Genomic DNA, 60516 nt, shown 5'->3' on the forward strand with positions numbered 1-60516 from the left:
CTAGACTTCCATGTAGCTTCCTTTTCTTTTTCACATAATATTTCAACGTATCTAATAAATTGTATCCAACCTCCGTTGCTTTTTTTTAAAGAGGAGAAATGCAGGCATGGAAAATATCCGCCCAGATGCACCTGAAATATCACTTACCTCCGCCCGCGAAGTCTCATTATGTTTAGGTTATGTATTATTAATTCTTGTTTACAATGGAGGTCTTCCGCAAATGCCGAAGCTGCAATCACACTAACACAATCTCACTTAAATTGTTTACGTGGATATACAGTCATATTCACCAAGATTTTTAGTAAAAGTTACGTGAATTTCTGGTGAGCATTACTAACGTCACGTAACAATCGTCATTTGTTCAAGAAAGATCAGTTACGTGATTTTTCACGTGAATATGACGTGATGATTTTTTAGAGTGTAGATAAAGAATGTCGCTTCGGTTCCTTTTGTTCTGCTGTCCGAAACATGTGTGGTACATACCTGTCAAATCGTATGGATTTTCCTTCTTTGACATTTAGCTCCCCTATCCTCGCCAGCAAAAGATGTTCCGGACAGCGACGACAGCGACAATATTTATCTAGTAACTAAAATATCTTTTATCATTACCTATCGCAGCAGGCAGTGATGTCAACATGAAATACCGTGAAATCATAGTAAAAACATGTAAAATATTTAAGAAATAAAAATAAAAATAAATCTCCTTTCAACCTGTTATCTATTAATGTCATAATTATATTTTCACTATTAATCTTTGGAACGTAATGAAAAATTTAAAAAAACGCAGTAACTTTTAATTATGCTATTTGTGTGTTTGAACAGCTGGCAACAATGTCACAAGATGTGAACATAAACAACTAGCATCATGAAAAAAAATATAAATATCAACGTAAATCAAAGCTAATCTGTTGATTTTCGAACACATTTCGTTAGTTTATGTCATAGTTAAACCGTATTGAGTAATCCTGAGTACAACTCAGACTGAAATCGTTCACATCAATGCAATGTTTACGGTAGTCGGATGTTAACAAAACAAGTGGTTATTTTTGTCTGCCTTGTAAATTGGTAGGTGTTGGTAGTCAAGTTTCTCACGACTACTAATCTTAAGTTGATGATTTTTATGTTACAACCACAAAGAGATTGGAGTGCCACCGCAAGTCACCTTAACTAAAGAAGATCCTATAGGAAAGATTCTATAGAACTTTGTCGGACAGATCAAGCCATGAGAGCGAAATTAACCCTTATGCGGCCGACAGGGTACCCGTGCTCCTTTTTCAAATTCAAATGGTGATATTTCAATGAATTTTTATAGCTGAAAGCTGAAACTCAGTGACATCTAAGGACTCCATAAAATGTAGCATCTGTGAGAAAATCACGTTGATGCAGTGAGGAGGGACGTGGGGAGGGCATCTGATTTTTTACCACGTGGATGGCCGACAGGGTACCCGTGTTCCACTAACTTGATATTTTCATAACTTTAACTACTTTCAACCGATTTAGATAATTTTGACAGTTTTGGAAACAGAAACTCATATACTTTTTGCCCATTGACAAGGTTTACAGCTTTTGTCCTTGGTTATACAAGAAATCTTTGAAGTAAGGCTTAAGAGTCTACACGCGTAACCAAAGACCATTCAACCAGTTCCAAATATGCTACAAGCTCTTTGCGCTTCTTAGAATTGAAGGTGTTCACAGTATATATTATGTGTCTCCAAAAACCCCTGGAGTAAGGGCTAAGTCATCCAAAAAATCCCTGGAATCAGATCTTATGGTCTGCTAACGTAACCAAAGGTCTATCGTGTAAATTCAAAAACGTTACATGCTCTTTATGGTGCTTAGCACATAATGCTTTCACAGTATATGTTCCGGGTCATCCAATGACCTTTTTTTAAAACATGTTTGCATTCCAAGTAGTTCTTGATGAGGTCATTGATTCCAGGTAGTCTACGAACTCCATACAATCAAGGTCTTCGGATCAATCTCCGTGTTGGAGGAATTTGACGAAGAATAAACAAGTTGCGTGACCCCTTCTTGGTATATGTTTGTATTCTAAGTAGTTCTTGTTGTTGTCGTGGGCTCCAGGTAGTCTACGAACTCCATAGATTCAAGATCTGTGGATCAACACCTCAGTAACGGAGGCAGTTATTGAAGAATAAACAAGTTGTGTGACCCCTTCTTGGTATTTGTTTGTATTCCAAGTAATTCTTGTTGTTGTCATTGGTTCCAGGTAGTCTACAAACTCCATAAATTCAAGGTCTGTGGATCAACCTCCGTAATGGAGGCAGTTAATGAAGAATAAACAAGTTGTGTGACCCCTTCTTGATATATATCTGTTTTTCATGTAGTTCTTGTTGTTGTCGTGAGTTCCAGATAGTCTACGAACTCCATACAGTCAAGGTCTTCGGATCAATCTCCGTGATGGAGGCAGTTATCGGAGAATAAACAAGTTGCATGACCCCTTCTTGGTATATGTTTGTATTCCAAGTAGTTCTGGTTGTTGTCGTGGGCTCTATGTAGTCTACGAACTTCATAGATTCAAGGTCGGTGGATAGACCTCCGTAATAGAGGCAGTTATTGAAGAATAAACATGTTTTGTGACCCCTTCTTGGCATATGTTTGTTTTTCATGTAGTTTTTGTTGTTGTCGTGAGTTCCAGGTAGTCTACGAACTCCATACAGTCAAGGTCTTCGGAACAATCTCCGTAATGGAGGCGTTTATCGAAGAATAAACAAGTTGCGTGACCCCTTCTTGATATATGTGTGCATTCCAAGTAGTTCTTGTTGTTGTCGAGGACTCCAGGTAGTCTACGAACTCCATAGAGTCAAGGTCTGGAGATCGACCTCGGTAATGGAGGCAGCGTTTGAAGAATAAACAAGTTTTGTGACCTCTTCTTGATATATGTTCGTATTCCAAGTAGTTCTTGTTGTTGTCGTTGGCTCCAGGTAGTCTACGAACTCCATAGATTCAAGGTCGGTGGATCAACCTCCGTAATGGAGGCAGTTATTGAAGAACCCTTGTGTGACCCCTTCTTGGTATATGTTTGTATTTCATGTAGTTCTTGTTGTTGTCGTGAGCTCTAGGTAGTCTACGAACTCCATACAGTCAAGATCTTCGGATCTATCTCCGTAATGGAGGCAGTTATCGAAGAATAAACAAGTTGCGTGACCCCTGCTTGGTATATGTTTGTATTCCAAGTAGTTCTTGTTGTTGTCGAGGACCCCAGGTAGTCTACGAACTCCATAGAGTCAAGGTATGGGGTTCGACCTTGGTAACGGAGACACTTATTGAAGAATAAACAAGTTGTGTGACGCCTTCATGGTATTTGTTTGTGTTCTAAAAAGTTCTTGTTGTCATTGGTACCAGGTAGTCTACAAACTCTATAGAGTCAAGGTTTGTGAATCAATCTTCGTAATGGAGGCAGTTATTGAAGAATAAACAAGTGTTGTGACCCCTTCTTGGTATATGTTTGAATTCCAAGTAGTTCTTGTTGTCGTGGGCTCCAGGTAGTCTACGAACTCCATAGATTCAAGGTCTGTGGATCAACCTCCGTAATGGAGGCAGTTATTGAATAATAAACAAGTTGTGTGACCCCTTCTTGGTATATGTGTGTATGTTAAGTAGTTATTTTCATTGTCGTGGGCTCTGTAATGAAGGCAAGGAAAAATACTTGAATGGATTCCGTATTTTTTTGTCGAAGAGACTTACAAACTTATCAACAGGTACTCATAAATGATTCATAATAAGCTACAGGCAGTGAAAGTTATTTTATGAAAATCTTTATTGTTTGCGGCAAATTGGGTCGAAAACGTGATAAAATCGGGTTAGGCAAAATCAGGGGTAGACAAAATCTGGGAGTGACACAATCGGGTCAACCTCATCTGAGTGAATGTACGCATTCCTAGTACAGTAGCCGTTCGATAACTGCAAAATGTTTACTTTTCATTTATCGAATGCCGTTCGATAACTGCAACGCACTCTAGACGTCAAATTGTTGTCAATCGACGTCAGATGCAATAAAAGTGCACCTAAATGTGCAGCGCATTGTAGCTGTCATTGAGTTTGATATCGTTTTGAAGTTTAGCGGTCTGATAACTGTAAAACTGTTCCAACTATCGAATTGCAGTTAAAAATCATTGCTGTTAAATGACTTGCAGTTATCGAACGTCTGCTGTAGTTTTTGTTTTTGCCATGGTACTAGGTACATAGTCTATGAACTCCATATAGGAATGATCTGCAGATCAACCCACGAACGGAAGGCTATTGGTATATGTTTGCATTTCAAGTAGTTCAAGTTGTTGTCATTAGCTCTGGGCAGTTAATAAAGAATAAACAAGATGTGAAACCTCATCTTAATATATTAACATTCCAAGTAGTTATTGTTGTCTTGTTGAAACTTGGATTCCTTAAGGAGTGACCTTAAAGACCCTCTAGATATTCCTGTAAGCCTAGAAGTCTTACTCCATAAATTTCTAGGATGACCATTAGCATATGCCATGAACGCATCTTATTCATGGACCCCAAAGGCATGTACCAAATTTAAAACAGGCTGATATATCTTTGGTGTAGATCCTAATGCCTTACTTCAGGGTTTTCTTGGATGACCATGAACATTTGAAATGGGTGCATTCTATTCTACGTACCGTCAACTGAGGGGAAGATGATCAATGAGGTGAAGATGATTATTTGATATGTCAGTCAAAAGTGCCACATTGTTTTATGAAACGGTAGTCAACAATATTCTCCGTTCAAGTAATCAAGAAATCCGAGTATTTCGATTATAATCATGAAAATGTATTTTGTGGAAGAAAGAGAGAGATAGTCATAAATGACGCTATTTTCGTTTCAAATATTGACTTCGTAGACTTCTTTACGTAGTAAATTCAACATTCATACATATAACCTAGTGTATTTTGACTACTAGGCCATAATTATTTTAGTAGAGCTGTCTTGATCAACTTCACCCCAAACCAGATTACTCAAAAAATGTGTGATAATTTAATTTATTTTAATAAATGCGAATGCATTTCAGAAAACTAAAGTTGTTGATTATTGCAACGTATAGCAGTACATGTTTTGAAAATATTTGTTTCGATGTAAAATGTAAACACACATTGTTATTGCATGTTTTGTCTTAAAAATGATCATCTTCCCCCCAGTTGACGGTACCATAAAAGGCATGTATAACTATTCAAATTGGCCGAAACAACTCTGGTTACGCGTGAAGTTCTTGAGGATTGTTCAAGTGTTCTCTTGGATACCCATGATACATATGCAATGAAAGCGGTATATTCTATGTACCACAAAGGGCATATGCCACTTTTGAAACAATCCGAAAGGTATCTGGTTACGTGTGAAGATCCTGAGGCCTATTCTAGCATTTTCTTGGAAGACCATAAACATGTGCAATAAACGTTTTCTATTCTATGAATCACAAAGGGCATGTACCACTTTTGAAACAAGCCAAAAGATCTCTGGGTACCCATGCAGATTTAAAGGCCTATTCGAGGGTTTTCTTGGATGACCATGAACCTATGCAATGGACGCAATCTATTCTATGTGCCACAAAGGGCATGTAACACTTTTGAAAAAATCTGAGAGATCTTTGGTTACGCGTGTACATCTTAAGGCCTTTTCCAGGGTTTTCTTGGATGACCATGAACATATGCAATAAAGGCGTTCTATTCTATATACCACAAAGGGCATGTACCAGTTTTGAAACAATCTAAAAGATCTCTGGTTACGCGTGTAGATCTTAAGGCCTTTTCCAGGATTTTCTTGGATGACCATCAGCATATGCAATGAAAGCGCTCTATTATATGTACCACAAAGGGCATGCACCACTTTTGAAACAATCTAAAAGATCTCTGGTTACGCGTGTAGACCTGAAGGCCTTTTCCAGGGTTTTCTTGGATGACCATGAACATATGCAATGAAGGCGCCAGAGGACTTATCCGAGAGATTTCTTTGATAGCGCAGAACATATGTAGTGATCACATTTGATTTCAAGATGCGCAAAAGCATGTACCACTTTTGAGACAAGTCCATAGACCCATGGTTACGAGTGTAGACCTTAAGGCCTTACTCCAGAGATTTCTTGGATGACTCGGAACATATACTGCGAACGCATTCTATGCTAAGTACCACAAAGAGCATGTACCGTATTTGAATTTGCATAATAGGCCTTTGGTTACTCGAGTAGACCCTTAGGCTTTACTCCAGAGATTTCTCGGATGACTAAGACCTCATTTCAGGGATTTTTGCATTACCCGAAGCATATACTGTGAACACCTTCAATTCTAAGAAGCGCAAAGAGCTTGTAGCATATTTGAAACTGATTGAATGGCCTTTGGTTACGCGTGTAGACTCTTAAGCCTTACTTCAAAGATTTCTTGTATAACCATGGGCATAAGCTGTTAACCTTGACAACTGGCAAAAAGTATATAAGTTTCTGTTTCCAAAACTGTCAAAATTATCCAAATCGGTTGAAAATTGTTGAAGTTATGAGAATGTCAATTTAGTGGAACACGGGTACCCTGTCGGCCATCCACGTGTGTTTTTTTTGTTGGCCGCATAAGGGTTAAAAAAAAAATATCACGGTATGTCATGACATTTGACACTAATTCGGCTCTCACGCCGCCAATATAAGATTTAGAGAAATGACCTATTAGGAAAAGTTATAGGGTCCTTTGAGGGCTACATGTTTATATAAAAACATAATTGTAAATAATGAGTGAAAAAAGTTATAAACAAATTAGTCCCATGACATCGAAATGACATTTCCCGTCACTGTTAATTGGTAGGAGAGAATGGTCTTTAACAGGGCATGGCAAAATGGCTTAGTACATAAAATTGTTTTACCTATATTTTTAGAAAATATTTTAATTAAAATTTGCAATTGTTATCGAAGCTGTTATTTTCAAGTCGTTCGGTTAGCTCGATCGTAAGGTGGTGGTTCAAAACGCCAATTCAATCAACAAATGGATACTCATGAAATTTTAATACGTTATAAAGTCACAAAGGGCTAGTTCATTTGAGTAGAAAATCAATATGAAGTGACGGGTTCTACTTTTATTTACGTAGTCATACGTCTACAGTTCGTACAGTGAATCATGGGGCTGTCCCCTTACAGCTTTTCTGGAATAGGCTGACTATACGTACCGTATTTAACGGGACAGTCCCGTTTTTTAGACCTTTTTTAGTTGTCCCGTCGTAATTTAAAAAATCCTCAATATGTCCCGTTTTTTCATTTATTCTGCCAAAAAGCTCCAAAATATTATTCAAACAAAATCAATATTTTAGGCCGGAATCTAAAATCAAATACCTTCAAAGAAAGTGTTTTTTTGTGTCTTTATTAGAGAGCTTAACAGCCCTCGGCTGGTTTATCTCTCAACAAAGAAATTGGACGAAACCCATGGAAAAAAGTGTTAGATGTTATTCTATTAGTGTTGTTTTTAGAAGGATACTATCTATGCCATTTTGAATTTTCCATTGATCAACTTCTCTTAAGATTTTTCATAGCTAATGACAACATGTGGTTCTCCGGGAAATTTTTTTCATGCAGTTTCATTTCAATTTTTTTTCTGCTTATTCCGGAGGCATTAAAATTTGGCCCAATATCATCACTGGTAGTAACTTAGTAGGCAAGTATTTCCTGAAAATCAGGCGAAGTAGGTAGAGGGAGGGCAGGTCAATATGCCCTAGCTAAGCAGACACTGCTTTAATGTCTTAACTATAACGATTTTCATGGGTATTTTTACCTCATGCTGCAGTTACACAATATAGCAAGCTGATGCCATCTTAAATTGTAGAAAATCTCAGTCATATTGATAATATTAACGTTTCAAAAAGAGGAGATATTTCGCGTTTTGGGTCCTCTTCCCCTAATTATTTTTTTTTCAAATCTGCTTTACCACATATTTTTCAATCATTTGATTCTTTTCGAACAATTAAAAATCTGAATAATTTTGAATATTTCGAAATCATCCACTAGTTTAAGGCAGTTTCAAACCGAGAAAAAATTTGGTCGAATTAAAAGCTAGATTTATGGTACTTTAAGGGTAGTTTGTACATCAGGAGCTTGTCTCAAATTTCGGTTTCGAGATTATTGGGATTTCGATATGAAAAATTAGAAATTCGGCGAGATTTAAAACACAATCAAGCGGTAAGCTCTGAGAGTCATTGCATGAGTTCCGTTTTTTTGGGAGCACATGGGCACAAAATCAATGAACAAGATTGTTTAGGTGTGAGGCTACTTTTAGCGTCATTTAAATCAATTCAGGCCAAAAAGGACTATGAATTGATTATATTGATATAAAATTCCAAAATTCCCCATTTTTTAAAATATTGAGAGTTGCGTAATTTTCTTTTCCTTCGTGTTTTTGTCCGAGTTCCTTTGAGGAGTGAAATTTTTGTTGTTTAGTATTTTTCCACAACTAATTTAATAAAATAGATGGTTATGGTGGTGAATGATTCACTTTAAAATATATCTAATACTAAAATTTCTAAAATGAAAATTAAGCCCTTAAATTTAAAAATTTCACCTGAGAGTCACCTGAGAGAGGTGACCCGACCCACTAAAATTAAACCCTTTGCACTAGTCTTGCCCCCAAGCTACCAATTAAGCAATACATCAGGGGGGTATCAGGCCATTGAGCCGAATTAGAAGTAAGAAGTGATAAGTGAGAAAGGAGAAGTCTGTTCTTCCTATTTCTTCTGTGTTTTCTTCTTTCTTCCTTTTTAATGAATGATAATTTTTTCTTCTTTTTCTTTCATCTTTCTTTCCTTCTTTCTCCTTTTTTTGTTTTTTTTCTCGCATCTTCTTTCTTTTTACTTCTTACATCATCCTTTTTCCTTCTTTCTTCTTCATTATTCTTTTTCTTCTTCATTATTCCTTCTGACATCTTCCTTCTTTGTTTATCCTTGCATTTTTTCCTTTTCTTCTTCCTCCTTTCTTCTTCTGTCTTCCTTCGTCTTGGTTCTTCCTTGTTTTTCTTGCTTCTTCCTTCTTTCTTTTTAATTCTTTCATTTTTCTTTTTTCTTCCTTCGTCATTTTTCTTTCTTTCATTCTTCTTCTTCTTTCACTTCCATCTTTCTTTTTCTTTCTTCCTTCATCCTTCTTCCTTTTTCTTTCTTCCGTCTTTCTTTTCTTCTTCCTTCTTCCTTGTTCCTTCTTCCGCCTTTCTTTTAATTCCTCCTTCTTTCTATGATGCAAAAATGATAACTTGGCTTAGAAACCTCGTAGTTAACAAATGTGGAAGTGTGCTTAATGAATACTAAGCTGCAAGGCAGCAATGTCGCAGTGGGGGTGTAATGCCAATAATAAGAAGCAATAATGCATATATTTTGGCACTTTTTTTTTTGTAAAAATAGGTATTTTATTAAATTTGCATAGGATGTAAAAGAACTGCAGTTTTTAAGTGTGAAAAGAACAACTTGTGTTGATTGAAGCTTATCGTTGGGGACCTCATCATACTGTGCTCGTTTATCGAGTATCGTTTGCTCAGGGGACCACTGTGTGAAATTGTGAACAAAAATGCGCTAATATCCAACTCGAATACACATTTTCGCCACTGGTACAATTGAAAAGCGTTGTTTCGGAAAATCAAACGGTTATTTCCCTCCTGATGGATGTTGACTCCACAAGTTCTTTCTGAACGTAATAGGGAAGTACGACGTCAATCATCGACCCAACAAACGTTAATTACGTGTTACTTCTAGCTCTCTGTTCATTGCTCATAATGTCCTGATGTTTGTCTGCTCGTTATAGGGATCGTCATCGTTATCAGTCACCAACCGCACTGGTAACGGGTAACCCATCCCAGAAGAATTCGTCCGGTAAGAAATTCTTTTCTCTATAGAGCACATCAGCTGATAAGGATCACGATACATCGATACATGACCAGGCGCTTGAGCGGTTCGATATAAGTTAATTGCTTCGCACAAGAATGCCATTAGTTTGATTAAAAGTCTTCATTTGCTCGGTTAGACTGTTCGGTGGGTTCGAACGACGCGTTTGTGAATTTCAGCAAAATTCTTACTAAAGACGTTCGGTATGAAATATTTGTACTGCGTTCTACTACTGTTCCTCGCCATGACTGCTGTGCGGTCTGCTGCAATTCCTGACGTTACGGGTAGCAATGCCGTTGGTAAGAAATTTCTGCCAGGATCATCAAATGTCAGAAAGAACTCTTTTTTTGCAATTCATTTTTATTTGCAGAACGTTGGCAACGACTGTACGTACAAGTCCTTAACTGTACCGGCAAAAATTGTAGGGCTCAGTGTATAGGTCGAGGATATCGCACAGGACAGTGCCAGATTGGACGGTGTTTCTGTTCATATGTGTAAAAGTTTATACGTAGTATTCATTATAGTATTTGCTAGTTTTCTAAGTATAAAAACATGAACATTTATATATGCACATTCGGAAATTAAGTACATACATATAAATTGTCAGTATTTTAGGCCTCTTCCTTAAAATGTTAAAGTGATCATTCGTTCATTTAGGCATGGCTTCCACCCAAATCCATTCGATAATTGACAAAATTGACAATAGTCAAGGAATTTGACATTCTGCATTGAATTAAGTTTTTTTTTAAACTATTGATAACCAGAAGTGGAAGTTATATTTTGGAACAATTCCGACGTTTGACTACTTTGTACTTGGGCCACACCACATCGGTTTGCTACCTTGAACTAAAAATTGCAATATAAGAACCCAATAAGCAAATATTTACTAGGTATTCGTAACAATAATAAAACAAAAGATGTTTGATAAAGAATGAAGAACATTTTAATTCAAAAAAATCACATAATAAAAGAATGAACAAGATGTTTGGTATATAAATAATTAAAAAATATTGACTGATGATGACAATTATTAAAAATATATTCATATTTTTATTTCTACGATTTGTGTTTTGTTTTGCAAAAAGAAAATCCTTAGTTATTATTGCTACACTAAGTATGTGTCTGTGTTTGTGTGCGTATTTCTTTTCTATAAGAGAGAATATATTTACGCACAACCCAGCACACGTGTAGTGCACACGTGTCGCTATTTTCCAAAATTGGTGTTAACGAGTACTACTCATCGAGCTTATTAACAGAAAAATAGAAAACATGCATGTTGTAAAATGGCTGTTAACGTTACTTTTTTAGATTACGACAGTGGAGTGTTGGACTCCACCAGCCGGGTAACACGTAGGGTCTTCTTCTTGTTCTTCTTCATTGGCATTACATACCCCACTGGGACATTGCCGCCTCGCAGCTTCCATAGTTATTAACTGCGAGGTTTTTAAGCCGAGTTACTATTTCTGCATTCGTATATTTTTTTATTGTCTTTATTAGGGAGACTTTCAAAAGGAACTTTATTTAACTATTATTGATTGTTGATTGCTGCCTCTGGAAAACTTTTAGACCAAAGATGTTTCCGATCATTTAGTAATCTGGGTTCGATAATTTAGAAGTGTGTTAGCTGAAGAAGTGTGTTATTTAGAGGTTGAATTCCAAAATGTGTAGTATGGTGAAATTCTAGTGCGAAGGTTTTCTACAACTCTGCCTAGTAGTTCATTGTTTGCACTAATTGCAGCAACTAAAACTAAATGATTGATATTTTTTTATTATCTATTGTAAGTTACTGCAACTAGCATGTTAACTTCGTTTTAGTTGAATTCAAAGAATGACTTGTTAGGCAGAGTTGTAGAAAAACCTTTACGCTAAAGGTCCAGCGTACAACACATTTTGGAATTTAGCCGGTGGTATGAGTTATTGACAAATTAGTAAATAATCGAGCCCGGATTTCTAAATGATCGAGAACATACTTGCTTTAAATATACTGAGCGCTATCGGTCCTAAAGTCCTAAAGAACAATCAGAGTTCTATTCCTTTAGAATACCAGAAACGTCTATGATTATTCTAAACACTCCGATTAACTTTGAAATCACCATTTGATAACGCACAGATTCTTACCAGACGAAGACTTCATACCTACCATAATCATGGGTAGGACAATGCTTTGACTGTCCCACCCAGGCAAATTCATGCGTAGGACATGTCCTACTTGTCCCACCCACTTCCAGCGCCACTGTGTAAAACTGTTTGATGCGTTGTTAAACGCATCTTTAGGCGAATCCAGCGCACTACTTCCGAAGTTGGGAAAGTTGCCTGTATCTGGAGAAAAATCCAACTTCGGTATAAAAAGCGGTATAAATTTATTCCGGATAGACAATATCGTCCCCAAACATGTTGTGTACCTATCTGTCAAAACGTACTGATTTTTCCTTCGTTGACATTTAGTAGTTGATTCAAAATTATAAGATTGCTAATGTCGTTCCTGTTTGCGTGATTAACATCTAAGTCGCCAGTGACGACAGCGACAATCTTCCTCTATAGTTTATTACCTCTATTGCTTCCAGCTACAAATACGATTTGGCGTAAAATGCGTTATATTTTGGGACTGATCTACGATTTGGGCGTAACTTATTTTGTTAACAAACATTGTTTGACCGATTCCGAAGAATGTAAGCATTTTTCTCCAAAACTATTTCCCTTATATGATAGAGGAAAGCTTATTCTGTCTGATACACCAATGTTCGTTTACGCCCAAATCGCGAATCAGTCCCGATATGATAGTATACTATAGCTGTTCTGTACTTAGCTTTCGTTTCTCTGCGTATCTCACCGTCGAACACTCCCACAATGCTGCTAATTCATGGACTTTTTTCGGATCCGTAAAATTTTGCACATAATATTGAGTTCAGATCAAAATTATATTCACTTTTGACTTGCTTTGTAAGTATGCTTTATGTATTAACGACAATAAAGGTTCAAGTTCAAAATATTAAAATATTAAAACATATTTGTGATGTACTGAGTTATTCAGTGTAAAGCATTCAAAGTTTCCATTTTGTCGGAAAATAACCCCTTTCTATCTTTTTCATCAGATAAATATTCTTCTTACTCGTCCTCGAGCAGCACTGCACAATAATCCAAACACAGCCCATTGTTGTAGTTGATCACAGCGTAGTAAAAGCTTCCATCGAAGAGCACAAACGTCGGAACGATGCCCAGCACCGATTTGCCTTCCGTGCATCCGTTTTGCTCCATCTGGACCGTTTCGTTCAAATAACGCAAATTTTCGATTCCGTCCGGCTTGAGGCGAGAAAATCGTAGCATGTTTCCCTGTGCACACTCGATCTGCTCGAAAACGTAGGTTTTCAGAAAGAACACCAATCCCACGGAGAACTGCGTTAGCAAAAGCCAGTTTTCGACTACTAACTGATCGACACCTTCCTGCAGTGGTAGGTCTGTGATGCATTCGAGGATATGGTGAAAAAGTTGTTTCTCAAACAAATCGTAGTTCGGCAATGCGGCGTAAGCCTTGATGTCGATTGTGAGAGTATACGTGGTTCGGTTTAGGGTTAATAGCGGACTAGTTTCTTCTATTGGTGGAGCTATGCTGGCAAGGGTGTCAGTAATTTCACTCAGGAATCGGACATATGTGATCATGACAAATTTACTGCTCAAGATTTGTCGGATTGACTTACCGCAGTACAACTGAATGATTTCTAAACTTGACCGGTAGCCCACATACGGTCGATCGGAGAGTTTTGCTCCAGCGATATAGCGTGGCTTATTGTCATACAAATCGTCTAATCTATCTCTTAGAATTTTCAGTCTAGCGTCTCCATTGGTCAAGTTGATGAGACTTCGCTCATTGTACGTGCCCTGGTTGTCCCGCGGATTTATGTTGACCGAACCGTTCGAAACATCCACTCCGTGCAGAATTGCTTCCGAAGGACGAATCGGTTTGATTTTATACGTTTTAAAAAAATGCTGGCACATCTTTGTTTGGAATATTTCCAATCGCACATTTTCAAAGTCATCATTCATGCGATAGAAATAAATATTGTGCTCTATCACTTCTTGTTGGAACGTCATGAACTGGTCCGCGCAATCTCGAATCTGATCGATAAATTCCACCGGAATGTCCTTTAGGTCGAACATCGAGCCCTCGGAATGGAGATTATCGAACATTCGGTCCAGGTAGGCATCGAGGTTGGTTGGTTTTCGGAAATACTTCGCTATCACGTACACTTCGGAATTGCCCGGCTTAGATGTGGCCGGTTTGAATACGTGCAGTTCGCGAAAACATACATACAACAGGTAGAGTAGATCGACGCTGGAGTGTTCGAAGAAGGTGAACATTTTCAGAATGAAACACCCGTCGGTGGTCAGGATTTTCAGGGCCGTGATCGCCTCTGCCAGGTGCAGTTTGGAAACGTGAGCTTCCTGTGCTTCCGGCACATCCAAACAGTCGATAGAACCGTCTGCGGTGACTAAATTGATCTGTAAAATATATTAAGCCACAAATTAATTAATTAGTTATTTAATTATTAGTTATCGTTTATAATAGACAGTTTTTAGCAGCTTAGTTAGAATATATTGTAAAGATCATGGTCATAAATGTCGTTTCACAGTAGGATGTGGTGAACTTTCTAAGGACATCAAAGCACACAAGCCCAGCAGGAGTGCCAACCGGCACATCAGGATTGATACCAGTAAGATCCTGATTATGGTATACTGGTCAACGGCAAACGTCATCGGATGAATCTTGATTTACGGATAGGATTAGGTGTCTATGAGCTAACGGTCGAGCTATTCCACTCAAGTGAGCAGCCAAGACCATAAAGGCGAGCATCAGCAGATACAGCAGCAGAAGCAGCAACAACGCGACAAATCGCAATAGCAGTTGCCCACGAACCACGGGTGGAACATGGCTCAACAACAGCCGAAGATTCTTACCGCAAAAAGGTGAGCAGAAGAGCTCCACGGGTTCGTCGATAAGAAACACAACGTCTACAAGGACATAGAGGAGCTGGTGTTAAAGAACCGGAAAGCCCTCGGCTCAGCAATGACAGATTGGAATTCAACAAGCCGGTGACGGCAACTTAGGGACCCCCTGGCAGGTGGTCCAGAAGAAGACGAAGAAAAGGCCGCAGCAAAATTAACGAGCGGCAAGAAATTACCAAGAGAACCGTGAAGAAAAAGGGGGAAGCATTTGTGGTGAAGACTAGCGAAGAAGGGTATTTGGAGGTCCTGCGAACAATAAAGGCAGCTCCAGAACTGAAGGGCTTCGGCGCAGATGTACAGAAAATGAGGCGCACACGGGCGGGTGACATGATCTTTGAGCTGAAAAAGGACTCGAAGAATAAGAGCTCATCATATAAAGAGCTAACGGTGAAGGTGGTGGGCGATAAGGCACAGATGAGAGCTATGACGCCTGAAGCGAGCCTCCAATGTATGGACCTGGATGAGATTACCACGACAGATGAGGTAACTACAGCAATGAAGGAGCAACTCGAGTTGGGCGATGTTGACAAAACAATCCGACTAAGAAGCACTGCGAATCGGCAGAGAAAAGTCGGTTGGTCGGTGTGTTCGTTGAGCCTCTCTCAGCAACCAAAGGTGTGCTTCAGGTGTCAAGAGTTTGGCCACCTGGCATGGAACTGCCCTGATAGGTCAAAACTTTGTAGAAGATGAGGAGAAGAAGGTCATAAAACACAAAGTTGCAAAAAACCACCAAAAGGCCAGATCTGTAGAAGCGATGGACGCAGAGACCATGTTACTAGTGGTCTAAAATGTCCAGCGTTCAAACAGGCAATGTCAAATAAATTACAGTGGAGGTAATACAAATTAACCTCAACCAATGCACTATGGTCCAGATTTATTTACGCGGAAAGATGCATTCACATGCAAAGCCTCCGGAGCGACGCTTTGCATGTGATGAAAATCGTAGAGGCTGTTTTACGTGTGAGTGAGAGTGAGTGACGCACCACAAGAAAAAGATGAACGTCAAACTCCCTCTTGTTTTACGATGCTTGATTGGAATAAGCTGCGCTACAACTTTGTAGAACATAACATGTCAAGAATCTGAGAAATAAAAAAAAATATTTTCTATTTTTTTTATATGATGGGCTACCCTATTTTATGGTAGAACCATAATGATGGCCTTACTATTTCGAACAATTTCGTAGAACAACAGTTTTTTCTAAAAAATATAGTTTTGGCGTAAAATTCATCTTTCCGAGTAAATCTGTATCCTGGACCATAGTGCACTGTGATACTGCGCAGCACCTGTTGTGGCAATCCGCGAGGGACTCGAAATGCAACATTGCAATCATCGCTGATCTATACCAGATCCCACCCGGAAACAGTAATTGGGCAGCGGATGAAGCAGAAACCGCCGCTATATGTACGGTACAAAGATACTCGTGTACTATCGGTGGTGACAAAATCGAGGTGGTAGAAGAATTCGTGTACTTGGGCTCACTGGTGACCGCCGATAACGATACCAGCAGAGAAATTCGGAGACGCATATTGGCTAGAAATCGTACGTACTTTGGACTCCGCAAGACGCTTCGATCGAATAGAGTTCGCTGCCGTACCAAACTGACTATCTACAAAACGCTTATAAGGCCGGCAGTTCTCTACGGACACGAGACCTGGACGATGCTCGTAGAGGACCAACGCGCACTGGGAGTTTTCGAAAGGAAAGTGTTGCGTATCATCTATGGTGGGGTGCAGATGGCGGACGGTACGTGGAGGAGGCGAATGAACCACGAGTTGCATCAGCTGTTGGGAGAACCATCCATCGTTCACACCGCGAAAATCGGACGACTGCGGTGGGCCGGGCACGTAGCCAGAATGTCGGACAGTAACCCGGTGAAAATGGTTCTCGACAACGATCCGACGGGCACAAGAAGGCGAGGTGCGCAGCGGGCAAGGTGGATCGATCAGGTGGAGGACGATTTGCGGACCCTCCGCAGACTGCTTGGTTGGCGAAGTGCAGCCATGGACCGAGCTGAATGGAGAAGACTTTTATGTGCAGCACAGGCCACTCCGGCCTTAGTCTGGTAATGAATAAATAACAAAGATACTCGTACTAAGAAATTGTGTATCGTGCCTTTGAAGGCTTTGTGACCGCTAAAGTTAACGGAATCTATATATGTAGCTGCTACGCACTGCCACGTTTGATCAGTTCAACCGGATGCTGGATAAGGTATCAGAGGAGCTCATTGCTGGGGACTTCAACGCCTGGGCAGTATAGTGGGGCAGCCGTTGCACTAACCCTAGAGGTTGGAGTCTACTAGAAGCACTTGCCATGGTGAGGTATTAGTGTAAGACAGGCAATAAACATCCACGAATCGTCGGTTTTCGGGGAAGCTCTCGCCGCCGGGGAACTTCCCGTCGGAGTAGGATAGATTAGCCGCCGGGGACTATCTGAGTAGGTTGCGAGCACGTCGAAAGCTAAATGGCTCAAAGATGCAGTGGTGCTGAATGGCATGAGGAACAGAGACAATGAGCGTCAAAGATCAAGAGACGCGCAAACCGAATAAAAAATGCTTCGATGAGAAAAATGATATCTAATAACAAGTTCTGCATCTCCCCTTATTCGTCCCGTATCAACGTTATTCGTTGAAATTAACATTTCAAAGTCTGACTGAATTCGCCCTATAGTAGACCCCTTGGGGGTCCATAATAGGAAATTGCTTCCCTATAGTCGACACTTCATTTGATTTTCATGTTTCGTTTCGGGACGTTCTTCTTCCTTATTATGGACCCCCCAAAATATTCCTATAGTGGACACTCTCGTGTTTATTTTTTATAGAATTGTAAAAATTCATCTAATTTTACTTTCCATAGCATTTCCAATGCATGTAATCAAATCATAGGACTGTAATGTAGGTTCTCCCGATGGAATTTCACCGCAAGATGTTTATATTGTGCTGTAATAATGCAAAATGGCTGGAGGGTCCACTATTGGTTGGGGGTCCACTATTGGGCATTTTACCCTACCTACACTAAAATATCCGTAGGGGCAGCAGGGACCATGTCCAAGGGCTTGACGACCCCTCCCCAGCTGTCTGTGAGTCAGGGAGAACTGCCTAGGGCGTGGTGGGATTTAGCAGTGGGCTCTGCTAAAATCCCTCCCAAAAAACCACAAGTGCCCGTAAGCAGACTCTATCAAAGCGACTGTGTGCCGCTTCAAAAGCACAAGCCCAGGGAGTGCCAGTAAGTGCCCAGTAAGATCCTGATTATGGTATACTGGTTGCATGTTATTGGTCTTGTTTTTGGATATTGAGATATTGTGAATGCGAGAGCTGGTAGTCTGGTTATTCTATTCTCTTAGTAAGGCCGGGTGGCACCGACCTGAAACGGCGAATGGGCTAATGGTCAGGCTGTCTAACGTCCCATATCCGTGGTGGGCCTTGTAGCACGCGGTACAATCTTGCCGCTCAGCTCCCAGCTGAGTGGGAGTAGGCTCAGATGCTATTTCCTGACTAGCGCTTATCTGGCTCTGAACACGAAAGTGTCAAACCTCGCATGGCCTCCCTGCATGCCGCAAGGTATGTATAGATAACCATGGGATCGCGAAGGCGACTACACCAGCAGGATTCGACAGCAGCCGCAAGGAGAGGACCCAACAGCGATGAATTCTATCAACACAAAACACAAAACGTCGAGGGATGCAGGTGAGGCGAATGGTGGTAAGGAGAACCCTTTCGCCAGACGTAACGGCCTTGAAAGGTCTCCCCAAAGATTGCCGGGGGAAGGCGATGGAGAAGCCCGTGGAGGGTCTGAGGAGGTGCCGGTTGAAGTAAAGATGGACGGCCCCACCCTGACCCGCGTCATCAAATCTGTGATGGCGAACCACGAAGAACGCGGTGGTCACACGATGGAGGTAGTCACGGAGGTATCCGACGTGATTATGTCGTTCCTAGACAACCGGGTTAAGTACAGCAAGGATCTGAAACTTGCTGTGCAGGCACTCTGTGCCCTAGTAGTTGAGGCCAAATCGGAGTGGAGGTCCTACTAGAGGCCAGCAAGAGTGCGGAGAGAGCTCCGCAAACTTGTCAAGGAGCGGAAGCAGGCGGATAAGGACAAAGAGAAGGCAGAATCGAAAATTCGTCTCCTGTCCGAGGGCAAACGACTGGCGGAGAGCCAGGTTGAGGAACTCCGCAAAAGGATAGCTGTAACAGGGGCGACCCGAAGCTGAGTAAGGTTACGCAGGAGGCGAACCTGAAAGCAGCTGTCGAGAAGTCCGCAGCCCCGAAGCCAGAGAAAAGGAAGAAGGTCGAGCAGAAGGATGGCCATCCCAAGCCGGTGAACCCAGTGCCTCCACCATCGAGGACCACTGAAACTCGCCGGGAGGAAGATCTACCGTGGAGGAGGTCGTGAATCCCAAGAAGGCGTGAAGGCAACGGCAGCAGGCCGCAGAGAAAGCGGCAGGCGGAGCGATACGCGCCACTGTTAAGAAGGGTAGAGCCCAGAAGGAGACGGGTGCGCCTTCAATGTCAGTGGTAAGCGTAAAGACAGAGGCGAGGCGATTATCGTCAGTACTGACGACAAGAGCTACGCCGAAGTCTTGAAAGGCCATGAGAGTTAATGACAAACTCGATGGCCTGGGAGAGGATGTCAACTGCATCCGAAGGACGCGGAGAGGCGAGATGATTCTCGTCTTGAAGCGGGATGCTGCTCAGAAGAGTACTGAGTACAAAAAGTTGACGGAAGAAGTCCTGGGCGATGGGGTCCAAGTAAGAGCCCTATGTCCAGTTTCGAACATCCAGTGCAAGGGCCTGGATGAAGTAACCGAGCTAGAGACCTGGTCGACGCACGGAGAGACCAGAGCAACGCCGAGATCCAGGAATCTACGGTTCGGAAACGCAAAAGCCGCGCGGTACTGCAGGTTCCCGCAGTCGACGGACCTCAGGCGGAGGCCCAAAAGGTAATGGATAAGTTAAAACTGAAAGTGGGTTGGTCGGTATGTCCGCTAAGTATAAGCCAACCGCTTCAGACCTGTTTCAGGTGTCTTGGCAACGGTCATAAGTCTTATGATTGTAAAGGACCTGATCGCAGTAAGCTGTGCCGGAGGTGTGGAGCTGAAGGCCACTAAGTTCGAACCTGTCAGACCGCACCAAAGTGTCTGATCTGTCCCCAGGTACAGACAACAGACACCTCACCGGTGTCCAGGCTTGTCCGGCCTCTAGAAGGATCCAGACACGCAGGTAACACAGCTGAATCTGAACCACTGCAAGGCGGCTCAATTGCTGCTACAACAGTCGGTTACTAAGTGTAAAGCTGATGTAGCTTTGCTGTCCGATCCATACCGCATCCCTGCCGGTAACGGTAGTTGGATTGCGGATAAGTCTCAGATGGTGGCCATCTGGACTTGCGGGCGATATCCCATCCAGGAGATAGTATCATCACCTGATGATGATGGTTTCGTTATAGCAAAGGTAAACGGTGTTTACTTTTGTAGCTGCTACTGTCCTCCCAGGTGGAGTATAGTGCAGTTTACTAGGGTAGTAGATATTCTTGCAGCAAAACTAACTGGCTTAAAACCGTTAGTTGTAGCAGGCGACTTCAATGCGTGGGCAGTGGACTGGGGATCCCGGTCCACAAACGCCAGAAGGTCATACCCTGCTAGAGTCGCTAGCGGTATTGAACGTAGTCCTGCTGAATGAAGGCCAAGTGCCAACGTTCAGGGGACCGAACGGTGATTCATGCATCGATGTGACCTTCTGCAGCGCGGGATGGACGGTGGAGCCAGAATGGGAGGTTCATGAGGGGCATACCTCCAGCGATCATCAGGAAATTCGTTTTATGATCCGGTATACCCCCGTAGCAACCACAAGGCGGATCGGCAAAGCCGATCTAGGATGGCGCACCTCGCAGTTCAACCCAGAACTCTTGGAGGAATCACTACGATGGGAGACCGTGCATGCGATGTGACGATGCCTAGGAGGACCAAATCTCCCGGAAACCGGCAACCTGTGTACTGGTGGACTGACACAATTGCAGACCTTCGTAGAACCTGTCTTCGAGCAAAGAGAAGGCTGCGACGTGCCAGAACAGACGCTGATAAGGTCGAGAGACGCAGGGTGTTCCAGACAGCGAGCAGAGCTCTGAACTACGAGATCAAATGTAGTAAGAGAGCCTGCTTCGAGCGGCTGTGCAGGATGGCAAACGACAATCCATGGGGAGATGCATACAGGATGGTGATGGCTAGGACCAATACCACGCCACCTGAGAAATCTCCGGGGATGTTGGCCAAAATAGTCGACGGGTTGTTTCCGAGGCATGAATCATCGAACTGGCCCGCTACTCCTTACGAGTCAGTTGACGTGGTACCGCTAGTGACTAACGAAGAGCTTATCGTAGCCGCAAGAAAACTTAAGCTCAATAAGGCGCCAGGCCCGGATGGAATTCCAAACCTGGCCCTTAAACATGCCATTCTTGCTGATCCAGATATGTTCAGGAGCTACTTCCAGAGATGCATGGACGAAGGAAACTTCCCAGATCGATGAAAATAGCAGAAATTGGTGCTATTACCGAAGCCCGGTAAACAGCCGGGGACACCCTTCGGCATACATACCAATTTGCCTACTCGACACAGCTGGAAAGCTGCTAGAGAGGGTCATCCTGAATAGATTGTCGGCTTATACAGAGTGTGCTGGTGGCTTATCTAGCAACCAGTATGGTTTCCGTAAGGGCCGTTCTACCATCGAAGCAATTCGATCGGTAACGGATACGGCTAAGATAGCGAGAGGTTTGAACAGAAGAGGTATTAGGTACTGCGCGTTGATTACACTTGATGTAAAAAACGCGTTTAACAATGGGCTGGGCAGCAATTGCTGACTCCCTGCACCGATTGAGAGTTCCGGATTACCTGTGCAGGATACTGAAAAGCTATTTTCAGAATAGGGTGCTGTTATACGACACTGATGCTGGTCAATCGTAGTGTCCGCGGGTGTTCCACAGGGATCGATCCTCGGACCGGTTCTGTGGAATATTATGTACGATGGAGTATTACGCCTAAGTCTCCCGGCCGGTGTGAAAATAGAAGGCTTCGCGGATGACGTAATGCTGGAGGTAACAGGAGACACTCTCGACGAAGTCGAACTGAAGGCTTCATACGCGATTGGCAGAGTGGAGGAATGGCTCAACTCGAGGCGGTTGTCCCTTGCACATCACAAGACGGAAGTCGTGGTAGTGCATAACCGTCATGGGCTGCAACAGGCGAGGATAAGAGTAGGGACCTGCACAATTAACTCCGTAAGGTCTCTCAAGCATCTGGGCGTGATGATCGATGATGAGCTCAAATTTACGAGCCACGTCGATTATGCATGTCAGTAGGCTTAATTGGCGATAAAATCTTTATCACGAATGATGTCCAACAGATCGGCGGTGCATAGTCAAGTGCGTAGGCTGATAGCTGGCGTAGCATTGTCTATCATCCGTTATGGCGTGCCGGCATGGGCCGTAGCACTAAAAGTCAAGTACAATGTAAAGAAATTGATCAGAGTACACCGGCTGATGTGTTTACGTGTCGCGAGCGCATATCGCACCATATCATATGAGGTGGTGTTCGTTATAGCTGAAATGATGCCGATCGACATACTCTTAGAGGAGGATGTGGAGTGCTACAACGAAAGGGACTCGGTGCAAGTGCGACGTGTCAAGAGAGCAGCTTCGTTGCTTAAATGGCAAAGAGCATGGGACACCGCAGTCAAAGGTCGTTGGACCCACAGACTGATTCAGATGTGTCCAACTGGGTTGATAGGAAGCATGGTCAAGTCAACTTCCACCTAACACAGGTGTTGTCTGAACATAGCTGCTTTAAGAAATTCCATACAGGTTTGGCTTCGCAGATTCTGCGGAGTGTCCTGAATGTGTAGGTGAGGTAGAATCGGCAGAGCATGTGATGTTCGCATGCCCGCGATTCGAGGTAGAACGCAATACCATGCTGCTTATTAGTGGTATGGATACAACCCCGGACAACCTCGTCGAGAGGATGTGCCGGGAAGAAGCTATATGGAATGCGGTGAACACAGCATCTCAACAGATTATGTCGAAACTGCAGCGGTGGTGGCGTCTTGAACAAAACCAACGTGTGCAGTAAGGGCACCTGTGATGCAGTGAACACTTTGCTCACCCCGACAACCAACATGTCGCGGGTGGGCTGTGGGGACCTCAGTATGTAGATATAGAGGTCATTGCGGTTCACGCGCGGTGGTTGTTGTCGGGGTGCTCGTCTCCAACGTGAGATTATGATACGGACCGTTAGGTGACTATCATAGCTTGCGATCGACGGGTGGTGAGGTAGCCACCCTTGAAGTCGATGTTGTGTGTATTGACGTCAAGTGCGTTAGCATAGGCGTGAAGCGTTCTCAATAGTCCCCTGATGTATTGCTTAATTGCGGGCCGGGGGTACGGACTGGCGAAAGGGTTTTGGTTTTAGTGTTTCGGGTAAGAGTTACAATGACATACCCATCCCCACACTACCTGAGTACCTCCTCAGGTGTCTGGTTGCAGATTTCCGTTTACCCTTGCTCAAGAAAAAAAAAAAAAAAAAAAAAAAAACTAAAATATCCGCAAAACATCCAAAAAATTTACAAATTAATGTTTTGGGGATATTAAAAAAAATCTGCGGAAGTTTAATAGACGTTTCCAGCGAAATTTAAAACATTCTTCAATTATAAAAAATCTTTAAAACACGCCGCCGGCTAAAATGGCTTTCAGCTTGACGTCAATAACGTCGCCGAAGACAAAAATTACGGCAAACGTCGCCACCGACGATTTTCGAAGGAAGAAGGAAAAAGGGAAAAGCAACAAGGAAGAAAGAAGAAAGAAATAGGAAAAATCAACAAGGAAGAAGGAAGAAGAAAGCAGAAAGAAGAAAGAAAACAGAAGGGAGATGAAAAAAGGCAAAAGGAAGAAGGAAGATGAAAGAAGGAAAGAGGAAGAAGAAATAAGGAAGAAGGAAGGAAGAAGACAGATAGATGAAAGTAGAGGTGTGCGCCGCCGCCGACAGTTTTTGGCACGCCGCCGCCGCCGACATTTTTGCATCGGCGCGCCGCCGTTTAAAATTTTTCACGCCGGTGGTCTATAATTTTCCACGCCGATTCAAAATTGAAGAAATCCACAGAATTTTCCGTGGAAAATCCGACGATTCAATGGAATTTCCGTAGATTTTTCCGGTTGATCCTGTTAGAATTCCAGATAATTTTTCGTGGAATTGGTATTTGGTATGATATCCTTAAAAATTCCATACAATTTTCCGTTGAAATTTCAAAAATACCATCGTAAAAAGTAAAATAAACTTCGAGTGTAAATTTCGAAGGATTTCCCGTTGAAATCCAAAAAAATATCGTTGAAATAGATTTTTTGAACGGTGAAGAGTCTTTTGGCAGAAAGCCATTTTGTAGAATGCAACATTCCCCAACAAACATTGGGGGAGAATAAAGCGCTTATGTGACTGTTACTGTTCGAAGATGGTCTAGTAGTCTAGAAATTCGAACATATCGACATAAATAGAGAAACCTGAACAAAATATGACCAGAACACATCTAGACAGGAAGGTTATCGAGATGTAGAAGACCCGAATGTATGTAGATTGGAGGGACCGAGAAAACCATCGGCATAGGGAGAGATATCGATATACAGAACATCGACGGAGACGAGCCAGCCTAGGGGCTGAAAGTCTCATTGATAAAGATACTAAAAGAAGAAAAAGAACATCAAAATGTAGAGCGTCGACAGTATAGCTAAAATTCAATCTGGTAAGAAAGCGAATGTCACAAGAGAGAAGTCCAGCCCAACAATTGAAATTGAATAAGCTAGTTTTTTGGCTGAAGAAGGCTATATTTGGTTGATTAGGTGCTTTATCAGCTTCCAATGTTTGTTGGGAGAAGATTTATTTGCGGTTTATAACCTCAGAATGCAGGTTCTCATTGTTTCCTGGCCGTCAGAGGTGATAAACTACAATGAAACTCCCTGCTTGTCACTTTTATTCAAAAGAGGGGAAATCGGTGAAGAAATCCTCACTTGCGACATTCGTCCTTACTCCAGATAGAGCTTGAATTGTTCGTTGGTAAGTCCGAAAGTTGTTTGGCCTAATATACTACATTTGGCTGAAGCCCATCTAGTATAAAATTACTTTGCCAAAAATGTCATTTGGTCGAACAGTTCCTTTGGCTGAAAAAAAAAAACAGTTGACCGTATAGCTCAATTACCTAAAAGGGTCATTTGGCCGCAATAAACATTCGACCGAAAATGTCGTTCGGCTGAATTGGTCATTTGGCAGAAAATGCATAATATTTGTTTTGCAGAAAGGACATTTTCAGCCAAAGGACTCTTTCTGCCAAACGACCATTTCTACCAAATTAAATTTTCGGCCAAATGATCTGGTCGGTCAAAGGCCTTTTTCGGCCAAATGACATTTCAAATTACCAATTCGGCCAAATGAGGCTTTCGGCTGTTTGTTGCTTTCCGCCAAATATCATTTTCGGTCAAACCTGGACAAACGTTTAATTTGGTCTAATGGAATTTGGCTGGAAGACTTTTGCCCTAACCAGTTATTCGAATAAATGGCTTTTCGTCGAATGATTTTCGGCCAAACGACAGGTGAGGCCATTTGGTCGATAGACACAAGGCCGAAAGATGTTTGGCCGAATATGCAATTTGGCCAAACAAACTATAAAGCCAAAACCCAACCGGCCAGCAATTTTATTTAGCTGAAATAGACGTAGGGCCGAAAATGTCGTTCAGCCGGCTGGCCATTTGGCTGAAAAAATTGATTGACTGTAATAGTCGTTTGGCAGAAAGGCCATTTGGTCAAAAATGTTATTTATTTAGCTAAACGACTATATCATCCAAATGACGTATAAGGGAAGAGTGCTTTTTTGGCCAAATTACCAATTCGGCCGTACGTTGCTTTGGCCAAATGTTTTTTTTCGGCAAAACTGGTTTTCGTTGTATAACCGTTTTGACCAAACGTTTATTTCGATCTCAAATACAATTCGGCTGGATAATTATTGACTTAACGTATTATTCGGTCTTTCGGCTTTCGCCAAATAATTTTCGGTCAAGAAGAAGGGTCTTCTTTTTAATAATTTTTCATTGAATTTCCGACGAATTTCTTATGGACAATACAATGAATTCCCTGTAGAAATCCAAAAAAAATCTTTCAAAAATCCGTTTTTTTTCGTTGAGATACCAAACGGTTTCCCGTATAAAAATTCCAATGAATTTCTTATGAAAATTTCGAACAATTTGCCGTTGAAATCTAATTTTTGAATAATCTCCCGCGGGAATTTTAAGAATTTTCTGTGTAAATTGCGAAGAATACGAAAAGTAATAAGAAAAGTAATAAAAAGGAAGAACAAAGAAAAAAAAAGTAGAACGAAGAAAAAAGAACAAAGAATAGAGAAGAACTAAGGAAGATGAAAGATGGAAAAAGTAAGAATGAAGAAGGAAGAATAAAGAAGAAAAAACTTATAATTTCTCACGTTTTGCTTCTTACTTCTTATTCGGCCTAATGACCTTCGGCCTAACGGCCTTCGGTCTAATGGCCAGACACCAATAAAAACCAATGCAACATGGACGTCAAAGAACACTGATCGAAGAGCTTTCAGTGTATTTGAGCGTAAGGTGATGCAGATAATACTCGACCACGCAGAAATTTTTTTTTAAACTCAATGATATTATGTATAAAAACAACAAAAATAATTATTGTTCCCCGGCTAATAATTTTATTTGTTGAATTCAACAAAAAATCAGATTTGATTAGACGAAAAATATTGTTGTTTCTACAATGTTCCAAAACAGCACACGAAATAAAAATTGTTGAATTTACAATATATTTGTTTTGTTTGTACAAAAAATATTTTTAATTCAAAAAGAAAAATTTTTGCTTTCAACAATATTTTTCTTAAATTAAAAAATAAATAAATATTATAATCAAAAATTTATTTTCAATTTTATATAAAATTTCTTGTGATTATCAATTATTTTATTTTTGGGTAGGTTTCGTGAGGAAAATAAAATCACAATAATTATATTTGTATTTTTTTCAAATATTTACTCCACAAACTAGTTACACTGGATTACAGTAGAAACAACAATGAAAATTTTTGAATTGAATATATTTCAGTTTTGATTTTAAAAATAAAATATTTGGGTTTAAAAAATATTTCAATAATTTTATTTTTTAGTTCAAAAAGGTAGATTTTCTCTGCGTGATGGTAAGCAGGAAAACGGCATCTGGCGGCGCGGCATGAATCACGAGTTATACCAGGTGTATAAAGGGCTGGATATCGTGTTTAACTTATACAACATGACAGACTACGGTGGGCTGGACACGTTGTCCGACTATCAGCAGAGCGCCCAGCGAAGATAAGAGCCGTGGACTTCGTGGAAGGCAGCATACACTATGGGTTTTTGCAGTAGAAGAGGACCTGAGGGCGTTAAACGTTCAGGGCGATTGGAAACGATTGGCCCAGGCCAGGATCAAACCCGCTGGAGGAGAATACTCCATTCGGCGAAGGCTCTTCGAAGAAGAAGAACGAATTTTACAATCATAGCAAATATATTTATTTTTTAATCATTTGCATTTTTAACATACCAATTACATATGACTGATTTTGAAATTTCCTTCTTTTTTCAAATATTTTACTATTGATACTTGATAGGCTAGGGACCCTAACCAATAGTGGACCCTCCAGCCATATTTGCATTATTACAGCATAATGTAAACATTTTCTATGAAAGTCCACCGCGAGAACCTACTTTACATTCTAATGATTTGATTATGTGCATTAGAAATGCTATAGAAAGTAAAAATAGATAATTTTTATACAATTTTGAACAAAAAAACACGAGATCGTCCATTATAGGAATATTTTGGGGAGTCCATAACAGGGAAGAATAACATCCCGAAACGGAACATGAAAATCAAATGAAGTATCGACTATAGGAAAGCAATTTCCTATTATGGACGCCCAGGAGTTCTACTATAGCGCAAATTCAGTCAGACAGATTCAGTCAGTCAGATGTCAATTTCAATAAATAACTCCGTGTATTTGAGTGTTTATATATGTATGTATGTATCGTGAAGGAGATATGCAGAACTTGATATTAGATATCACGCAAACTTAATAGTTGAAAATTTCCACTCCTTATGCCAGGAAAAGAAAAATTCGTCTACTAGGGGATCCACTATTGGGCATTTTACCCTATTTAATGTTATTTGTGAGTAACAATAAAAAAACAAACCCTGAAATATCAAAGATTTTTTAATTACCTATAATGTTGTTTATCTCTACCCGGAATTATAATAAAACAGAGAATAGTAAATAATATTATTATCAAATTGATAAATGTTCTGCCTAATCGAGAAGGCATAATGGCATAATGATACGAGATTCAGCTGAATTGGCTATTTTTTTTCGCTCATTACTGTAGCATGACATCAAAAGACATTAAAACTACGTGATTCATCTTTCCACTCGCAAAAACATGAATGGGTAGAGTGCTAAAGCCGGTCTCCCAAGTTGCAAGCTGGTTCGCGAGTGAGAGAGTCTCTCAGTTCCACAAGTGTGGTAGGGGAAAGCGGGTAATATATTGCTGAAATGTCCGACGAATTGCAATTGCAAATCCGGTCGTAATGCGGTTGATGTTCGTTTATCTTCATGAGAAAACTGGTATTCAACTGTGATAGTATTGGTTATTGAATGTATTATGTATTAGAAAAAGTAAAAATTAATTGTGAAATAAATTGTGTAGAAAAATGTTATTATATTAATTTGTTACATGGTTTGAAATCATAAATACGATTTGATTTCGATACTTCGTTTTAATATTGGCGATTTTGGTGTACATTGGATTTTGTAAACAAACCACAGATTGAGCTCTTTTCTATCAGACAAGGGAATTATAGTTAGAAAAACGTTTGTATTCTACGGAATTGAAAAAACTATGTTTGTTGATAAAAAATGTGCGCATAAATCGTAAAGTCCCGACTTGCAAATGCAAGAAATATATTCATAGCTACACAAAAACTGAACTTTCGTAAAAGTGAAATATCAACTCATGAAATTAAAAAAAAATCCCAAGAATATTTCACTATTTCAAACTGCACAATAACCCCAAGCTCCCTTATCATTCAAATATACACACAAAGCGATCCGTCGTCGTAGCGAAACTTAATGCAGAAGCATTCAGAAGCATTCATTTCTATCGCAAGATTGTTTTCCATCGCTCAGAAGACATGTGCATTAGCTATATCTAGTTTGTACGTCCACAAAAAGTGTTGTGTTGTTGAATTCGATTTGTATTCTCCGCTCCAGTCCTGTCATAGCGATAAAAATGTACTTCAAATATAGCGAAATGGATGAATCGTTCGATCGGTTTTTACTGTTGCTGGCCAAAAGGTGGGTATCCAAGCGATAAGTCGACTCTTATCGCTTTTTTTTTTGTGCCAGGCTGATTTTATTTGTGGAATTATCGGGAATACGAAGTGCAACATTGTTAATCATAAACTAAGAAAATATAGGTAGTGGGAGGTGGTCGGTTGTCGGCACCCTAAAAACCCCCTCTCAAAATGAAAAACTATGAAGTGGGGGCGTTATGGCTGGTAAGATCAAGATTTATTGTGTCAATAGCAATGAAATTACATTTAAGTACATTATACACATTTTATAAATATTTCAAAAAGTGTTAGTTTTGCTAACAACTTGGCTTATAGCCTGAAATTAGGCAATAAACTGATGATTTCCCTTGAAAATCACCTGGGTGCCGACTGCCGACAACCAAAATAAGTAACCCTTTTGAAAAATTAAAAAAAAATAGTTAAATTGTGACCGCTACGGTGGCATTTAATATTGAATCACAAAATAGAGTAAATTTGCTTTGTAAATACATAATGCGCTCACCATTTCGATCGTTCTACTACGGTTGATAGCACTAATCAAATGACCAAAAAATTTTGGAGTAGGTTTTCACTCGACAAAAAACGAGCGATGGGTAATGTTTTTAACATAACCGCGAGTAGACGTAGGACTTGTATAGGCGGTACCCCGTTTGGCATAATGCCATATGGCATAATGCCGTTTGACATAACGCCGTTTGGCATAATGGCCATTTGGCATAAGGGCCGTTTGGCACAATGGCCATTTGGAATAATATGTATGCGGTGTCAAATTGAAGGCCATTTGGCATAAGGGCCGTTTGGCATAACGACCATTTGGCATAATTTGTATGCGGTGTCAAATTGAGGGCCGTTTGGCATAATATCCATTTGGCATAATTTACATACTGTTCCAAATTATTTGCCCAGGAATCTACTTACCATCATCGGAGGTGAATTACTCCGATGATGCTAAATAGACTTTAAAGCTCTAAAGATTGTACAACAAATTGCGGTACAACATTCCGCGGTAATCCATTTATTGATGTACCATATTGCGAGCATTACCATTGCGCAATATTCCATTCTGCGTTTTGTATCATTCCGCAGTTAAAATTATTTTGCAGTGAATCGTTTTGCTGCCAATACACGAGCAAATAATTATTTTGCAGTGAATCGTTTTGCTGCCAATACACGAGCAAATTCGAGCATTCAAAGAAGGCAAAATAACACATTTGACCTTACACCGGGCAAATGCGAGGGAAGGCAAATAACACATTTTGCCTTATAACAGGCAAACACGTACATCACGAAACGGTACACCATATAATTGTTGATACAGTCAATCCTCCATTATTATTATTATTATTTCAGACTAAGGCCGAAGTGGCCTGTGCGGTATGTAAGAGTCTTCTCCATTCGGCTCGGTCCATGGCAACATGTCGCCAGCCACGCAGTCTACGGAGGGTCCGCAAGTCATCTTCCACCTGATCGATCCACCTTGCCCGCTGCGCACCTCGCCTTCTTGTGCCCGTCGGTTCGTTGTCGAGAACCATTTTCGCCGGGTTATTGTCCGACATTCTGGCTACGTGCCCGGCCCACCGCAGTCGTCCGATTTTCGCGGTGTGAACGATGGATGGTTCTCCCAACAGCTGATGCAACTCGTGGTTCATTCGCCTCCTCCATGTACCGTCCGCCATCTGCACCCCACCATAGATGGTACGCAGCACTTTCCTTTCGAAAACTCCGAGTGCGCGTTGGTCCTCCACGAGCATCGTCCAGGTCTCGTGTCCGTAGAGGACTACCGGTCTAATGAGCGTTTTGTAGATGGTCAGTTTGGTACGGCGGCGAACTCTATTCGATCGAAGCGTCTTGCGGAGTCCAAAGTATGCACGATTTCCAGCCACTATACGCCTCCGAATTTCTCTGCTGGTATCATTTTCGGCAGTCACCAGTGAGCCCAAGTACACAAATTCTTCTACCACCTCGATTTCATCACCACCGATGCCAACTCGCGGTGGGTGGCTCACATTGTCTTCTCTTGAACCTCTTCCTATCATGTACTTCGTCTTCGACGTGTTGATGACTAGTCCGATCCGCTTGGCTTCCCTCTTCAGTCTGATGTAGGCTTCCTCCATCTTCTCAAAGTTACGTGCCATAATATCTATGTCGTCGGCGAAGCCAAATAGCTGGACGGACTTATTGAAAATTGTGCCACTCGTGTTAATCCCTGCTCTTCGTATTACCCTTCCAAAGCGATGTTGAATAGCAGACACGAAAGACCATCACCTTGCCGTATCCCTCTGCGGGTTTCGAAGGGCTCGAGAATGCCCTGAAACTCGAACTACGCACATCACCCGATCCATCGTCGCTTTGATCAACCGTGTCAGTTTATCCGGAAATCCGTTTTCGTGCATTAGCTGCCATAGCTGGTCCCGATCGATTGTATCATATGCGGCTTTGAAGTCGATGAATAGATGATGTGTGGGCACGTTGTATTCGCGGCACTTCTGCAGTACTTGGCGAATGGCGAACACCTGGTCCGTGGTGGAGCGTTCGCCCATAAAACCCGCCTGGTACTGCCCCACGAACTCCCTTGCAATTGGTGCTAGTCGACGGCATAAAATCCTCCATGAGTCGATAATAAAGGGACCATCGGCTCAGGGAAATATCGAAAAGTGGGATATATAATCCTTGAAAAGCTTCCCGAGCAACAAAAGTCAGCCAAAAATGGTGCAGCAACTTGTTTGTGACCAAATCTGGCCACAGATGAATTGCAGTAATCTAACATGTGCTGCTAGGGTTTTTCAAGGGACCATCGCAGAAATCCATAACATATTTTATAATATGGCATAACTTGCTTCCATGACTCGATATCGAGTCATAGAACATCGTCTCTTGAAGGGTTCACTTTATATCCCGCTGAAGATTATTCACTTCAATACTTTATCATTTTCATTTCCTATAATTCACCCTTCTTTGAAACGCGAGCAGTTCTTTGTTTATTTCAATGGAATTTTTTAACTGACCATTTGTTGAAAGCCTTGATAGCAAAGTTTTTATTCACTTTTTCTGTAAATTACCCTTCTTTGCATATGGATTGTGAAAAACGGCAATTAATTTGGAACCGTAAATAAATTATACCAAATGGCCTTTATGCCAAACGGCCCTTAATTTGACACCGCATACAAATTATACCAAACGGCCCTTATGCCAAAAGGCCATTATGCCAAATGGCATTATGCCAAACGGCGTTATGCCAATCGACATTATGCCAAACGGCATTATGCCAAACGGGGTACCGCCCTTGTATAAACGTAACGTATTTACATTTAACTTTTAACTTTTAGATCTATGGAGTTTGATCATAGGTATTGATATTAGAAACGACGACTTCCATGCTGTGTAGAATTATTAGTAATTTGTTGTAAATTGTTTATACAAAACTTCTGGAAATAAAACTTATAATTAAGTACATAAATACAATTGCTTTGTTTCTAACTATTAAGCCCTTATTTACTCAAGCAAATGTTGGGAATTTATAGATTTCTTATTGATGACAGTATTTGAAGTTTAAAAATTCTATAACTAAAATTTTTAGACTTGGGCAAAATGTGCTATTTTAAGGGAACTGTCCCGTTTTCCAAACAAAGAAATACAGCACCAATTTCGTTGTTTCTTTTTGCTAACATGCGTGCTTACTGCTGAAAAAAATCACAGCAATAAGAAACAAGTCAAGAAGCAGTAATCCTACTAAAATAGAACAGGTACTGCTAATACGTCAACGAAAATTCTTTAATGTTTTGATCCCAAACTCCGATTCTACGTCAAGTTTAATAATATAATTTCTCAGAAAATAAAAAAACAAAGAATAAGATATTGTTTATTCAGGGTGTCGACTCAAATTTGATAATAAAATTCCCTGCTTTCCAGACCATTTCTCGAAAAATTTCAATTGTGAAAAATGTTTTTTTCAATTCCTAGCAGTATATGAAAATATCTGCAAGTTTGAATCCCTGAAGTTCATACGAGTTTCTGAGTTACTGGAAGCCTAATCACTCCTAGAAGCAGTACCTTAAGAATTGATAGGAAATCGTAGGCAAATCTGGTCGTTCACAAAGACTCAAAAAAGTGCACAGAACTCCATCATGTTATAGACTAGAGGTGGGCAGCCCGCTCGTGAACGGTTCAAAAGAACTAGTTCTTCTACGCGACTGAGAAAGCGCTCGCTCCTTTTTAACGAACGGTAGTTCTTTCGCTCTTTCCACACAAACGCTTGAAACTGCTTACTGCTGGTAGTTTATTCATTGCGCCACACTAACGAACGAATGAATGAGCGTGGAGCGGGAGCGCAAAAAGAGCTACTTACCCAGCGCAGTCTGGCTGAGCCGAGGAAAGGGTTTTTTGAACGAACGAACGAACCAAAACGAACGAACGAACCAAGCAGATCTTACTTTGCTGAAGAAATAGTTCTTTGAATGAACGAACGAACCAACAGAAATACTTTCACACGAAAAAAGAGAGTGGAGTGCGAGCGTGCTGTCGTGTATTCCAGTATACAGTATACACAAACTATTTTTGTTGTTGATTCTAGAAATTGATCACTGCAAGATGCAAGTCTAATCAATATTAGGTATTTCAAAAATAAATATTGTATGAGAAAATTAGATAACCTTCATATGAAGTAACCTTCACGGACTGCGAAATCGTGTGCGAAATTCGACTGTGATAATAAATTATTCAGGGTAAGTCTAAATAGGAGTAAATGTCGCAATATAAGACTAATGCTATGTTTAGACAAGGCAGTGAAGTGAAGAACAAGTCGCTTGAATTGAACGTCTAAACGCCTTCATTCAACTCACTTGAACGAAAAGAAAGTTGAACAAGTTTAACTTTTGGCAAGTCAATTGAATTGAACTGAATTGTTCAATTGACTTGCCCTGTCAAATCGTAGCATAAATTATTGTGATTTATAACAGCGAATACCAAGAATGAATTTTGTAAGAATAACCTTCCGTCAATGATTATTGCTTGATAAATATGTCCTTCATATTATTTCATCTGTCTAATTTCTATATGAGTGAAAGTCAATGGAGACATAAGAAGAGGCAGTAAGACAGACAGGCGTTGTTAAAAGGAGTTCTGGTGCACTGCAGCTTATTTAGTAGTCATGTAGTGCTTTAGTGATATAAGCTATGCGGTAAAATATTATAATTTTATTAGGGTAATTAACAAACATGCGTTGGTACGATAGAGGCGAAGTCTCAACGAAAATAATCAATCTCTTTCTTATTATATACTGAACTAAAATAAAAAATCTATTATATTTCGCTTTATTAAATATACGTTATAAAATGTAGTGAGCGGATGAACCGTTCAGATGAGCTAGTTCACTTTATTGAGCGGAACGATTCCGGATCGCTCAATAAGGTGAGCCATTTTGCCCATCTCTATATAGACCTCTGCAGCCTTCATCCAACTTACGGAATTTCACACGGATTCCCTCGAGTCGCAATAGACCTCCAAGACTACTGACGGACTTCTTCAAATCGTTGACGTTTTCATGATCATTTTGGAAACTTATGTCAAATCTTGAATAATTTGACACGACTTTTGAACTCTTTCCAAACAATCGAAGGAGCTTCTAGAAATCCTTTGAATTCCCTTAAAATTGTTAAAGATTTGCAGGTATTATCGAGGACGTTAAGAAACCTCCATTGGCTCTCAAGTATACTTACGGAGCAAGAATTCTTATTCACTCTCTATGGGGTTTATGGGCTTCTAATAATAGTCACGAACTACTAACAATCCTTCAGATATTCAAGAACTCAATACCTGCAAGTTCCGATAAATCCATTCAGCACTTACAGTAAGCTCAGGAAAACATTCTAACAACTGCGACTCGTCATTTGTTTTTTGTCGAATTCGATTTTGTTCGGTTTAAATGAAACAATGACCCCATGGAAAAGTATCTACAAATCTCGCTTAACTTTTCAAAAGCACTTAAGTAACATTTTTTTCATGAATTAATTTGAGTACTGCAATCAAATGCTGTCATGTTTTTCTGTTGATTGCGCTATTCAAATTAATTCATGAAAAAAATGTTACTTAGGTCCTTTTGAAAAGTTAAGCGAGAAATGGTCATGTTTGTAAGAAAGTGGCATAACTATCCTCAAATGCTAGGGGAAGCTACATCTACCACATTACTTTTACAGATTAATTGTTTGCCAAAAAATTCTAAAGTGAATCAATCGACTTGTAATTCCAGCATTGTTTATTTATAGAAATTTCAATCTGCTATCTGCTATTAACTCGACGTCAGTCTTTTTCAACAATGAAACTTTATTATAATTATCTAATGGAATTTTGTGAATGTGTGGCATTCGGCAGGCCTATCATCATAAACAGGCCTAGCAAGCATGTGTCAAATGACAGATCCTGTTTGTCATCGTGAGTATACACATTCGCAGTCAGTCGATCCCATCTTTCTCGCGAGTGCAGGTAGTGCAAACATGATGGGTGATTAATATGCGCGATGTTGAATTGCACATTTGGCGATCCTGGTAGGAGTGTATAAACATATTTCGCATGAAATCACCCATCATGTTTATAGAAGTGATTAAAAGGAAATAATTTCGGACGTAGCCGAAAAAGTTAAAGCAGCGGAGATTTTTGCACCGGTAAGAAGAGTGACGATAAATGTATCTTTGTGAAAGAGAGGGATTCTACTTTTAGGGTGTTGTCCGAGAACCCAACACCGTTTTTTTTCACAATGGTTTTTACAGTTTTGTTTGCTTGCTCTTATTTGGGGGATAAATTCATCCCCCAGTGTGAAATTACCTCAACATTGATTTCTTTTGCGAATTTTGAATGTTACATGACAAAATGATGCAAAACGCCCACACCACTGAATAATGCTACATGATACAATTAAAACAATTTTGCGCCTAATATCATGTTTAAAACTTAAAAGAAAATCCAACTAATTTGCCTAATTAATCAGAATGTAACTTACAGATGACACTGTTTACACATTTGCACGTTTTGCATAATTTTCACCATCAGAATTGTATACGTTGCATTCGCATATTGGTGACTCAGATGAGACCCAAACAAACATTGGAAGAGGCTAAAAAACTAGCTAGTTCAGCCTAAATTGTTTGTTAGGATGTGACATGGATGGCGTAGCTTGTCATCCCTATGGAGTTGTCCGTAAGCACTTTGAAGCTTTGTGACGATTATGTTTTAGTTTTTTGTAAACACTCTTTATTACATGTCAAAAAGAGTTATTTCTGTGGGACTATCTCATTATCTTAGTTTATTTTGGTCGGCTGATGGGTAATGATGCACAAATTTATTGAACAGATATGCGTGTTTGCCAAAGTCTCTTTCAATTTGTTAAGAGAAGTAGTTTCTTAGATCAGATCTCGCTAATTTGATTCGATTGGTAATGGATTAACCAAGTGTGTGATTGGCGATAGATTTAAAGTGGTTTTATTTTCAAAACAAGTTCATTTTGAAAACTAAATGTTATAATGTTTAAGAGGTTTTTTTATTACAATTGTTTTAATTAACGAAAACACGTATTCGTACTGTTCTTTGAATATAAGTGCAATGGATTGGAATGTGTGACAGAAATTTTCTACTTTGTTCGAAAGATCGGGGCACTCTTTGAATGTTTTTCAACAATCTTTTGGGAAAAATTAAGGTACAATTTTGGATGGAACTTGCGAAGAGAAAATGTAACGTCATTTGCATTCAGCCAAACGCTACCACCGCGAACTATCAGATGCATCTGGCATCTCGAATAAAATATGTTGAATTACCTTTGATTATCGAAGACTTCTCCCCTTTGAGGAGTATTCCAACATAGCCGTGATTCCTGTTATTATATAGTTATGAATGTGTGTTAAGAAGAAGAATAAAAGACAAACCATGAAAAAGGAGAATCGTTTTCGCATGCGTTGTCTCGGCGAGCGATAGAGTTTAATAAGAAGAGTTTGATTGTTGTGGCTGTAGACGAATCACAGTTCTGCGTGGTGAATGTTCGCATTCAAGTGTTTCTTCCTCTGCGTTGGTGGGACGCCCGCCAGAAGAATAGTGTTATTGTGGATCGAAATGATCACAATTCTGCGTGGTGGGACGCCCGCATTCAAGTGTTTCTTCCTCTGCGTTGGTGGGACGCCCGCAAGAAGAACGGTGTTATTGTGGATCGGAATGATCACAATTCTGCGTGGTGGGACGCCCGCATTCTAGTGTTTCTTCCTCTGCGTTGGTGGGACGCCCGCAAGAAGAACGGTGTTATTGTGGATCGGAATGATCACAATTCTGCGTGGTGGGACGCCCGCATTCAAGTGTTTCTTCCTCTGCGTTGGTGGGACGCCCGCAAGAAGAACGGTGTTATTGTGGATCGAAATGATAACAATTCTGCGTGGTGGGACGCCCGAATTCAAGTGTTTCTTCCTCTGCGTTGGTGGGACTCTCGCAAGAAGAACCGTGTTATTGTTGATTGGAGTGATCACAGTTTATCCAAGAGCCTCTTTCTCATCGATGGTCGATGGCCTACAAGTAGTTTGGTGCTGCGAATCCGAAAGGTCACAGGTACACGAGAGGTTTGATTCAACTGAGAATAGATATTCGGCCATGATTTCTAGCTGTTTTTTTTACTTGCGGTATGGTTTTTGTTGCTGGTTGTTTGACAACTGTGAATGCACTGTGGATTGGACATGTATTCGAGAAAAGTAGAAGTAGTGGTAGTGATTTGAAGTACAAGTGAAATGTTACTTCACGAGTTGCGAGTACAACTGCGAGTCGAGACGCCCACTGCACGGGAGTTCATTGAGAGTGCTTTCCATATTTAGGTGTGCCACTATTTGTGTTCTTCGTTTATGAAATGAGATGCTGACAATACAATGGTGTGCCAGGAATGGTTGTTTGCTGCAAGATGCTTTCGTATCATGATGAGAGAGCAACCGAATGATACACAATATGTCGTAGGTGTTATTTTTTTCCATGCAGAAGAAAAGGGTGACAGCATTTTTTTTTTGGGAAGAGGGGAGATGTGTGGCATTGGGCAGGCCTATCATCATAAACAGGCCTAGCAAGCATGTGTCAAATGACAGATCCTGTTTGTCATCGTGAGTATACACATTCGCAGTCAGTCGATCCCATCTTTCTCGCGAGTGCAGGTAGTGCAAACATGATGGGTGATTAATATGCGCGATGTTGAATTGCACAGTGAAGAACTCATGAACAAATGTCTGAAGATTTCTTGGTATGGTTTCTGTATGAATCCCTTCACGAGGACATTTCAATCACATAACATATGTGTAACTCGGGTAGCAAAAGTTGTACCCTTATAACAGATTGAATGTGTTATACGGAACATCGAAACGTCAAAAGATATGGTATAACAGTATTGAATTATCAAAAATCACGCGTTTTACTGTTTATCTGATTATTATTCACACCAAAATTAGCCAAGTATTTTTTTTTTATTACAACGTGGTGGAATAAAATTGAATACAGAGTACTAAACTCGTCTTATGACAGATAAGACAAGACAGAAAGACAATACACAAAAAAAGGCTTCATATTTTTTTTATTGTTTTACAGTTTTGTAACCCAATTCTTCCATATTGATGGTTTAAAGTGCTGATGTTCATGTAAATAATATCTCTGAATAATAAAAATAATTCAAACGCATAACTCGAAAACGGCTGGATGGATTTCCTTCATTCCTTCAGCAGATTCGTTGTCGTTTCCGACGGGCTTATATGATATATCCTCATGCGAAAATAATGAGATTCGTATGGAAATTTCGCATGGGCAGTTCACAACGCACACTTTTGCCTACTTTGCAGTAGAACGTCTGCCGGGTCGACTAGTTGGTAATAAAATTTACCGATCTTGAGGAAAGACAGCTCGTTTTGTATTCGTTGATCTTGATGTCACCGTTTACCGGGCACTGTGAATCAGAAAAGTAAGCAGCAATGCAACTCTAAACAGTCAACCATTGCAAGCCGAATATACATTGCACTTGCCACGAGTAGCACAGGCAGGAGAAAGCAATTGATGGAATTTTAATTTGATGTAGGGAACTATCTTTTCATTTATTTATAGTTCTAGCAATTACTGCTAGAATATCAAGAAGGAGATATAGGATAGAAAAGGAAACGACATGGCGTATGAGGCAGAAGCGGTAACAATATGACTACCAAGCCCACTAGACACAGAAGAAGATGAAGAAGACGCACATAGTAAAGAAACTCTCTGTTATTGAGCTAAAATCTTTCTTTCTGCATAACCATGCGAAAAATGTCAAATAAAAGAATCGAACTTCGTTGCCTCAAATAGTTAACATAGACCATTGGTTCATTGAACATAGAAATGATTACAGTCAAACCTCCATGAGTCGATGTTCTATGACTCGATGTCGGATCATGGAAGCAAATTATGCCACATGAAAACAATATGTTCTGGGTTACTTTAATGGTCCCTCCAAAGAGCTTTCCAAGGATTTTCTATTCCACATCTCGATATTTCCATTAATCGAATGTTCCTTTCAATATCGACTCATGAAGGTCAGTTAGAATCATTATGAAATTATATGATTATTATAAAATTGATTATTAACATAATTATACGATTAACCTTCTGAAACACTGTAATTAACTATGAAATATTTTGAACATAAAATTTCGATTTATCATACTACAGTAACACCAAACTTTTGAATGAAGTATTACAATATTGGTTCACAATATCAGTGTTTTGCTGTTTGAACAATAAATGTAATCAATGTTTCCCCTTATCGGTACAAATTTGGTAACGTTATTATCAGAATATTATCAAGCAATTTGTCAAGTTATTTAAATTAACCTAATGCTTAGTTAAAGCGTATTAAGTAAATTAGTGTTGAAACAGCTTTTCAATTCTCAAAATGATCAGAAACATCGTTAATATAGTTCATTGTTATTCCAAACTAAAAACGTCTCGCGACGCCGTCCCGCGAGTTTGCTTTCGTATACTTGGTTAATGATTTAGGTTAGAGGATTTACAAATATTCAACATTGCAGTCCTTACGGTATAAAAGTATTAACAAGAATGGTCAAGTCAATAATAAAACTTTACTTTTGAAAACTGTTTGGTTTTTTTCTCATTTCATTTCGCAACTCATTTTTGCAACTTGTAAATCATCATTGGTGTATCCCTCGCCATCCTTTTGAAAAATCCGAAAACTGCATATTTACAGATTAGTTTTTAATGTAGAACAGTTTTAAACGACATCTTAATTAACACTTTTTATAAAAACTTCAATTTTCTTCAATTCATACACAAAATTATTGAACCGGTTTTAGGATCATTTCATTTTCGATACTAATGATCGGTAGAAAAAAGATATTGTTATAAAATCGCCTGAAAATAGCTGTTTTAGATAAAGAAAATGTCGATATTGATTTTATATCTTGTCCATTGTTGTGAGAAGCGCAGAAGAGATTTGTTTCCGGATATTATCTCCCATTTCTCGATAATGTTGAAAATATATGCATGCTAAAACTGAATTTCTCCACACATCGGTTGCCTATCCTGACCTTTGTACTCTTTGAAACAAAGTGTTCTAATTTTCTGATCATATGGTATTTGTTTACATTTGAGAATGACAGAACGATGTTCCCGTCCCGACGCTCGTTATAACAGTTTTGGCCCACCGAAAGGGGGTCAACTTTTTGATAGGGATTTTGTTCGAAGATCCACATGTTATGTGTTTCAATTCTAATTTGAGTAAACACCATACAATGTACTAAGCTATAGGATCGGTGTTTTTGAAAAAAATCTAGTGAGTATCCATCGAGGAACGTTAGGTAAGAACTATCGAGAGAACTCTTGGAAATCCTGTTGGGATTTTTTTTTGTTTCAGGGAGAATTCTGGAATAGTTTGGAAAATTTTATAAAAGAAATATTCTTCAGAAAATAGCACAACACCCTCACTGAAGTAATTTCTAAATAAAATTCTCAAACATCAATCAAAATATTTACTGATAAAATTGGTTGAAAAACATCAAAAGCAACCAATGTTAAATTGAAACATTGCCCTCCTCCTGCAAATATCGGAGCAAATTCAACTCGCAACAATCGATTACAGTGATCGTTCGCTAATTGGGGTACGACCTCACCCCAACTAGCGAATGCCGTTCGCTAATTGGGGCGCTTTGACAAGCGTCAATGTTGTTTACTTTTTGCATTGAACAAAAGAAAATTTTACGCGCCGGAAAATCCCGCCAACACGGAAACAAGACGTCAACGCGTTTTTGACATCATATTCTGACGTTTAGCTGCTTTTTAATTGGGTTTCGCCCCAATTATCGAACCCCCAACTAAAAAGCGCCCCAACTAGAAAAAACCCAATTAGCGAACGTTCACTGTATCCCTAACTGCAACGGAATATGTTCGTATGTCGCGCATCTAGAAAAGAAACAACTTGATGAATGATAACTAAATTAATTGAATTGCGTCCGAGTATGGTTACACTACTAAGCAGTACCTAAGTAAACACTTTAAAGTAGGTAACACCAATTGGGTCCTAAAGCCCTACATCAGTGCAAACGATAAAGCACCGCTCAAGAATACATGAACCGATGTTATCTAAATTCTAATAATAGTTTAAGTCAGTAAAAATTATATTTTTGTGTTTGAGATTTTTTAAGACATTATTTGGGCTGAGCAACATCTGTTTCTGAAAAGGCGCATATCAGAACGATTAAACCATCAGGTCAAAACGTCAGGCCCATATACTAACTGTCAAAGGTTGAGTCAAGTGCCGTGCAGTGTTTTGCTAGTGCGCTTGAATCATATTATTTCGTGCGTCAAACAAGACCGAAAATGTCAATGAAGCATTTTACATCTATTTTTAATTTTCAAATTAAACAATGTTCCTTTCGACTTTTGAGTCGAGAGAAAAACTGATCCTTTCAGGTTGATAAGTTCATCGTTCCCTGAAAGAAAATTGAATATAAATTCTTCATTTTTTTACCCAATTGCACAAAAACGCGTCGGATATTATTTGCCAAATTACAGAAAATATAATTAAACACTTGGTACATCATACCTCCATGCTAAATAATACGTAGAGATTATATCGCAAGATCTACCCAAGTAACCACCAAGCATTAATTATTGCATGTAACCAATCACAGATCAGCATATTAAAAGCTAATTGCATTAGATCAGTTTTAACGATGTAAAGATGCATTTATTCATTAACTGTCAAGCAACGATACACTATTTCAGCATCACGAATGCAGCGATGCATTACTTATGTTTTATTTCAACATGTCAAAGTACCCAGCCAACAAATTGGTTCACATAACTTACTTTCAGTTACGATGTAATTTGATTGTACAAAATGCATAGATTCCTTCTATGTGAACAAAAGTGGAGGCCATATACGTACAAATCAGTGTTATGGAATAACAAGATATACGACGTGTTCCGATTTCAATTTAATTAATATACAATCATGTTGGTTTTCATCAGAGATCGCATATGCTCAGTTTTAAAGTTGCATAATTGGACTGTTACAACTTTAAATCTAGAACAGTAAAAAACAGTTCAAACATACATACAGCATAATACATACATTATATTATCATGAAAAAAACATACGTGTTATTGTATTTGCAACAAAAATATTTCTTAGGTCGAAACATAATCATTATGTGAAATGCTGTTAGTTGCTTATCAGTTGTTGTATATATTAATGTTATAAATTTAGCCTCCAGCTTCCAGTTTCGATCCTTTGACCTTCTACTTCATAGTCCAGACGCTACCTGGTTCCTCCATGTGTACGCAGTTGTTAAGCAATCATTTATACCTAATGATAATATTGCATCTTTGGATACAATCTGGAAAAGACATTGCATTACATCTTATACAACATTGTCGACAATGATTGCATCAACCAGCATATGCGATTTAATAGGGTAGAATACGGCATTGGCAGGGTGCGACAGTTGTTGGCACCCTCAACGATATTTGCGTTTTCCAGCAAACATACACTATTTATGAACATAATTTTAATTCAATCACACAATTTCAAGTCTAAGCTTCCATTTGAATAAGTTGTTTGTGTAAAAGTAGCAAGATTTGATGTTTTAATCACCGAAACAAATTTGCACCTATGAATTCCTTTCCATTATTGCATTGCCAAAGAAAGCAGCGCACGAAAAGCAAACTGTTACTTACTTTTTTGGATCGCCTGTTTCTCCTCTTTATTGCATATGACACGACAAATTAAGTACGTGAACTACTTTTTACACTTTATCACCACTTGATTATCACCAGAAAGAGCAAATTTATGCAATATTTGCTTTAGGTTTCACTAAATAAAATTAGGACTGTTCGTTTTCTTTGACAGCAGCACACTTCGGAATAGAGCGAGAGAATGTGTTTGTGAGCATATCAAACACACGCTAAAAGGATACCACGCACAATTCTATGTGATTTTATTTTAGCAAAAATACGAACAAAATATCTGGCGATAGCATTTATTTAAAAAAAAGTGTTACAAATACAATACAAATGCTTCTATTCAGATTTTTACGCAGACCATGAATTATATCAAAAGTGATAGCCACACCGTAACCCTTATGTGGCTGACAGGACCGTTTTCCTTTTGCAACTTCAATACTTTCCAAGCTCATCAAAAAAATCATAACCATTCCCGATCCTACATAGCGCATTTCAACCATAAATAATTGCCTACTTTTAGGGTATTATCTATTATTCAACTGTGAAATGTAGTGTAAGAATGGGGTGGCTCCAGCGGCTGGATAGGATGGTGCTGCCCATTATTCAACATATGAAGACTCACGAGGTGGAATATATTGTTAATCTACTATACTACCAGAACCGACGAGCTTCGTTTCACCTAAAATTGATTAATTATATATTTTTTACATTATTTAAAAGACGGTTAAGTATTCGAAATTTGCAAATTTGGAATCCATTTTTTAGATTAATTTTCGATTAAAGCAGAAATGTGTACTTCATTTGTATGGGAGTTCCCCTTACAGAAGAGGAGGTGTCTAAGACCATCATAAAAATTTTCATCGTTCCCAAAAACCTCTACATACAAATGTTCATGCCGTTTCCTAGTCTATAAGGGCAGACAGACAAAAATTCATACTTATGTGTATAGATTTTGTTTTACGTAGTTTACGTCGAGCGGTCGTGTCTTGTACACAATCACCATGATTTTTTTTAATGAAACAAACATATCATGTAAGGACCGCAAAGAGCAAGTTGTATATTTGAAACTGGTTGATAGACTTTTGCTTACGACTCTAAGGCATTACAAAAGACAAAAGATCCTTTCTCCAAAATGGCCAACATTATTCAAATAGGTTGAAAATGGTAAAAGTTATGAAAATGTCAATATCTGGGTACACGGGTACCCTATCTGCCATTCACGTCTGTTTTTTGTTGGCCGCATACTGGTTAAATTTGTTTTACAATGTGTTTAAATGCTTTTGCCTATCTTTCTACATGACATAAAATTGATGCCAAGGCTAAAAATTCATGTTTTGTTTTAAGCCAGTTTTGATAAACAATAAAGTTTGTTCCAAAATTGAGTGAAGCGAGATGAGCGTGCGGCCGATTAATATGAATGAATTTTACTACTGGAGGATATAAACAACCAGCATTTGGCACCAATACATTACCAGTTTTCTACTTCCATGTCTAGTTGCTAAAGGGAGCAAACTCATTGCTGATAATAGAAATTGCTATGCCAATAGAAGAAATGTTGACCTGTTACTTTATATTAAATTTACTGAGTTTATGGTACAAGCTGTTATATTTAGTGAACACCAATCATCAAAGGAAGAGCATATAAATGTATACCAGTTGAACTGTACCTGTGTTTTAGTGTAATTATTCATTATTTTTATCATTCAATTTGGCGAATGTCTTAGACTGCCAAGAATAGGTATTTTCTCCTATATATAACAAATGTTCACCTTCTGATTTTAAAGAATTTAGCGGAAAATCGCTCATCGTAAATTATTATACTCAAATGTCCAGTAAAAAAAAAGGAGTAATAATATAAAAAATTAACAATAATTTGTAATAAAGAATTTTATAGGACAACGACTTCTAGGGGAAACAGTATTTTTATGCACTTAAAAGCTTAACATGGTCAAAACGTGAACGGAACGAATCGCAATGTTTACAAGACTTGTAGAGCACACCAAGAGCTTCCGTTTAGATGTTGTTGCGATGGTTTTTGGTGTTTATATCTCTAGTTAGATTTTTTTTTTTCAAAATTGAGAATAGCCCAAAACACTTAATCGACTTGAGCCACCTCGAAATTTTATCCGAATCAGCTGAAAATTTGACATTTGATTCTGGGCTGACCGGTTGAGTTTCTGATACTTTTTGAAAACATAAAGAGGTCTAATGCATATGCATAACATGTGATAGACGTGCCTGGTGCTGGGAATTTGTTTTCATCAGTACCCGAAGTTATTGGAGCAGATGTCGAGAGACCATTCATTTTGCTTTCTAGTGTCAAGCAATGATTCAAATTTATCCATCTTTTTAAAATCTAATGTTTCAAAATATATTGCTTTTTGCATTGAAACTTTTCGTTTCGTCACTGAAATCATTGACACTTGTCTTCAGCGACTGCTTCCGCGATAGAGCATTTACACATTTTATTCACTCATACATCTATATTACTGTCAAAATGTGCATTTGACAATTAAATTTTAAGCTAAAAGCTCTATTTTTTGACACCGGTGCACTGACACAACCAATCGACATCAGTTGTCAAAAAATCAGGAGTACCAACTTGACGACTATCTCCTTGTCGCCGAGTCTGGCGCTGAGTGCTTGGCGCGGAAACCCAAAGGTGGGAATAAAATTTTGGGGCTTATGCGCAATATATGTTTGTGAGTAAAACATATTTGTTAATAAAAAACGAAAAGCTCGTTAGTTTTGGGGGTTTAGGGTCATTTAGCCGAATGCCGTTTGGCCTAGAGGTGTGCGCCGCCGCCGCCGTTTTAAATTTGTCACGCCGCTGATCTATAATTTTCCACGCCGATTGAAATTTTCAGTGGAAACTCCTAAGATTCATTTTCCGTATAATTTCATGATGGATCTCTACAACTTTTCGTTGAAACTCCAGAGCATTTTTCGTGAAGATACCAATTATTTCCATGAAAACTCCATACAATATCTTGTTAAAACTTCGTAAAAAGCTCTCCGTAAAAACTAAGCGTGAAAATTGCGAAGAAGTTCTCGTTGAAATAAAAAAAATCTAACTGAAATTGAATTTTTGAACAGAAAAGAGATGTTCGGCAGAAAGTCACAAGACTGAAAGTTGTTAGGCCGAATCGTTTAACCGAAAAGACTATTTGGAAGAAGTATACCCAAGCTAAGCTCAAAAGCAAATCGATAATTTGTTTTAATGTTGTGAAATCATGGATAATGTTTACTTAATTTGATATCTTTTTGGTTGTTTTAACGGGTAAAATAACAAAACATGTAGCAGCATTAGCTTACTGTGACATCAAATCAAAAACTATTTCTGCTGTCGATGAGAGCAAATCGAAAACATGAGATCAAAATATGTAATCAATCATGATGATGTGAATCAATTTGATGTCAAAATCAAAATATTCTATATGCTCTCATGTTTTCAGACTTTGGTACACTGAAAACCAAAACTACCCAAAAGTGGGTTCTTTGCACTCAAAACCGTGGTTTGGGCCAATAACCCAAATTTGAGTAAAATTACTTTTCTGGCACTAGGTAGTTTGCCTTTAATCCCATGTAAACAATTTACCCAAAGCTGAGTTTAATTTATCCAAAGCGGACCTTAATCAACCCAAAATAGAGAATATTGAATTTACTCAAATTTGGGTTATTGGGCTGAGCAACCTCGGTGAGGTGTTTGCATCTTGCTCTAGTTTTGATAGCAATCATGGGAAAAAAAGGGAAAACTACTAAATTTTTTCTGCGATATTCTCATCAGTGCGTATATTGAACTCAAAGTTTGGGTTGATTTATCTGTCCGTGTAGGATATGTAGCCTACATATATTTGGCCGAGAATCCCATTTGGTCGAACAGTTCCTTTGGCTAAAAAAATCGTGAACTTGTCCTTCGGTCGAAATAGTCGTTTAGTCGAAAGGGCAAAAAATGGACATTCGGTCGAAAGTGTCGTTCGGCTGAATTGGTCATTTTGAATATTTTCACGACAATAACGAGAGAATCTTTTGAATTTCGCCTCAAAAAATTGATGAACTTCCCCAGAAATTCTTCGAATTTTTCCAGAATATTCGTTTGAAAATTATTTTCAGATTTTCCACGGGAACTACTTTCTAGTTTCGAGAACTCTTTGTAATTACCAAGGAAAATTGTTTGGGATTTACATGAGAATCTCTACAGAGTTTTTACGGGAAGTTGTTCCAAATTTCTACAGGAAAATATTCGTAATATTCACGGAAAGTTCCTATTGAGTCTCTGTTGAGTATTCTTTAAAATTCACACAGAAAATTTTGACTAGTGAAAGAGATGCTTTAACGTTGACTTCCCCAATCTAAAATAATCAAGACGGTTAGTTTTTTATCCTTTATTAGAGTGATCTTTTTCGCAGGGAGAAGTCCATCATTAAACGGCTAGTTTGGCATAGCCAACTTTAAAACATCGGAAAAATGCTCGGAATTTTTGAGGATTGTTTTTGGATTTCTTCAGAAAATTCTTTCTATTTTCGATTAAAAATTTCATTCCATTCCAATAAGACCGAAAGTGACAGACGGCCGAGCTGGTAATTTGGCCGAAAAAGCCGATTGCCCTAATAGGGCGTCTGGCCGAAACCATCGTTACCCAAAAATGCCATGCAGAAATAGTTTTTTGACAGAATGGGCCATTTGGCCACAAATGTCATTTGGTCCAACGGGGTCATACGGCCAAATTTCAATGACTGAACCTCGTAATGAACGGGTAATATGGCCAGCAATGGCAACTTGTTTGGCGAAATGGTCTTTTTGTCAACAAAATTCCGTGGCCTCTCTATTTTTAAGTCGATACTGGACTTTAGGCCAAAAGACATCTAGCCAGGTACAATTAGGAAAACGATTCACGGAAACTGTTATCAGATCAAAACTGGTTTGACCGAAAATGTAGTTTGGCCGAAAGCGATGTACAGCCAAAAGGAAAATTTGGACGGACTTGTAAAAAGTTGTTTACCCTAACAGGTCATTTGACTGAAAATGCCGTTCGGGTGAAAAAGTCGTTTGACCGAATATACATCATTTGACCAAAAATGCCGTTTGGTAAAAAATGGCATTTGGCAGAAAGAGCCATTTGGCCCTTAAATGTCCTTTTCTGCAACAAGAAAGACAAAGAAATTTCTGCAACCTTCTTTGAAAAGTGTCGTTCGGCTGAATTGATCATTTAGCCAAAGAAGACGTTTATCCGAATAGGTCATTTGACAGAAAATGCCGGTCGGCCAGAAGGGTTGTTTTGCAGAAAGGACATTTTCGGGCCAAATTACCATTCCTACCAAACACCATTTTCGGTCAAATGATCTATTTGGTTAAACGATTTTTTCGGCCAAATTACCAGTTTGGCTGAATGTCCATTTCGGCTGTATGTCGTTTTCGGTAAAAATACATTTTAGGTCAAACCATTTTTGACCTGATAACAGTTTCGGATAAACGTTCAATTCGCCCTAATGGGATTTGGTAAGATGGCTTTTGGCTTAAATGCCAGTATCGACTTAAAAGTAGAGAGGTTACGAAATTTCGTTCAACAGTCTCTCAACGTAAATGTCATTAGGCCAAACGGATGTATATTATGGACTAAATTACCCATTCAGTTATTGACATTTGGCCATATGACCTGTTGGCCTAATCGATATTTTCGGACAAATGACCATATCGGCCAAACGGCATTTTTGGGCTGATGACCTATTCGGCCAAACGACCTGTTAGGGAAAACGACTTTCGACTTTAACATAGTTTTGAAGCTCAGCTGTTAGATAACTGCAAAACTGATGAGACTTTCGAAATACAGTTGAAAGTATTGCTGTTAAATGACTTTCATGACGTCTACTGTACAAAGAATTTCCTGTTCCAATAATTTCGAACAATTTTTCGTTGGATAATTTTGAACAATTCTCCGCGGAAATTCTAAAGAAGTTTCCGCAGGGCTTGGAAAATTCGTTCAAAAACGAACGAATTCTTCGTTTTTAGCCCACAGTGAGGTTTTGATTTCGGTGCACCGGTTGATGTTGCCTCGATGCCGTGCTGCTTACGTTTTTCTCCAGATTTTTCTGAAGAAGTTCATTAGATGTTTCATGCGAAAATCAAAAAAAATCTTCTTTTAATGTCTTGAAAATATCCCGCAAAATGCCAACAATAATCTCAGAAAAATGTAATGAAAAAAAATCGCCACGCCGATTCACGCCGCCGCCGGGTAAAATGACTTTCGGCGTGACGCCGAAAACGCCGCCGCCGCCGACCAAAATTCTGACAAACGCCGCCGCCGACGAATATCGAACAGGCGCACACCTCTAGTTTGGCCGAATGCCATTTGGCCGAATAGTTGAAATACGTTTCCTTATTCAGTGTGTGAAGTGAATAGTGAGGAGTAAGAAGGGTTTGAAGTGGGAAGCAAGAAGTGAGAAGTGATAAGTGAGATAGCGAATAGGATCCAATACGGAACAAGATTAGCTCTGAATGAAGAAAAACAAAGAAGAAATAGGAAGAAGAAGAACGAAGGAAGAATCAAGAAGAGAAAATGAAGAAGGAAAAGAGAAGATTGAAAAAGAAGAAGGAAGAAAGAAGTAGGAAGAAGGGAGAAGGAAAAAGACAGAAGGAAGAAGGAAGAAGAAAGTAGGAGGAAGGAAAAAGGAAGAAGGAAAAAGACAGAAGGAAGAAGGAAGAAGAAAGTAGGATTAAGGAAGAAGGAAGAAAGATGGAACAAGGATGAAGAAGAAAGAAAGAAGAAAAAGATGGAGGAAGAAAGAGAGAAGAAGAAAGAAGAAAAGAGAAAGACGGAAAAAGAAAGAAGGACGAAGGAAGAAAAAAAGAAGGTAGAAGGAAGAAGGAAGAGAGAAGAAGGAAGAAGGAAAAGGGAAAAAAGAAAAAGGAAAAAGGAAAAAGGAAGAAGGAAGAAGTAAGAAAGAAGAAGGAAGAATGAAGAAGAAAGAAAAAAGTAGGAAGAAGGAATAAGTAAGAAGTAAGAAGGAAGTAGGAAGAAGGAAAAAGGCTGAAGGAAGAAGGAAGAAAGAAAAAGGAAAAAGGAAGAAGAAAGGAAAAAGTAAGATAGAAGGAAGAAGGAAGAGTAATGAATGAATAATGAAGAAGGAAGAATGAAGGAAGAAAAAAGAAGGAAGAAATTAGAAGGAAGTTGGAAGAAGGAAGATGGAAGAAGGAAGAAGCAAAAAGGAAGAAGGAAGAAGGAGAACGGGAGAAGTAAAAAGGAAGAAGAAAGAAGAAATACGAAAGAGCAAAGAAGGAAGAAGGAGAAAGGAAGAAGGAAGAAGGAACAAGAAAGAAGAAGGAATAAGAAAGAAGAAAGAAGGAAGAAGAAAGAAGAAAGAAGGAAGAAGAAAGAAAGAAAAAGGAAGAAGAAAATAAAGAACAAGGACGAAGGAAGAAGTTCTCTGTTCTCAGTTCGCTTTACTTTTGTCGAAACAATCGAAACAACAGGAAATGTATCTAAAATTGTGTAGGATTGATATGGAAATATAAGAAAAAGATGAATAGGAATACTCAACAGTTCAATTGATATTAAGGTATAGAATATAATAGTTTTTAAAAAAAAGTTTTAAAATAAGCAGGGTCTGCTATTAGCCTTGTGAATATATTTAGAATCACAATCCCCTGTGGCCATCCTGCTTGCATCACTATTTACCCAATTGCATCACTGTTATACAAAACCCCTTCAATCAATCGCTGTTTAAAATCTAATAAGAACATCAAGGTTTAGAGCGAATTTGAAGTCACAAGGAAGCTAACAGCTTTCGGGCCAAAAAGTACTAAGTTATCCTTTTTTCTAAATACGTCATTTCATTCATTCGTCAACTATGAGATCATGAGCAGTACATAACTTAACTACATCAACATCACTAGTTTTAGAACTATTATTTCAAGCTTAAATTTCATACATCCTTTCTCTGTCAGTGGATTAATTTCGTTTTATTTTATTTTTCTAGATTGGCCAATCACTCCAATTATTTCCACATCCAGTCTGGTGATGCAACAAACAAAGATACGCGCAACTTCGTTCTGGTACTTTACCAAAATGAAGCACAAGTTGCCGAGCTAGCATTAGTTGAATACCGAATCAGTGTTGAGGACTATCGGCATTGTTCATCAAGGGAAGGCAACATAGAAATGTTGAAACAATGCTTACCCGTTGGCAATGAACAGCCACTGAATACCAAACACTACCTAATCCTGGCAAATGACCGGGAAAAAATCAGCGAAACCGACGTTGAAGTGGTAGATCAGAAAACACTACACGTAGAAGATCTCTCGATCTACTCTCGAAAGCTATTTAGCGTTCTACATGCAGCTCGAGTTGATCGCAAATTCGGTTCCCAAAATATCTACGAGTTCCTAATCACACAGGAAAACTCCGAAACAACTTTGAAGCAACTATTACTGAATCCGAGTCCGGAACAATCCATCCCTCAAGAGCCATATTATCCATTAACCCCCATCGTCAAAAACGCCATGTCTCTCATGGAGCTATACGAAGATTCCCGAGGGTCCCAACTGGGAGTATTCCTCATCCGGGAAGCGCACAACTGTGCTCTGATAACTCATGTCCAGCCCGTTCGACAACTGGACGATGTAATCGCCTCTACCCGTTTCATCGCCAGCGACACCATAGCGTTCGGTGATCTTTGCCGACGTCTTCCGACCGCCGGCTGCCACGAGGTGATCTTTCGCGAAGACTACGGAATGGTGTACTGGCAGCGCAGTTCGGGTCCCACCGACGCGTTACGTCCGTTTTTGAGCTGGGAGGGCCCGGACGATTTCGAGCGGTGCGTAGCCCCTGCGAGTTGGTTGAATGTGATCTATGCCGAGCGAACTTCCGGGAAGAGCGAGTTTTTGCGTTTTCTTGAAAGAGAGTTTAGAAAGGTTAAGCCGTCCGGATGGGTGCGATTGGTTGACGGGGCGGATATAAGTGAAATAAGTGGCCTATCAGTAATGCAGGGATTGAGGAAGATTTATGGAGCGACCACGAGTCATGAGTTTGAAGCTTTGGAAATCTCGTTAAGAGGCAAAGAGGAGGTCTTGTTGTTGATCGATGACGTGGACCATACAGGCGATTTGATAGTGAAGTTTTTGAAGGAGGTTGAAAACTTCGAAGGGGCTGTGAAGGTGTGGGTTGCAGCAGGACCCGCAACACGAGTAGCCATCGAGTCCAGTTTCCCGATTGTAAGCCACGAACTACCAGTAATGGACGAATCAAATCAAGCGGCATTTTTAAGAAAGAAGCTACCGAATACAAACAGTAACCAAGTAGAACAGTTGTTGGATTCGGCAAGAAAGGAAAATATTTGGGATCCTGAAGAGCGTTCCATTAAGCATCCCTTCACAGGGAATGCATTTAGTTTACAGTTGTTAGTCGAAGTAGGTTTAGCAGCAGATCAATCAAAATACGAGCCAGATCTTCTCGAAGAATTTGTGAAAAAATATTGCCCAGTAGATCGATTGGAAGAGTTGGAAAGTAGATGTTACGAAACGATAGTGAATGGTCATTTTGACCCCGAAGTTAAACAACTGTGTCGGCATTCAGCAATAGTGGAATATCAGGCAGCAAAATATTTAGTCAATCATTTGCAATTTGTGTCCTTAGGACTATTCCGTAATCATAAACTGTTGGGTAACATCTTCGATCGCATTTTGACCAGAAACTGTAAACTTGCCAGATTTGTTCTGAACAAGGATATTGATAAAGTGCGAGTAAGCCTTGATCAATACAAAGAATCAAAAGATGCGCTCCAAAGAACACCCCTCCATCTATGTCACGAAGCCCTGTCTGTGGCAGAAGCTCTTGTAACATCGACTGATATCGACCTTGAAAGTAAATGTCTTCTCTCCGATTATACACCGCTTCAGATGGCAGACGAGCGAATGGATTGGAAGCTAGTTAACCTGTTGATGGAGCGCGGAGCATCTTCTAATTTCACAAACCTGCGTCTGCGAACAATGTCGCCTCCCGAATTGGTGAAAATAATCGATGACTGTATCTCCTACAACCTGTTGGATCTAACCAGATGGATCCTCACTAATCGCCCTGATCTCCAGATAAAACAATCCACCATCTACGCCATCAGTGTTTGCGAGGAATTTGATCAACATCTAGCCTTTCGAATTCTAGAATTGGCGTACGATCAAGACCTCCCTTCCCGAGAAGCACCCTATCGGTACATGTGGGGCTGCACAGCACTGCATCAGGCAGCCTACAACAATAATTTAGAAATGTGTCGCTTTTTGGTCGAGAAACTTAGATTCAACGTCGACGCAGAAGATTACAGCGGTCAGACAGCTTTGGAGGAGGCAAGTGACGTTTCCGTGGTGGAGTATCTGAGAAGCAAGAGTTCCAAGAAAGTTTGCAAGGAGATAGAAGAGATGAAAACCAACGAATCGGAAGACGAACTGCCAGAAACACAGGAGACGGTATTTTTCAAAGCGTGCTATTCGGACAATTTGGATTTGGTTCGCTATGCAGTCGAAAGCGAAGGACATGACCCATTGAAACAGGAGCGAGGAACTTACGGCCTTATCCGAGCAGCTGCTTGGGGGAGTCTTCCGATTGTACAGTACCTATACGAAGCAGGTTTTCGTGACTGTTTGGACCTGGAAGATGATTCAGCGTATACGGCATTAGCTACTGCTGTACGCTTTGAACATTTACAAGTGGTAAAATTCCTTGTTGAAAAAGGAGCCAATACAGAGATGATTCGCGATACACCAATTAATCAGGAATTATTAAAATATATGATGGATAGCTTCGGTTTCAAACCGGCCGTGAACTTCGAAGCTTTAGCCCAACTTCCATTAAACGAATTACGTGAAGCTCAATTCGATCACTGTACGAAAGATGAGTATGGGAAAATTTTCCTACACTACTACGTCGAGTATCACAACGATCCAGAAATTCTACGATTCCTTCTCACAAAATTCAATGACATAGACATAGAATGCGAAGAAACTGGACGAACCGCACTACACGAAGCGTTGATATCACATCATCCGGAATTGGTTGATGTTTTGCTTCAAGCTGGAGCCGACTATCGAAAGCGCTGCAGCAAAACCGGTCGGAGTGTTCTGCACTTCGCTGCAGGAGCTCACGACCGTCGACATTTAGACATGTTTCTTGCTAAACCGGACTTGACCATCGATGATCGGAACAACGACGGGGAAACTATTGTGTTCTATTTGACCACTGGAAGTGCTGACCTGATCCGATATCTCGTCGAACACTACAAACTAGATGTGAATGCTCAAAACAACCTGGGCCATACTAAAGTTCACCGAACCGTGATCGAACAGAACTACTTCTATCTGCAGGACCTGGAGCATCTGTTAAGGGTTGTTGGAGCTAATCAGAACATAACGGACCGAAGAGGGAGACTGGCGTTGCATTATGCCGTGGAGAAAAACGACATCAACGCCGTTCGCTTACTGAATCGTTACGGTTTTTTGGAAGTTCATCTGAAGGACGAGGCCGGAAAAAGTTCTTGGATGCTAGCTGAGGAACTCAATCGCCCGGAAATTTTGGAATACTTTAAAAATTTGTAGTTAAATTGTTTAACTTAGAGTTCGATACAATAAGATAATAAAAAACATTAGCAAAAAAAAAAAAAAAGATTTAAATAAATATAGGTATGTAATTTAAATAAGGTCTGTCAAGAATGCTTGCTTATTAGAGTGGAAGAAATGTTTTTCTACTGCTTGTATGATACTAAATCATGGCTCAAAAGAAATAAAATCAACTCACCCTCGGAAATACCTTACTCCGCCGAACGATCTCCGCCAGATTCTCCTTGCGCATGATATCCCCGGTATAGTCCGCTCCAAAACACCACGAGTCGATCGTATGCAGAATAAACCGATCGTCCGCAATCATGTTTCCCAAGCAGTTGCCCTCGTAGTACGGGTTCAGCGTATTGGCGAACCAGCGCCACTGCATCGCGTCTCCCCGATTCAGCTTCAGATAGTGGTTCAACCCGGTGATGAAGGCTCCCGGGGCTTCGCACAAATGGACACTGTAGAACTCTCGTTCCCCATTGGATAGCGGCGGGACTAGTTCGTACGCTGAGACGCACTCGTACAGCTTGGCGAACGCTTGGGTCACAAACTCCGCCCGCACACGGTGCCGCAATTCGCTTAGAATCGGCTGCAGGGAGGACCGGCGCCGGGTGTGCTTGTGCCAGTCGTTGATCTCGAAATCGTTCAATCGGCTCTTAACCTTGTTCAGAGCGGTTTTTATCTTCTGAAGCGATTCTACCTCATAAGTAGTCCTCGGGGCGAAAACGGTCTCTAGCGAAGGGAGATGCGGATTTGTTTTTGATCCGTCGATGAGAAGAAATTGAAACTTTTTCTCGAATTGTAAAGCCACCTCACGAGCTATATCTCCCCTTCGGGGGGTTCCGGATCCACGTTGTTTTGGATTAAGGAACTTATCAAAACGCGATATTTTTCTCCGCATAATTGAACTGTTTATTTTTGCTGCAGCGAATTTCAATCAACGATAATATTTGGTTTGAGAAACAATTTTTTTAATATTAAATATTTTAGATTGAATCTGCAAAACAGCGAACCACACTTGTTTACTTGTTTACTTCTTTATGCGATGTTTTCTGTAGAGATGAGTGACGTTTTGAAAAAGCTCGCACCCGATGTGCTTTACACGCTTAGATCAGTTCATCCAAATATGGGTGAAGAGTACACTAAGAAATTAATGAAACCATCTATAGGATAAAATCTATACTATTTTAGTAATAATGAGATTTATTCATTGCTCAGTTTAAATTTTATACTATCAGACGATCCCCACCAGTGCGTAAATAAAGCCAAAATAGCAACCTCTATCATGACGCGAACTCGCACCGGTCGTTGGTAAACGGCAAGGTAAACGGGTTTGGGAAATGTAAACGCAACCTTCGGTGAATAGCGAGTTGGCAAATTTGGCGACCCGCTCCAACCGTTGCCAAACCATCACACGGAAATATAGAGTAACGCATAAATAAAAAATGTGCCACCTTCTGAAAAATTGTTCGGTTATTCTTCATCAAAACCATTGTGATGGAGGTCAGTTTAGTTTGGATTTCAACTGATTGGCGGCGCTAGTGCATATGAAATAACCTGATAGGTTTGATATCTCGAAATCTGGAACTTTTAGAATATTGGCGTCTTCTACAAAGTTGTTCGGGTAGTCAAAACCATCATGATGAAAACAAGTTTAATTTGAAATACAACCGCTTGGCGGCGCTAGTGAATTGGAAATAACCTAAAAGATTAGATATTTCGATAGTTGAAATCTTAAGAATATTGCCGTCTTCTACAAAGTTGTTCGGATGATTAAAACCATCATGACGAAAGCAAGTTTAGTTAATAATACAACCGCTTGGCGGCGCTAGTGTATTGGAAATAACCTGATAGGTCAAGTATCTCAAAATATGTAATTTTTAGAATATTGCCGCCTTCTACAAAGTTGTTCGGGTGGTCAAAACCATTATGACCAATGCAGGTTTAGATTAAGATATAACCGCTTGATGGCGCTAGTGTATAAGAAATAACCTGCTAGGTTAGATATTTCGAAAACTGAATTTTTTAGAATATTGCCGTATTCCACAAAGTTGTTCGGGTGGTGAAAACCGTCATGATGCAAGCAAGTTTAGTTTTAAACACAATCGCTTAGCGGCGACTCGATTCGATTCAACTCGAGCGCCAACGAGTATTGCTGTTTCAAACTAAACTTCTGGTTTTGACAACCCTTTTAAATCTTACATAATAACCAACCTAACAGATAATTCAGATGACTTTGTGGAAGATGGCCACTTTTCTAACTCTAACGGATTTAGAAATATTTAACCTAACAGGTTATTTCTCATACACTAGCGCCGCTATGCGTATGAATTCCAAACTAAACAAGTCTCCATGATATGGCTACCCGAACAACTTTGTAGAAGACAAAATCTTTCTAAGTCTTATAGATCTCGAGATATTCACCTCACTAAATTATTGCATATAAGCTAGCGCCACCTAGCAGATGTGTGTCTAGCTAATCTGATAATCACAAAATGCATTACGCACATATTTATATTTATATCTGGAGGATTTGAAAATAAATAATAATTTTTTCCTGATTTTATTTATTTCCGTGTTTGTCTCAATAGCAACCGGATATTCACCACCGGTGCGAAGAATGATTGCACTTCAACAACCTTGATAGAAACAACCGGTGCGAGAACAAGTGCATAAATAAAATATGAACGCATTTCGTTCCTATACTAGACACTCATTTGGATACACATCGGTGGGGATCGTCTCATAGCATACAAATAAAACTAGTTAAGATTTGCGCGAAGGTATTTTCTCTAGTATATTTAGATTTGACAGTTCGCTTCCAGCATGTAAAATAAGTGCTCACTAAATTTAAATTTAAACCTTATTTTAAATTTAAAAATGCATGGCGATGATGGTAAACGCGCATTACTTGCGTGAAAGGTAAGTTGTGCCGAACAAATATTTCTCCTGTCCATGCTTCTTTTGCGTTCAGAACATAAGTTTGAAATATTGCTTTGTAGGCAATGCCGGAGAATCGATCATGTCGGTCAATCAAGCCGCCTCCGAAAACCAGGATCGACGCACACGGATAAATGGTTCCTTGAAACTACCTGGACTACGAATAAAATAAGCAATGATGCCGCGATGAAATCCAACCGCAACGCGACAGATAATTCCGTATTCTACGTAATTTTGAGCAAGCTTAGAAGAGAAACCCACCAAACGGTATTTATGAGCCTGAGCCGTAATTTAGTTATAAGACGTGTTATAAAATTATGTGAACGAGAAATAAAAACTAATATTATTTATCATATTATTATTTCCATTATTGAATAATCAAAACAACACATTTGTTGAATGCAGAATCCAGCAAAAAAATCCAGCCAAATGAAGTTAAACTACTGTTGATTAAAGTCAACTTATACATTACTCCCTATAAATCCAAGTTATACTATTGCGGTATAGTCCGCATCTAATCTAAGCCGGGGTCAACCAGGCGAATAGCCAGTTAGTATGATTTTTAACCTATTTGGTATTTATTTATTTCAGAGTGTACCTAAAATCTATAGATAGTGGAATATATAGATGAGCGAAGATAAATCCTCTGTCTCCAAACGAACTGTCAAACGTGTCTCCAAACATCTCAGCTCCAAACGAGCATGACGTCACGATTTCAATGGAAACGTTAAGGGCTGTGACGTCATATGCGCGTGTGCACGAGCAAAAAAAATCGACTCAGCCATGCTTTCGCTCATCTATAGATTCTACTATCTATAGTTTTATCACATAACATATAGGCATCTTTCCCGTGGAATGTGGTCCTTCGATGATTTTGGAACGCTAGCGAACCTAGCGGTGGAAGTCAAGCTTCACTGAACAACGCACATAAGACAGAGCAGCATCGCATGCTTTGCTTTCTCTTTCTGTCGCACTGGATATACGGGAGTGCCGTTCGTTGATTGTTGATACACAAAGAGCCTACCTTGAAATTTGCAGTTTGTTCTATGATGTCTATCTGTTTTGTGGTTTTATTATATGTATTTAAGGCAGCCTCACACCTCGGGAATTTGGCCCGCGGATTTTTTCCCCATGCATTTTTGCATATGCGATGTTTTCGGGATCTGGGCACAGAAAATCAAAATCCCGGCCCCATTTAAAATGCACGGGGACCAAAATCCGGAGGAAAATTTTCCCGAGGTGTAAGGTGGCCTAAAAGATATTTTAGTTACTAGATAAAGATTGTCGCTGTCGTCGCTGTCCGGAACATCTTTTGCTGGCGATGATAGGGGAGCTAAATGTCAAAGAAGGAAAATCCATACGATTTGACAGGTATGTACCACACATGTTTCGGACAGCAGAACAAAGGGAACAGTAGAGACAATCTTTATCTAGTAACTAAAATATCTTTTGGTGGCCTTTACAAATATTCTCGCAATGGATCAATCAAGGTAACTCATTTTGCACTCACCGCATCGAAACAACGGCGACACTGTATATGCATATTTCTATTCGTGTTGTTTTGACAGAACATGTCTACGGTGGCTCGATCTGTTCGTTTCATAGCGGCAGTTTTTGCTTATTGATTGATCCATTATGATCACCATCTCGAGAATAGCAGGTGTCGCATTATGTTGAATAACAGCTCTTGCCAGGTATTACTGGTGACGTCGAATTCCTGCCGCATTTCCGCTTGTGTGAACGAAGCGGTTTCTCTCATTGCACACATCGCTGCCCCAAATCTGGATTTCATCTTGGCACTTCGTTTAGACTGACGCCTGTTAACGAAGAGAATTGATTCATTTTATTGTATAGAGATGAACATAATAATTGAAACTCACCCAATCCAGCATTCTACGAGCGCTAATGGCCGCTGCAATCCAACTCAGTTTTTGGTAGGGTGGACACAGTTTGAAGTTTGGCTTGTGTCGTATGACACAAAAACGATAAGTTTTCATCATCATAATGATGAATTCATGATGATCATGATCGCTGCGGTGTCATACGACACAAGCCAAACGTCAAATCGAATGCATCCTACCAAAAAGTGAGTTAAATTGTGGCGGCCATTACCGCATGTAAAATGCTGGATAACGAAATGGCTGGTACGGGACGATTTATACTAATGACACACTGATGGTATTCGTACCATGGTACAAGTTGTACCACAGGTGTGTCGCCTTGTACCATGCTGGTACAACGTGGAAAACCATGGTACAATATGTACTAGGGTATATAACCGTGGTATACCACGGTCCTTGTACCACCAGTGTGTCTTTAGTATTAGCGAGCTCCGTCTTCCAAAATCAAATAGGTTCGTTGTTCTCCGCAAGCAAAGAAGGCTCTGAGAAGATTGAGAGCGCCCCCAAACGGTGAGTTTTTCGCTGGTGCCATCTGTTGATTCGTTCTACGTGGGACTATGCGCTATGGGATGGCCGGGTGGGCTGCTGAGA

General features: G+C 39.7%; 2 protein-coding genes and 1 long non-coding RNA gene across 3 annotated transcripts; 2 read left to right on the forward strand and 1 right to left on the reverse strand.

Annotated features, from left to right (window-relative positions):
• The first annotated feature begins 9231 nt into the window (after positions 1–9231).
• Positions 9232–10905, forward strand: LOC134214642 (uncharacterized). The gene is made up of 2 exons (XR_009979863.1): positions 9232–10145; positions 10217–10905. It is a non-coding gene; the product is annotated as an uncharacterized LOC134214642 (long non-coding RNA).
• A 1840-nt stretch (positions 10906–12745) lies between these two features.
• Positions 12746–56132, reverse strand: LOC134209593 (cap-specific mRNA (nucleoside-2'-O-)-methyltransferase 2). Its single transcript, XM_062685591.1, has 2 exons — positions 55275–56132; positions 12746–14343 (listed from the first exon to the last, which is right to left on the reverse strand). Exons 1-2 carry the CDS (start codon positions 55983–55985, stop codon positions 12952–12954), a joined length of 2103 nt encoding a protein of 700 aa, XP_062541575.1. The 5' UTR covers positions 55986–56132; the 3' UTR covers positions 12746–12951.
• On the forward strand, positions 29039–55124 carry LOC134209592 (uncharacterized). Its single transcript, XM_062685590.1, has 2 exons — positions 29039–29270; positions 51472–55124. Exons 1-2 carry the CDS (start codon positions 29206–29208, stop codon positions 55073–55075), a joined length of 3669 nt encoding a protein of 1222 aa, XP_062541574.1. The 5' UTR covers positions 29039–29205; the 3' UTR covers positions 55076–55124.
• Positions 56133–60516: the final 4384 nt, after the last annotated feature.

Source organism: Armigeres subalbatus, chromosome 2, assembly GCF_024139115.2.
Source record: "Armigeres subalbatus isolate Guangzhou_Male chromosome 2, GZ_Asu_2, whole genome shotgun sequence".
Lineage (NCBI taxonomy): Eukaryota > Metazoa > Arthropoda > Insecta > Diptera > Culicidae > Armigeres > Armigeres subalbatus.

Coding starts and splice junctions, on each gene's coding strand:
- LOC134209592 (XM_062685590.1), top strand. CDS start 29,206: ATGTACTTCAAATATAGCGAAATGGATGAATCGTTCGATCGGTTTTTA. Junction 29,271..51,471: donor TTACTGTTGCTGGCCAAAAG/GTGGGTATCCAA, acceptor TTATTTTTCTAG/ATTGGCCAATCACTCCAATT.
- LOC134209593 (XM_062685591.1), bottom strand. CDS start 55,985: ATGCGGAGAAAAATATCGCGTTTTGATAAGTTCCTTAATCCAAAACAA. Junction 14,344..55,274: donor GGAGTAAGGTATTTCCGAGG/GTGAGTTGATTT, acceptor TATATTTTACAG/ATCAATTTAGTCACCGCAGA.